Source organism: Mytilus californianus, unplaced genomic scaffold, assembly GCF_021869535.1.
Source record: "Mytilus californianus isolate M0D057914Y unplaced genomic scaffold, xbMytCali1.0.p SCAF_2, whole genome shotgun sequence".
Classification (NCBI taxonomy): Eukaryota; Metazoa; Mollusca; class Bivalvia; order Mytilida; family Mytilidae; genus Mytilus; species Mytilus californianus.
In genome coordinates, this window is record NW_026262668.1 from 98,285,622 (window position 1) to 98,357,710 (window position 72,089).

The 72,089-nt window shown below is 34.6% G+C and overlaps 2 long non-coding RNA genes across 2 annotated transcripts; both read left to right on the forward strand.

Annotated features, from left to right (window-relative positions):
- The first annotated feature begins 20,646 nt into the window (after positions 1–20,646).
- LOC127730517 (uncharacterized) lies at positions 20,647–54,805 on the forward strand. The gene is made up of 3 exons (XR_007995142.1): positions 20,647–21,420; positions 25,258–25,579; positions 54,696–54,805. It is a non-coding gene; the product is annotated as an uncharacterized LOC127730517 (long non-coding RNA).
- Positions 42,025–46,539, forward strand: LOC127730518 (uncharacterized). Its single transcript, XR_007995143.1, has 3 exons — positions 42,025–42,173; positions 44,732–44,818; positions 46,367–46,539. It is a non-coding gene; the product is annotated as an uncharacterized LOC127730518 (long non-coding RNA).
- Positions 54,806–72,089: the final 17,284 nt, after the last annotated feature.

A 72,089-nucleotide genomic window follows, 5' to 3' on the forward strand; every position in this document is an offset into this window, starting at 1 on the left:
TTTAAAAAAGGAAATGTGTTCCAAAGTTGCAGAAAAAATTTATTTCAATTAAATTTAAATAACTTTTGTCAAAATTAAAGACATGGCATAAAGAAGCACTTTAATAAGGTTTAATTACCTCAGTACATGTGTGTTTTACAGGTAAAAAGAAAGCCCTATTTTTCTTAAACTCGTGTATTACTTATCTAGTGAATTCAAAAGGCCTTGTGATTTAAGTTAAACAGGATGTTGCAATTTTGAATGAATGTTATTAAGAATTTAATACTCTCTGACCAGGTGTGATCTTTTTAATGAGTTTGCCCCAAGCAGGAGGTATTACTTAATACTTCACCACTAATCAGAAGAACAATTTTATTAATTTCTTTAATTTTTTATCCCTTTTTGATATATATATTATATATAATATATCCCAAATTATAATAAAATATTTATTTCCAATATAAGGTTTAACAATTGTGATTTTGTTGGCTGTTGTTGCCTCATTAAAAAGATAATTGTATAACTATTGTATGTAACCATGAAACCTATGTAGTTTTTATTTAGGAATTTAGAAAAATTAAGTTTTAAAAAAAAAAACATGCCAAACAAGAAGCACCTTAATAAGGTTTTATTACCCTCAGTATAGGTGTGGTTTTAAGGTAAAAAAAATCTTTTTTTTTTAACAAAACTCTAAACCTTTAAAATTAATATAATTAAATTATTATATAAGATAATTTGATTTAACTATCTCTATTTGATAAATCTGAGAATCATGTAAGGATGAAAAAATCTGTTTATGTATATATATATCTTTATTTTATTGTGGCTGTTGTCATGTCAGTTAAAAAGAAATTTATTTTAACAGTTAAAATTAAAAAAAAGTAAAGGTTATTTGGTCAAGTATGGTTTAGACTGGTCGAGTACTGTTCAGACCTTTGGTCGAGTATGGTTTAGACTGAAAAAATAGGTCGAGTACAGGTCGAGAATGGGTTAAGACTGTTTCAGACTGGTCGAGTAATAGTTCAGACTATTTTCAATGGCAAATATAAGGGTCAAGTACAAATCAGTACAGTCGAGTATGGTTAAGACTGGGGTCGAGTAATGTCCAGTAAAATTCAGACCAATTCAGACTGGTCGAGTAAAAATCAGTACAGTCGAGTACAGATATAGGCCATTTCAGACTTTTACTGGTTTGTAGTGATAATCATGATAATAGTACTTGATTCATAAATCTTCATTATATAAATATACTATAAAACATGACTAAAAGCTTCAAAATATATATAGTATTAGTTAGTAGTTCTTTATATTAAACAGGACTAGGAAAATCTAAATGAATCATAAAACATTAGGCCAGGAAAATGTAAGTACTTTTTATTGATTATAATGTATTTTTGCATTTATTTGGTGGTCTTAAATTGGATATTAATTATAACCAGATATTAAAGAAAAATGAAAATGCGCATTCACGAGTGAAATTAGTATTATTGGAATTTTTGATAACGCAAACTGATAGTGTGCGTTTGAAATGTGATCTATAATGTGAATGAATCAAGACGTGTAGGATAGTTGGGCAACACAGTGAATACAATTTTCAAAACCGTACCATAGTACAAATATGTAGATGTTATAAGGTTAAACTATTAAAACAAACAAACAAAATAGAATTGAAATTTTATAATAAAGATACGTTCCTGTTAGTAATTTTTTTCCAAAATTTTTTAATATATATACATGTAGTATCAATAAACACAAACATCAAGTACTTACAGATGGACATTTTATTTATCAAATGAATCTATTTTTATACGACCGCAAACAAATTTTTGTGGTCGTATATTGGTATGACGTTGGCGTCGTCGTCGTTGTTGTCGTGGTTAGGCGTCGTCGTTGTCGTAGTCGTCCGAAGACACATTGGTTTTCGCACTCAAACTTTAGTTTAAGTGAATGGATCTCTATGAAATTTTACCACAAGGTTCAATACCACAAAAGGAAGGTTGGGATTGATTTTGGGGGTTATGGTACCAACAGTAAAGGAATTAGGGGCCAAAAATAAGCAATTTTGTAACTTCAAGACATAACTTGTGTGTTAGTGTATGGATCTCTCTGACATTGTACCACAAGGTTCCATATCACAAAAATAATGCTGGGATTGATTTTGGGGGTATTTGCCTCAAAATTTTAGGAATTAGGGGCCAAAAAAGGGGCAAAAAACAAGCATTTTTCTAGTTTCATGACAATAACTTGTGTGTAAGTGTATGGATCTTTCTGAAATTGTACTACAAGGTTCCATATCACAAAGGGAAAGCTGGAATTGAGTTTGGGGGTAATTGCCTAAACGTTTAGGAATTGGGGGCCAAAAAGGGGCCAAAAATAAGCATTTTTCTAGTTTCCAGACAATAACTTGTGTTCAAGTGTATGGATCTCTCTGAAATTGTACTGCAAGGTACCATACCACAAAGGGAATGCTGGGATTGATGATGGGGGTAATTTCCTCAATATTTTAGGAATAAGGGGCCAAAAAGGGGCAAAAAACAAGCATTTTTCTAGTTTCAGGACAATAACTTGTGTGTAAGTGAATGGATCTCTCTGAAATTGTACTACAAGGTTCCATATCACAAAGGGAAGGCTGGGTTTGAGTTTGGGGTAATTGCCCTAAACGTTAGGAATTTGGGGCCAAAAAGGGGCCAAAAAACACATTTTTCTAGTTTCCAGACACTAACTTGTGTTCAAGTGTATGGATCTCTCTGAAATTGTACTGCAAGGTACCATACCACAAAGGGAAGGCTGGGATTGAGTTTAGGGGTGATGAATCATAAGGGGGTTCAAAAATTTGGGGGGGGGGATTTTTTTTTTTCCTTTTTTTTTCTTTTAAAATTTTCCATTTTAAGTTGGTTATTTCTGATTTATATTTAAAAGCAAATAATAATGATATGGTAGGAGATACACACCAAACAGGATGTGTAAATTATTATATAATAAGTATTGTGCAATAGCAAGAAATTTTCAATTGCACAGTATTGCACAATAGCAAGAAATGTTCAATTGCACAGTATTGCGCAATAGCAAGAAATCTTCAATTGCACTGTATTGCGCAATAGCAAGAAATATCCAATAGCACAATATTGCGGAATAGCAAGAAATTGTCAATTGTACAGTATTGCGCAATAGCAAGAAATATTTAATTGCACAGTATTGTGCAAAAGAAGATACTTCGTATAAATTGCTTTAATTTCTTGACCAATTTCAATGGGGTTTTATTCTTGAATTCTTGGGGTTCTTTAATATGCTGAATCTAACCGTGTATTTAGTTTTTGGATTTTGGGCCCCGTTTTTAAATTGGTCCACATTGAGGTCCAAAGGGGCCAAAATTAAACTTTGTTTGATTTCATCAAAAATTGAATTATTGGGGTTCTTTGATATGCCGAATCTAACTGTGTATTTAGATTCTTAATTTTTGGTTCCGTTTTCAAATTGGTCTACATTAAGGTCCAAAGGGTCCAAAATTAAACTTAGTTTGATTTTAACAAAAAATGAATTCTTAGGGTTCTTTGATATGCTGAATCTAAACATGTATTTAGATTTTTGATTATGGGCCCAGTTTTCAAGTTGGTCCAAATTGGGGTCCAAAATTAAACTTTGTTTGATTTCAACAAAAATTGAATACATGGAATATATGGGGTTCTTTGATATGCTGAATCTAACCATGTATTTAGATTTTTGATTTTTGGGCCCCGTTATCAACCTTGTGTACATTGAGGTCAAAAGGGTCCAAAATTAAACAATGTTTGATTTCATCAAAAATTGAATTCTTGGGGTTCTTTGATATGCTGAATCTAACCATGTATTTAGATTTTGGATATTGGACCATAATAGGTGAATGTCCAATTTAAAATTTTTAAGTTCTTAGACCACATTCATTCTGTGTCAGAAACCTTATTATGCTGTGTCAAATATTTAATCACAATCCAAATGCAAAGCTGTATCAAGCTTGAATGTTGTGTCCATACTTGCCCCAACTATTCAGGGTTCGACCTCTGCGGTTGTATCAAGCTGCGCCCTGCGGATTATTTTATTAAATTCTACCATTCTACTATATGAATAGATTAAGCCTCCGGGTGCGGGAGTTTCTCGCTGCATTGAAGACCTATTGGTGGCCTTCAGCTGTTGTCTGCTCTATGGTCGGGTTGTTGTCCTTTTGAAACATTCCCCATTACCATTCTCAATTTTATTTTATACTATACAAAATATAAGCAAAGACTTATAAATCCATACTAAAACAGTACAGAAAAATTAACATTATGATAGTACTTAATTAAATTTTGTTATGATTATTGTAAATTATATATTAGATTTTTTTGTGAGCTGCAAGGATTTAAAATCTTTGTGAATTGAAAACACACAAGTATTTTTATTCACGACCGTTTAAAATTTAAATATTATATTAATTTATCTTACTTTTATATTACAATACAAAAAAATAAATAACAATTACTTATAAAACCTTACTAAAACAGTAGGAAATAATTAATGTAGAAATATATTTATTGTTGTTTATCAACATTTTTGTTGAGCCTGCGACTTTTGTTGAGCCTGCGACTTTTGTCGCAGAAAGCTCGACATAGGGATGATAACTGGATAAGTGATCTGGCGGCGGTGGCAGCGTTAGCTAACTTCTTAAATGCTTTATATTTTAGAAGTTAGAAGACCTGGATGCTTCATACTTTGTATATAGATGCCTTATGTTACGAAGTTTCCATCTGTCATATGTCCATTGTCCTTGACCTCATTTTCATGTTTCAGTGACTACTTGAAAAAAAAAGTCAACATTTTTTGTAATGTTAATTTCTTTCTTATTATGAGTAATAGGATAACTATATTTAGTATGTGCGTACCTTGCAAGGCCCTCATGCTCATCAGACAAATTTGATTTGACCTCGACTTCATTTCATGGATCAGTGAATATGGTTAAGTTTTCGTGGTCAAGTCCATATATCAGATACTATAAGCAGTAGGTCTACTATATTTGGTATATGGAATGATTGTAAGGTGTACATGTCCAACTGGTAGGTGTCATCTGACCTTGACCTCATTTTCATGGTTCAGTGGTCAAAGTTAAGTTTTTGAGTTTTGGTCTTTTTTTCTAATACTACATGATACTATATGCAATAGGTCAACTATAAATGGTGTATGGAAGTATTTTATGATGTACATGTCAGTCTCACAGGTTTTATTGACCATGACCTCATTTTCACGGTTCATTTCTCAGTGTTAAGTTTTTGTGTTTTGGTCTGTTTTTCTTCAACCATGTCAACTATAAGCAATAGATCAACTATATTTGATGTATGGAAGGATTGTAAGGTGTATATGTCTGTCTGGCAGGTATCATCTGACCTTGACCTCATTTTCATGGTTCATTGGTCAATGTTAAGTTTTCATGGTTAAGTTTGTTTCTTAGAAACAATGCAATAAGCAATAGGTCAAATATGTTTGGTTTATTGAATGATTTTAAGGTGTACATGTATTTCTCTTTGGCTTATCTGACCTTGACCTCATTTTCTTGGATCATGTTAAGTTTATGTGTTACTTGTAGTAAAGCTTTGTATTTAGAACTATCAACATAAAATCAATGGTTAGTAAAGAAGGCGAGACATTTCAGCGTGTGCACTCTTGTTTTTGTATGATGCAAGGATTTATTCAGATTTAATTATTATGCATGTTTCATTTACAAATGAATATTTAAAAATACCAAAGCAGATCTAGAGTATCTTGTCATATAAATACTTATTTCTTAATTGCAACTCTGAAAATATTCTGACTTCAATTTAATATTTAGTTTCTACAGAAACATAAATACAGTATATATTTTGTATATATTTCTTTGATTTCTATTGAATTAATTAAATTGAATACTTTTGATAATAATATTATCTTTCTGTTTTCCGATCTAATATACACATTCAAACGTGAATGTTCTCTCCTTAGTCTATGATGAAAATACACACGTGGTTATATCTTCAGACATAATTAGTTTACATGTTATCATGACAATGCACAATACCACGTTATAATTGACCTAGATACACACAGCGTACAGGGGTCGTTTAAAACAAATATAATTGCGTTGTCATAATACTTGTTTAGAAACTTTCACATCAAAGTGCTTATAAACATTCACATTATTAAAAACACATATGTTTTGTGAAAAGGCAAAAAGGTTCTTATATTTAAACCATTTATTGACTGCAACCTAGCCTTATTGTTTACTTTCCAATTTACTTTGATGGTGTAATGTCACGTGGTAGCCTAGCCATAGAGGGACCGTATCAAAGAGTAGATAACAACCTGTATAAATGATCGAAAACTTTAGAGACGTTCCGAGAATTTTATTCCGACTTACGGCCGAGAGATATCGAGTGGCCCATAGACACATCCAAAACTCGCCAATATAAACCTGTGCAAGCCATTTGACCTTGAAAATATATTGCCTCAGGGAGGGTTCACGCAAAAAATTATAAGCATAAATTGTCATATCTCATTCCAACAGAGACTATATGGCTATGAACCTTTAGTCATGGTTAATTGACTTTGGATGTTTTACATCATTAGTTTACATTTGAAGGTAGTTGCCATTTTAATTTCAACATTGCATTTTAAAGTATATCAAAATTATATACAAGCAAGACTTATAATTATCAACGGAGTATTGAACAAAATTCTGTGGATGAAATTTTAAGATATATGTAATCTCCATTAAAGGGAATCCCCTCTTTCTATATAAATTCTATATATATATTTATTGACCTATTTCACTAATCTTTGATTGTTTTATTTGATGGAAATGTTAAAACCTACATATGTATATATCAATTTTTATTTTCAAATGCAGTTTCACAAGTTCTTATAATTAATGCATACAAATTTTCATCAAAATAAAATAAATTACCCATATGTATATATATATTCACTAAAAAAATATATGTCTAATTTTCATCATGTCCCTGTCGATTTATCATGCAAATTATTTGATTCACTAATTAAACCCATAATTTTATATAAGAGCGAAATTTGGTTTATGGAAGATTATATTACTCAATTTTTAGAGCCATAAACAGAGCCAAAATGCATGGAACTAACTGTGATATTTTATCCTTGACAGATTGATTCAGCTTTGAGAAAGTGCTTCATAAATTTTGTAAAACTGTTCTTGGATTTAAAAAAACCTCATGTAATATAGCTGCAAACTCTGAGTTAGGACGGTTTCCACTTGACTCCTTTATAAAAACTCAAGTTTTATTATATTTTTGTAGAATTAACTGCCATGAAATAAACCCTCTTGTTAAAGAAGCTTCCAAAGTAAATAAGTCTATGTCTGAAGATGGAATATATACTTGGTACACTTCTGCCAAGCACATTTTTAAAAATTTTAATATTGATGAACAAGAATCACATTGATTTTGATAAACCTTTTAAACTTATAAAAATTTCACTTAAAAAAACTTTTAAACATATTGTTAAAGAAAAGTATGATAAAATCATTCTTGAAAAACTTTCAAATATCGATAACAGTTCAAAACTTTACCTTTATAGTAAACTTAAAAATGAAATTAAACTGGAAGACTAAAGTTGCTCAATCTAAACAATTTTAATAGTCGTCCACATTTAACAAGTGACCATAACTTGGAAATTGAAATAGGTCGGTCACTCGATATAAAAAAAATTCAAAGAGAACACAGAGTGTGTAAAGTTTGTAAATTTTAGATGATAAAGAACACTTTTTCCTTCATTGCCAAATCAACAGTAATATTAGAAACCCCTAATAAATGCAATTAAAACCCATTATTCTAATTTTAACCAGCTTGACTCAAACTCTAAACTTAAAACTATTTTAGATCCCAATAAACATGATAAAGATATTTTGTCTAATGTTGTATGCTATATAAAGCAATCAATGGAATTGCAAAAAATAAGGTCCACATTGGTCAATTATCTATATATATATATTATTAATATTAACATGACTTGTTTAACACTTTTTTTCATGTTTTGTATGTTTCTTGTCACTTGTGTATATCATGTTTGCATTTTAACCCTTCAGGGTTTCACTTTTTGCAATAAAGTTATATATAAAAATTTACAGATAATACTTTGCCTGAATTTTAATGGTTATATTAAAGTACTTTTAAACATTCAAGGCCTATGACATGTTTGACATGAATTCCTTTTGTCTTGCCTTGAAGGAGTCAAAAAGCGAGACATATATAGGTTTATAAAAATAAGAAGATGTGGTTATTATATGATTGCCAATGAAACAACTCTCTGAAAAATGTATTCCACAACAAGAAACATGTATCATTCACTGAGTATACAGTTTTGTACCAGCTCTAAATTATCCTAAATAATATGCACATAGAAAATGGATAAATTACGAAGGATTATAATAAGATATACTGGATTGGTCCTGGACCCGCAGTGTTTATTTCATTAATTATGGAATAAGGTTTATATAATCTTTAAGTTAATGAATTTAAATCATGACAATGTATCAGCAGTTCTAAATTTTATATATTTATCCAAAGTATCTAATACAGTTATAACAATATAAAGTCTACCAAAAATATTGAAAGAGCTTAAGTAATACACATAATATGACTCATCAAGATCGCACTAAAATAACCTGTCTTACTAACTTTGTTTTAAATTCATTTTCAAGGATGGTAGTTGCAATTAGGTCAAACAGAATGTGGTTATTTGATATATAATTTGTAATTTTCATACACACATTCTCCACCACTGTGAAATAGAGGCACTATATGGGATTATTTGGCTGTGTTTAAAATATTTTATGAAATCTATTATTGGTACCTATTTTGATATTTGTAACCTATTGCATAATTAATTCTTTATATATTGTCATAAATGTCATATAAACAAATTAAAAATGTTTGTGACAAAAGCACATACTGGTATATATTTGATATGAAACATAAAATACAAATGCAAATAAATACAAATATTTTATTGACACAAACTCAATTACAATAATTGGCAACAGCCCATACAACTAGTACACAAATGGTAATGATGCAGCAATTAAACAATACTACATAACATATTAATAGGCACATTTGAACAATGAAATTTGCAGTTATATATATATATTAATATACATAGGTTAATGTAGAATAGGCTACTGACATACATACATTGTATGTTATAGCTTCATAATGTTCATATTACTCATTTGTCAGGACATTTTTCCTTAATTCAAATGATTGATTAATAAAAGATGATATTAATCTAAGTGTTTTCTACACTTGTTATTAAGTAGTAGTTTGATATATTCGTCCTCAGTTTTGGATTGTTTGTCATAATTTTTAAAATTGGACAATTTTGATATAAGGACATTTCTTTGTGATTCATATTTTGTACAGTGCAAGATAAAATGTTTTTCGTCTACTATTTTATTATTATGACATAATTTGCACAACCTTTCTTCTCTGTTAACTCGCAGGTACCTGCCCCTTTCAATTTCAAGATTGTGTGCACTTAGCCTAAGTTTTGTCAAAGGTGCCCTAGCTATCTTTCAACATATTCAATTGATCAACATAGTGTGCACGTTTATTTGAAAAACAATAATGTCGAAAAAATTATAATTTTTATGATTCCGTAATATATGAATTCTGTTCCTGTAAAATTTGGTCATGAATTCGTTGTTTTATTTGAGCAAGCATAGGTTTAATAGGTACATGGAAAGATGTTAAATACGAGAAGCCTAGATTTTGGATACATTTCTTCATATTACTTGTCCATATGTTGTTTTCTCTTTTTTAATAAAAATGTCAAAGGCTTTTTTTAAATCAATAAATGCAGCATAAACCACTCCTATGTTTAGTCCTGTATTGTTCAATAATTGATTCCAATGAAAAAATATGATCAGCTGTTCGATTATGTTCCATAAAACCAATTTGGTTTTTATACGACCGCAAAAAATTTTTGTGGTCGTATATTGGTATGACGTTGGCGTCGTCGTCGTCATCGTCGTCCTAAGACACATTGGTTTTCGCACTCTAACTTAAGTTTAAGTGAATGGATCTCTATGAAATTTTACCATAAGGTTCAATACCACAAAAGGAAGGTTGGGATTGATTTTGGGGGTTATGGTACCAACAGTTGAGGAAAAAGGGGCCAAAAAGGGGCCAAAAATAAGCATTTTTGTAACTTCCAGACATAACTTGTGTGTTAGTGTATGGATCTCTCTGACATTGTACCACAAGGTTCCATATCACAAAGGGAATCCTCAGATTGATTTTGGGGGTAAAATTTTTGCCTCAAAATTTTAGGAATTAGGGGCTAAAAAAGGGGCAAAAAACAAGCATTTTTCTAGTTTCATGACAATAACTTGTGTGAAAGTGTATGGATCTTTCTGAAATTGTACTACAAGGTTTCATATCACAAAGAGAAAGCTGGAATTGAGTTTGGGGGTAATTGCCAAAATGTTTAGGAATAAGGGGCCAAAAATAAGCTTTTTTCTAGTTTCCAGACAATAACTTGTGTTCAAGTGTATGGATCTCTCTGAAATTGTACTGGAAGGTTCCATATCACAAAGGGAATGTTTGGATTGATTTTGGGGGTCAATGCCTTAAAATTTTAGGAATTAGGGGCCAAAAAAGGGGCAAAAAACAAGCATTTTTCTAGTTTCATGACAATAACTTGTGTGTAAGTCTATGGATCTTTCTGAAATTGTACTACAAGGTTCCATATCACAAAGGGAAAGCTGGAATTGAGTTTGGGGGTAATTGCCCAAATGTTTAAGAATAAGGGGCCAAAAGGGGGCCAAAAATAAGCATTTTTCTAGTTTCCAGACAATAACTTGTGTTCAAGTGTATGGATCTCTCTGAAATTATACTACAAGGTACCATACCACAAACGGAAGGCTGGGAATGATTTTGGGGGTAATTGCCTCAAAATTTTAGAAATTAGGGGCTAAAAAGGGGCAAAAACAAGCATTTTTGTCGAGCCTGCGACTTTTGGTCTTTTTTTCTAATACTGCATGCAATAGGTCAGCTATATTTGGTGTATGGAATGATTGTAAGGTGTACATGTCTAGCTGGCAGGTGTCATCTTACCTTGACCTCATTTTCATGGTTCAGTGGTCAAAGTTAAGTTTTTGAGTTTTGGTCTTTTTTTCTAATACTATATGCAATAGTTCAACTATATTTGGTGTATGGAAATATTTTATGATCTATATGTCAGTCACGCAGGTTTTATTTGACCTTGACCTCATTTTCAAGGTTCATTGCTCAGTGTTAAGTTTTTGTGTTTTCATCTGTTTTTCTTAAACTATAAGCAATAGGTCAACTATATTTGTTGTATGGAAGAATTGTTAGCTGTACATGCCTGCCTAGCATGGTTCATCTGACCTTGACCTCATTTTCATGGTTCATTGGTCAATGTTTAGTTTACTTGGTTAAAGTTAAGTTTATGTGACAGTTGTAATAAAGCTTTATATTTAGGACTATCAACATAATATCAATGATTAGTAAAGAAGGCGAGACATTTCAGCGTGTGCACTCTTGTTCTAGTTTCAGGACAATAACTTGTTTGTAAGTGAATGGTTCTTTATGAAATTGTACTACAAGGTTCCATATCACAAAGGGAAAGCTGGGTTTGAGTTTGGGGGTGATGAATCATAAGGGGGTTTAAAAAATTAGGGGGGGATTTTTTTTTTCCTTTTTTTTTCTTTAAAATTTTCCATTTTAAATTGGTTATTTCTGATTTATATATAAAAGCAAATAATAATGATATGGTTTGAATAGGTAAATTAAAAATTTTTAAGTTCTTAGATCACATTCATTCTGTGTCAGAAACCTATGCTGTGTCAAATATTTAATTACAATCCAAATTCAGTGCTGTACGTATCAAGCTTGAATGTTGTGTCCATACTTGCCCCAACTGTTCAGGGTTCGACCTCTGCGGTCATATCAAGCTGCGCCCAGCGGAGCATTTTATCGCTAATCAAATTGTTGCATTGGGTAAATTTTAACAATCTGGCATGTATAATCTTGTTAAATACTTTTCCTAGGTTTGAACTGATAGAAATCCCTCGGTAATTTCTAGGGTCAGCCTTACTAACCTTTTTGTGATACAAAAATACAAGTCACAAAAGATTTAAAGTGATTTTGGTTTTAGTATAATACTGTCTAGATTTCGACAGAATGTGACTTTGCATGCATATTTATATAATTCACTCAGCAAAAAGGGACACCCATTGTGCTTTTATGGAATTGTTTGAGTTTTATCTGATTGTTCCAGATTAGGGAGCCTTCAACTTGCACTGTCATGCAATGTTTGAGTGTTTGCTTCATTTTTGAGTCCTCACTCATGCACCTATTTAAGATGAAAAACAGCAAAGAAGGTGCAAATCATTTGGGTTTTTTTTTGTCTCCTGTGCAATGCATTATGACCCTTAGAAATATTGATAATTTGGAAAATTGCATTGTTAGCGCTCTCATGTGTACAATTCTTTGCCAGATTTATATAAAACTTATATCATAGGGTTATACTTATGTTGTAGGTTTATATCAAATATGTCTGAGACAAGGTCGAAAATCAGTGCCGATTGATAATTTCTATTAGAGTTATGGCTTTTAGAAATATAAATAATATGGGAAATTGCATTGTTAGCCCTCCCCTGTGCACAATTCCTGCCAAATTTTTATGAAACTTATATTGTAGGTTAATATCAGCGATGTCTTGGATGAGTTCAAAAATAAATGCCGATCACATTATTTTTAAAAGAGTTATGCTCCTTGGAAGTATTGATTATATGGAAATTTGTATTGTATAAAGCGCTCTCACTTGTCCAAATTTGCCAGGTTTTTAACAAATTCATATCAAAGGTTAATTATAAATAAGTGTAGTTGAATCAAACATTTTTGCCTAAATGGTTACTCAGATAATCTTTAGACCTGTTAACCATTAGTTAAGTTGATGTGTTGAGGCCTTATCTATAGTACTGTTTAAAGTACCATTTTTATGATACATTTCAAGACTTCGTTGATTTGCATTTCAGCATTTTTGAGTGGGCATTCACGTATGACAAAGCCTTGGACAATGGAGGTGGCATATATTTAGATGTAGCTCACCTTGCCTGTTGTTCGTCGTCTGTTAACTTTTACAAAAATCTTCTCCTCTGAAACTACTCTGTCATATTTTACAAAACTTAGTCACAATCATCATTGGGGTATTTAGTTTTAAAAAATGTGTCCGATGACCCCGCCTGCCAACCAAGATGGCCGCCATGGCTAAAAATAGAATATAGGGGTAAATACAGTTTTTGGCTTATATCTCTGAAACTAAAGCATTTAGAGTAAATCTAACAGGGATAAAAATATTCATCAGGTTTAGATCTATGTGCCCTGAAATTTTCAGACAAATCATGCAGACAACACGTTGTTGGGTTGCTGCCCCTGAATTGGTAATTTTAAGGAAATTTTGCAGTTTTTGGTTACTATCTTGAATATTATTACAGATAGAGATAAACTGTAAACAGCAATAATATTCAGCATAGTAAGATCTACAAATAAATCAACATGAACAAAATTGTCAATTGACCCATTAAGGAGTAATTGCCCTTTATAGTCAATTTTTAACAATTTTTCATAAATTTTTGTAATCTTTTACAAAAATCTTCTCCTCTGAAACTACTGAGACAAATTTAACCAAACTTGGTCACAATCATCATTAGGGTATTTAGTTTGAAAAATTTGTCCGATGACCCCACCTGCCAACCAAAATGACCGACATGGCTAATGGTGAGCAATACAGGCTCCTTGGAGCCTCTAGTTTTCTTGTACTATATGCAATAGATCAACTATATTTGGTGTATGGAAATATTTAACAATGTACATGTATGTCAGTCTTGCAGGTTTTATTGGACCTTGACCTTATTTCTCAGTGTTAAGGTTTTGTCAAGCCTGCGACTTTTGTTGAGAAAGCTCGACATAGGGATAGTGATTTTGTGGCGGCGGTGTTAGCTTACTTCTTAAAAGCTTTATATTTTCAAAGGTAGAAGACCTGGATGCTTCATACTTTGTATATAGTTGCCTTATGTTATGAAGTTTCCGTCTGTCATGTCTGTCCATTGTCCTTGACCTCATTTTCATGGTTCAGTGACTACTTGAAAAAAAGTAAAGATTTTTTGTAATGTTAATTTCTCTTTTATTATGAGTAATAGGATAACTATATTTAATATGTGCATACCTTGCAAGGTCCTCATGCCCGTCAGACAGTTTTCATCTGACCTCGACCTCATTTCATGGATCAGTGAACACGGTTAAGTTTTCGTGGTCAAGTTCATATATCAGATACTTTTAGCAATAGGTCTTCTATATTTGGTGTATGGAATGATTGTAAGGTGTACATGTCTAACTGGCAGGTGTCATCTGACCTTGACCTGATTTTCATGGTTCAGTGGTTGAAGTTAAGTTTTTTTGTTTTGGTCTTTTTTCTAATACTATATGCAATAGGTCAACTATATTTGGTGTATGGAAATATTTTACAATGTACATGTCAGTCTGGCCGGTTTTATTTGACCTTGACCTCATTTTCACCGTTCATTGGTCAGTGTTTGAATAGTTTTTGTCGAGCCTGCAACTTTTGTCGCAGAAAGCTCGACATAGGGATAGTGATCCGGCTGCAGCGGCAGCAGCTACAGCGGTGGCAGTGGCGTTAGCTAACTTCTTAAAAGCTTTATATTTTAGAAGCTAGAAGACCTGGATGCTTCATACTTTGTATATAGATGCCTTATGTTACGAAGTTTCCGTCTGTCATATGTCCATTGTCCTTGACCTCATTTTCATGGTTCAGTAAAATTGAGAATGGAAACTACTTGAAAAAAAAGTCAACATGTTTTGTTATGTTAATTTCTTTCTTATTATGAGTAATAGGATAACTATATTTAGTATGTCTACCTTGCAAGGTCCTCATGCCCGTCAGACAATTTTGATTTGACCTCGACCTCATTTCATGGATCAGTGAAAAAGGTTAAGTTTTCGTGGTCAAGTCCATGGTATATGAAATGATTGTAAGGTGTACATGTCCAACTGGTAGGTGTCATCTGACCTTGACCTCATTTTCATGGTTCAGTGGTCAAAGTTAAGTTTTTGAGTTTTGGTCTTTTTTTCTAATACTATATGCAATAGGTCAACTATAAATGGTGTATAGAAATATTTTATGATGTACATGTCAGTCTCACAGGTTTTATTTGACCTTGACCTCATTTTCATGGTTCATTTCTCAGTGTTCAGTTTTTTGTGTTTTGGTCTGTTTTTCTTCAACTATAAGTAATAGATCAACTATATTTGATGTATGGAAGGATTGAAGGTGTATATGTCTGTCTGGCAGGTATCATCTGACCTTGACCTCATTTTCATGGTTCATTGGTCAATGTTAAGTTTTCATGGTTAAGTTTGTTTCTTAAATACTATAAGCAATAGGTTAGCTATATTTAATGCCTAAATTGATTGTAAGGTGTACATGCATGTCTGTCTGGCATGGTTCATTTGACCTTGACCTCATTTTCATGGTTCATTTCTCAGTGTTAAGTTTTTGTGTTTTGGTCTGTTTTTCTTCAACTAAAAGCAATAGATCAACTATATTTGATGTATGGAAGGATAATGTAAGGTGTATATGTTTGTCAGTTGTCAGGTATCATCTGACCTTGACCTTATTTTCATGGTTCATTGGTCAATGTTAAGTTTTCATGGTTAAGTTTGTTTCTTAGATACAATAAGCAATAGGTCAACTATGTTTGCTTTATTGAATGATTGTAAGGTGTACATGTATTTCTCGTTTGGTTTATCTGACCTTGACCTCATTTTACTTGGATCATGTTAAGTTTATGTGTTACTTGTAGTAAAGCTTTGTATTTAGGACTATCAACATAAAATCAATGGTTAGTAAAGAAGGCGAGACATTTCAGCATGTGCACTCTTGTTGTGTTTTGGTCTGTTTTCTTAAACTATAACCAATAGGTCAACTATATTTGTTGTATGGAATGATTGTTAGGTGTATATGTCTCTCTGGCAGGTTTTATCTGACCTTGACCTCATTTTCATGGGTCATTGGTCAATGTTAAGTTTGTTATGCCCACGCCGTAGCGGAGGGGGCATTAAGTTTTACCATTGTCTGTCTGTACGTATGTCTGTACGTCCATCCGTCCGTACGTCCCAAAATTGGTTTCCGTTCTCTAACTTTAGTTTGCCTCAACCAAATGTTATGAAACTTATACACAATGCTTATTACCACATAACACAGATCAAGTTTCAATTTTGGTGGCGTCACTTTAACCGTTCTAGAGTTATGCCCCTTTACAAATGGAAACGTTCTCTAACTTTAGTTTGACTCAACCAAATATTATGAAACTTATACACACTGCTTATTACCACAAAACACAGATGAAGTTTGAATTTTGGTGGCATCACTTTTACCGTTCTAGAGTTCCCTTTACAAATGGAAAAATTGCTTTTCTCATCACTTGGCGTTCGTCGTTTGCGTCCATCTTCGTCGTCGTCTGTCGTCGTTAGCTTTTTACAAAAATCTTCTGCTCTGAAACCACTGGGCCACCAAATTTGGCCAAAATCATCATTAGGGTATCTAGTTTAAAAAATGTGTCCGATGACCCTGCCAACCAGCAAAGATGGCAGCCATGGCTAGAAATAGAACATAGGGGTAAAATGTAGATTTTGGCTTTTATCTCTGAAAACAAAGCATTTAGAGTAAATCTGACACATGGTAAAACTGATTATCACATGAAGATCTATCTGTCCTGAAATTTTCAGACAAATCTGACAACCTGTTGTTGGGTTGCTGCCCCTGAATTGGTAATTTAAGGAAATTTTGCAGTTTTTGGTTATCATCTTGAATATTATAGATAGAGATAAACTGTAAACAGCAATAATGTCCAGCAAAGTAAGATCTACAAATAAGTCGTCATGACAAAAATTGTCAGTTGACCTCTTTAGGAGTTATTGCCCTTTATAGTCAATTTGTTGTAAATTTTTGTAATCTTTTACAAAAATCTTCTCTGAAACTACTGAGACAAAGTTAACCATACTTGGCCATAATCATTATTAGGGTATCTAGTTTGAAAAATTTGTCCGAATACCCCACCTTCCAACCATCATGGCTAACTTGGTTAAAAATAAAATATAGGGGTAAAATGCAGTTTTTGGTTTATATCTCTGAAACTAAAGCATTTAGAGCAAATCTGACAGGTGGCAAAAATGTTCATCAGATTGAGATTTATCTGCCCTGAAATTTTCAGGCGAATCCTACAACCTGTTGTTGGGTTGCTGCCCCTGAGTTAGTAATTTTACAGAAATTTTGCAGTTTTTAGCTCACCTGGCCCAAAGGGCCAAGTGAGCTTTTCTCATCACTTGGCGTCCGGCGTCTGGCGTCCATAGTCCGTTAACTTTTACAAAAATCTTAATTCTCCTCTGAAACTACTGAGCCAAATTTAACCAAACTTGGCCACAATCATCATTGGGGTATCTAGTTTAAAAATGTGTCCGGTGACCCAGCCAACCAACCATGATGGCCACCATGGCTAAATATAGAACATAGGGGTAAAATGTAGATTTTGGCTTATATCTCTGAAACCAAAGCATTTAGAGCAAATCTGACATGGGGTAATATTGTTTATCAGGTCAAGATCCATATGCCCTGAAATTTTGAGATGAATGGGACAACTTGTTATTGGGTTGCTGCCCCTGAATAGGTAATTTTAAGGAAATTTTGCAGTTTTTATACGACCGCAAAAAAATTTTTGTGGTCGTATATTGGTATGACGTTGGCGTCGTCGTCGTCGTACGAAGACACATTAGTTTTCGCACTCTAACTTTAGTTTAAGTGAATGGATCTCAATGAAATTTTACCATAAGGTTCAATACCACAAAAGGAAGGTGGGGATTGATTTTGGGGGTTATGGTACCAACTGTTAAGGAATTAGGGGCCAAAAAGGGGCCAAAAGTAAGCATTTTTCTAGTTTCATGACAATAACTTGGTGTGTAAGTCTATGGATCTCTCTGACATTGTATCACAAGGTTCCATATCACAAAGGGAATGCTGGGATTGATTTTGGAGGTAATTGCCTCCAAATTTTAGGAATTAGGGGCCAAAAAGGGGCAAAAAACAAGCATTCTTCTATTTTCATGACAATAACTTGTGTGTAAGTGTATGGATCTTTATGAAATTGTACTACAAGGTTCCATATCACAAAGGGAAAGCTGGAATTGAGTTTGGGGATAATTGCCCAAAAAGCTTAGGAAAAAGGGACCAACAAGGGGCCAAAAATAAGCATTTTTCTAGTTTCCAGACAATAACTTGTGTTCAAGTGTATGGATCTCTCTGAAATTATACTGCAAGGTACCATACCACAAAGGGAAGGCTGGGATTGATTTTGGGGGTAATTCCCTCAAAATTTTAGTAATTAGGGGCCATAAAAGGGCAAAAAAACAAGCATTTTTCTAGTTTCAGGACAATAACTTGTATGTAAGTGTATGGATCTTTATGAAAGTGTACTGCAAGGTTCCATATCACAAAGGGAAAGCTGGGTTTGAGTTTGAGGGTAATTGCCCTAAACGTTTAGGAATTTGGGGCCAAAAAGGGGCCAAAAAACAAGCATTTTTCTAGTTTCCAGACAATAACTTGTGTTCAAGTGTATTGATCTCTCTGAAATTGTACTGCAAGGTACCATACCACAAAGGGAAGGCTGGGATTAAGTTTGGGGGTGATGAATCATAAGGGGGTTCAAAAAAATTGGGGGGTGGGGGGATTTATTTTTCCTTTTTATTTTTCTTTAAAATTTTCCATTTTAAATTGGTTTTTTCTGATTTATATATAAAAACAAATAATACTGATATGGTTTGAATAGGTAAATTAAAATATTTTAAGTTCTTAGACCACTTTCATTCTGTGCCAGAAACCTATGCTGTGTCAAATATTTAATTACAATCCAAATTCAGTGCTGTATCAAGCTTGAATGTTGTGTCCATACTTGCCCCAACTGTTCAGGGTTCGACCTCTGCGGTCGTATCAAGCTGCGCCCCAGCGGAGCATTTTATTGGTTATTATCTTGAATATTATTATAGATAGAGATAAACTGTAAACAGCAATAATGTCCAGCAAAGTAAGATCTACAAATAAGTCATCATGACCAAAATTGTCAGTTGACCCCTTTAGGAGTTATTGCCCTTTATAGTCAATTTTTCGTAAATTTTTGTTGTCTTTTACAAAAATCTTCTTCTCTGAAACTACTGAGACAAATTTAACCATACTTGGCCATAATCATTATTAGGGTATCTAGTTTGAAAAATTTGTCCGATGACCCCACCTGCCAACCATCATGGCTGACTTGGTTAAAAATAGAACATAGGGGTAAAATGCAGTTTTTGGTTTATATCTCTGAAACTAAAGCATTTAGAGCAAATCTCACAGGTGACAAAAATGTTCATCAGATTGAGATTTATCTGCCTTCAAATTTTCAGACGAATCCGACAAACCGTTGTTGGGTTGCTGCCCTGAGTAAGTAATTTTACAGAAATTTTGCAGTTTTTTGTTATCTTAGGTATCATTATAATATCTAATATCTAATACTATTAATTATGATTTTAACCTTATTTTACATGATTTCCAAAGCATCAGTAAATACAGGTGAGCAACACAGGCTCTTGAGAGCCTCTAGTTTCAGTCAAATTTGTCAACTGTCTACCTAATATTATACAATAATAAAATGAGTACTTGTGGCATGATTGCCAATGAGATAACTTTGTACCAGAGACCAAAGGGCAGGTGGATGAGTACTGAAAATTGTCTCTTGTCCTCGACATCAGGAATACTGATATAAGCATTTTTTATCGTAAAATACTTACTTACAGATTGTGGTTTGAAAGTATATTTCTTTCCTAGTAGAAATTTATATCCATTTCTAGTACATTTCTAACAAACTTTTGGTACATTGTAAGTCTCCGTTCACTTTATTTTTAATGTTTTGCAGCTAAAAGTATTATTTCAAATTGGACAGTGTTCAGCAGCAAGTATTACAATGTGATTTGGATGAGATTAAAAGATATATATCTTGAGGCACATACTGACCCATAGAATAAAGAGAAGAAGGAAAGACAGTGAAAAACAGGAAATATTTGAAAGGGTAAACATTTATTTTTCAAAAAAAAAAACTGATTATGGTCTTCTTAAATTTCATTACTGTGATAAAGATTTATGTTAATTTCCATCAGGAAATTGGTATACCTTATTTCATATTAATTGGTACAAAATATGCTTTACAACCAAATATAGTGTATAAAAATAAAGAAATATTGTGTTTTAAGTAAACAATATAAAAAAATATCCTGTTCTGCAATTGAGTAAAAAGAACCATTTCATTGAAGGAACTGGGATGTATAAGTAATCTCCCACACATTGCGCTTACTAAGATTTGATTTCATTCAAATTTGTCAACTGTCTACCTAATATTTTACAATAATAAAATGGGTACATGTGGCATGATTGCCAATGAGATAACTTTGTACCAGAGACGAAAGGCAAGTGGATGAGTACTGAAAATTGTCTCTTGTCCTCTACATCAGGAATACTTATATAGGCATTTTTATACGACCGCAAAAAAATTTTTGTGGTCGTATATTGGTATGACGTCGTCGTCCGAAGACACATTGGTTTTCGCACTCTAACTTTAGTTTAAGTGAATGGATCTCTATGAAATTTTACCACAAGGTTCAATACCACTAAAGGAAGGTTGGGATTGATTTTGGGGGTTATGGTACCAACAGTAAAGGAATTAGGGGCCAAAAAGGGGCCAAAAATAAGCATTTTTGTAACTTCCAGACATAACTTGTGTGTTAGTGTATGGATCTCTCTGACATTGTACCACAAGGTTCCTTATCACAAAAGGAATGCTGGGATTGATTTTGGGGGTAATTGCCTCAAAATTTTAGGAATTAGGGGCCAAAAAAGGGGCAATAAAAAAAAGCATTTTTCTAGTTTCATGACAATAACTTGTGTGTAAGTGTATGGATCTTTCTGAAATTGTACTACAAGGTTCCATATCACAAAGGGAAAGCTGGAATTGTGTTTGGGGGTAATTGCCGAAACGTTTAGGAATTTGGGGCCAAAAAGGGGCCAAAAATAAGCATTTTTCTAGTTTCCAGACAATAACTTGTGTTCAAGTGTATGTATCTCTCTGAAATTGTACTGCAAGGTACCATACCACAAAGGGAAGGCTGGGATTGATGATGGGGGTAATTGCCTCAATATTTTATGAATTAAGGGCCAAAAAGGGGCAAAAAACAAGCATTTTTCTAGTTGCAGGACAATAACTTGTGTGTAAGTGTATGGATCTTTCTGAAATTGTACTACAAGGTTCCATATCACAAAGGGAAAGCTGGGTTTGAGTTTGGGGGTAATTGCCCTAAACGTTTAGGAATTTTGGGCCAAAAAGGGGCCAAAAAACACATTTGTCTAGTTTCCAGACAATAACTTGTGTTCAAGTGTATGGATCCCTCTGAAATTGTACTGCAAGGTACCATACCACAAAGGGAAGGCTTGGATGAATCATAAGGGGGTTCAAAAAATTTTGGGGGGGATTTTTTTTTCATTTGTTTCTTTTTTTCCTTTTTTTTTTCTTTTTAAATTTTCCATTTTAAGTTGGTTATTTCTGATTTATATTTAAAAGCAAATAATCATGATATGGTAGGAGATACACACCAAACAGGATGTGTAAATTATTATATAATAAGTATTGTGCAATAGCAAGAAATTTTCAATTGCACAGTATTGCACAATAGCAAGAAATGTTCAATTGCACAGTATTGCGCAATAGCAAGAAATCTTCAATTGCACAATATTGCGCAATAGCAAGAAATATCCAATAGCACAATATTGCGCAATAGCAAGAAATTGTCAATTGTACAGTATTGCGCAATAGCAAGAAATATTTAATTGCACAGTATTGTGCAAAAGAAGATACTTCGTATAAATTGCTTATTTCTTGACCAATTTCAATGGGGTTTTATTCTTGAATTCTTGGGGTTCTTTAATATGCTGAATCTAACTGTGTATTTAGTTTGTGGATTTTGGGCCCTGTTTTTAAATTGGTCCACATTGAGTTCCAAAGGGTCTAAAATTAAACTTTGTTTGATTTCGTCAAAAAATTGAATTATTGGGGTTCTTTGATATGCCGAATCTAACCGTGTATTTAGATTCTTAATTTTTGGTTCCGTTTTCAAATTGGTCTACATTAAGGTCCAAAGGGTCCAAAATTAAACTTAGTTTGATTTTAACAAAAATTGAATTCTTAGGGTTCTTTGATATGCTGAATCTAAACATGTATTTAGATTTTTGATTATGGGCCCAGTTTTCAAGTTGGTCCAAATGGGGGTCTAAAATTAAACTTTGTTTGATTTCAACAAAAATTGAATATATGGGGTTCTTTGATATGCTGAATCTAACCATGTATTTAGATTTTTGATTTTTGGGCCCCGTTATCAACTTTGTCCACATTGAGGTCAAAAGGGTCCAAAATTAAACTTTGTTTGATTTCATCAAAAATTGAATTCTTGGGGTTCTTTGATATGCTGAATCTAACCATGTATTTAGATTTTGGATATTGGACCATAATAGGTGAATGTCCAATTTAAAATTTTCAAGTTCTTAGACCACATTCATTCTGTGTCAGAAACCTATGCTGTGTCAAATATTTAATCACAATCCAAATGCAAAGCTGTATCAAGCTTGAATGTTGTGTCCATACTTGCCCCAACTGTTCAGGGTTCGACCTCTGTGGTCGTATCAAGCTGCACCCTGCGGAGCATTTTATTTATCGTAAAATACTTACTTACGGATTGTGGTTTGAAAGTATATTTCTTTCCTAGTAGAAATTTATATCCATTTCTAGTACCTTTCTAACAAACTTTTGATAAGTCTCCATTCACTTTATTTTTAATGTGTTGCAGCCAGAGTTATTTTTTCAAATTGGACAGTGTTCAGCCACAAGTATTACAATATGATTTGGATGGAACAAAAGCAATGCAAATATCATGATGCACATACTGACCCATAGAATAAAGAGAAAGAAAGATAGTGAAAAACAGGAAATATTTGAAAGGGTAAACATTTATTTTTTTAATCTAATAGACTGATTATGACCTTATTAGATTTCATTACTGTGATAAAGATTTATGTTAATTTCCATCAGGAAATTGGTATACCTTATTTCATATAAATAGGTACAAAATTTGCTGTACAACCAAATATAGTGTATAAAATTTCAGAAAAATTGCATTTTAAGTAAACAATGTAAAAAAATATCATGTTCTGCAATTGAGTAAAATTTTAAGATTCATTTCATATAAGGAACTGGGATGTTTAAGGAATCTCCCACACATTGCACTTACTAAGATTTTATTTCATTCAAATTTGTCAACTGTCTACCTAATATTTTACAATAATAAAATGAGTACTTGTGGCATGATTGCCAATGAGATAACTTTGTACCAGAGACCAAAGGGCAAGTGGATGAGTACTGAAAATTGTCTCTTGTCCTCTACATCAGGAATACTTATATAGGCATTTTTTATCGTTAGATACTTACTTACGGATTGTGGTTTAAAGTATATTTCTTTCCTAGTAGAAATTTATATCCATTTCTAGTACCTTTCTAACAAACTTTTGATAAGTCTTCATTCACTTTATTTTTAATGTTGCAGCTAGAGTTATTATTTCAAATTGGACAGTGTTCAGCCGCAAGTATTACAATGTGATTTGGATGAGATCAAAAGCAATGCAAATATCATGATGCACATACTGACCCATAGAATAAAGAGAAAGAAAGATAGTGAAAAACAGGAAATATTTGAAAGGGTAAACATTTCTTTTTTTAATCTAATAGACTGATTATGACCTAATTAGATTTCATTACTGTGATAAAGATTTATGTTAATTTTATCATCAGGAAATTGGTATACTGTAAATTCAGAAATTATTGCGATGTTTTTATTATTGCGAAAAATGCGACAGGGTTATAATCGCAATAATTTAAACTCGCATTTTAAAACTTTGTACATGAATTAAACAGGATTTTTCACAATATCGCAAAAATTAAAATCGCATTTTAGTCTAAAATGACAAAATCGCAATAATAAATGCACGCAATAATTTCTTAATTTACAGTACCTTATTTCATATTAATTGGTACAAAAATATGCTTTCATTACTGTGATAAAGATTTATGTTAATTTTATCATCAGGAAATTGGTATACCTTATTTCATATTAATTGGTACAAAAATATGCTGTACAACCAAATATAGTGTATAAAATTTCACAAAAATTGTGTTTAAGTAAACAATGTAAAAAATATCCTGTTCTGCAATTGAGTAAAGAGTCATTTCATATAAGGAACTGGGATGTATAAGTACTCTCCCACACATTGTGCTTACTAAAATTTAATTTCATTCAAATTTTTCAACTGTCTACCAAATATTTTACAATAATAAAATGAGTACTTGTTGCATGATTGCCAATGAGATAACTTTGTAGCAGAGACCAAAGGGCAAGTGGATGAGTACTGAAAATTGTCTCTTGTCCTCGACATCAGGAATACTGATATAAGCATTTTTTATCATAAAATTCTTACTTACAGATTGTGGTTTGAATGTATATTTCTTTCCTATTAAAAATTTATATCAATTTCTAGTACCTTTCTAACAAGTTTTTGATATGTCTCCATTCATTTTATTTTTATACGACCGCAAAAATTAAAAAATTTTTGGTCGTATATTGGTATGACGTTGGCGTTGTCGTCGTCCGAAGACACATTGGTTTTCGCAATCTAACTTTAGTTTAAGTCAATGGATCTCCATGAAATTTTACCATAAGGTTCAATACCACAAAAGGAAGGTTGGGATTGATTTTGGGGGTTATGGTACCAACAGTTAAGGAATTAAGGGCCAAAAAGGGGCCAAAAATAAGCATTTTTGTAACTTCCAGACATGACTTGTGTGTTAGTGTATGGATCTCTCTGACATTGTACCACAAGGTTCCATATCACAAACGGAATGCTGGGATTGATTTTGGGGGTAATTGTCGCAAAATTTTAGGAATTAGGGGCCAAAAAAGGGGCAAAAAACAAGCATTTTTCTAGTTTCTTGATAATAACTTGTGTGTAAGTATATGGATTTTTCTGAAATTGTACTATAAGGTTCCATATCACAAAGGGAAAGCTGGAATTGAGTTTGGGGGTAATTGCCCAAAACGTTTAGGAATAAGGGGCCAAAAAGGGGCCAAAAATAGCATTTTTCTAGTTTCCAGACAATAACTTGTGTTCAAGTGTATGGATCTCTCTGAAATTGTACTGCAAGGTACCATACCACAAAGGGAATGCTGGGATTGATTTTGGGGGTAATTGCCTCAAAATTTTAGGAATTAGGGGCCAAAAAGGGGCAAAAAAACAAGCATTTTTCTAGTTTCAGGACAATAACTTGTGTGTAGGTGTATGGATCTTTATGAAATTGTACTACAAGGTTCCATATCACAAAAGGAAAGCTGGGTTTGAGTTTGGGGGTAATTGCCCTTAACGTTTTGGAATTTGGGGCCAAAAAGGGGCCTAACAACAAGCATTTTTCTAGTTTCCAGACAATAACTTGTGTTCAAGTGTATGGATCTCTCTGAAATTGTACTGCAAGGTACCATATATACCACAAAGGGAAGGCTGGGATTGAGTTTGGGGGTAATTGCCTCAAAATTTTAGGAATTAGTGGCCAAAAAGGGGCAAAAAACAAGCATTTTTCTAGTTTCAGGACAATAACTTGTGTGTAAGTGTATGGATCTTTATGAAATTGTACTACAACGTTCCATATCACAAAAGGAAAGCTGGGTTTGAGTTTTGGGGTAATTGCTCTAAACGTTTAGGAATTTGGGGCCAAAAAGGGGCCTAAAAACAAACATTTTTCTAGTTTCCAGACAATAACTTGTGTTCAAGTGTATGGATCTCTCTGAAATTGTACTGCAAGGTACCATACCACAAAGGGAAGGCTGGGATTGAGTTTGGGGGTGATGAATCATAAGGGGGTTCAAAAAATTTAGTGGAGGGATTTTTTTTTTCTTTAAAATTTTCCATTTTAAATTGGTTATTTCTGATTTATATATAAAAGCAAATAATAATGATATGGTTTGAATAGGTAAATTAAAAATTTTTAAGTTCTTAGACCACATTCATTCTGTGTCAGAAACCTATGCTGTGTCAAGTATTTAATCACAATCCAAATTCAGTGCTGTATCAAGCTTGAATGTTGTGTCCATACTTGCCCCAACTGTTCAGGGTTCGACCTCTGTGGTCGTATCAAGCTGCGCCCCAGCGGAGCATTTTATTAATGTTTTGCAGCTAGAGTTATTATTTCAAATTGTGAAAAAGGCAGATATTCAGTGTGAATTTTTGCCAAGAAAGACCAACAGGTTTGTAGGTTATTATGAATAGAATTGAGAATGGAAATTGGGAAATGGTCAAAGAGCAGAAAACAGTGCAAGGCCACCAATGGGTCTTCAACACGGCGATAAAATTCTGCACTTGGAGGTGGGCTTCAACTGGCCCCTAGACAAAAATGTGTACCAGTTCGTGAAAATTGATGTCACACTTAACTATAAAACATTAAAATGAATTAAAATTAAAAACCGTACAAGACTAACAAAGTCCGGAGGCTCCTGACTTGGGACAGGCGCAAAATTACACTGGTATGAAACATGTTTAGTGAGATCTTAACCCTCCTCCTATACCTCTAGCCAATGTAGAATTAACAAACCCTTGCCAATATGCACAGTAAAACTCAAAGAAGTCTGAGTCCGATGTCAAAATAGGTAACAAAAGAAACTAAACACTCGACTCCAATCTTAATTGACTAGGATTGTCAGTTTTCCTATCCACGGTCGGTGGTTTTCTCCGGGCACTCTGGCTTCCTCCACCAATAAAAACTGGCCGCCACGAAATAGCCCAAAAGCGGTGCTTAAAAGTGGCATTAAAACACCAAAAATTTAAAAAAAATCAAATATATCAAATTTAGTATAATTATATTATTTGTTATACCCCACTTAGGGGTATTATGTTTTTCGGTCTGTGCATCCATTCGTTCATCCATCCGTCTGTTTGTTCGTTCATCCGTCTGTCCCGCTTCAGGTTGAAGTTTTTGGTGAAGGTAGTTTTTGATGAAGTTGAAGTCCAATCAACTTGAAACTTAGTACATATGTTCCCTATGATATGATCTTTCTAATTTTAGTGCCAAATTAGAGTTTTTACCCCAATTTCACGGTCCACTGAACATAGAAAATGATAGTGCGGGTGGGTCATCCGTGTACTATGGACACATTCATGTTTTTCATAAAATATAGCCTTGTTTTTTTTTAATCAGTAAATATGGAACATGAACTCATTGTTGATGAAAAGATACATAAATGTAGTCATGAAGAAAAATGATTTAGTTCGCCAATGGTGAGAATTTTTCTTGGCAATCTATCAGAGGGAACATTGTAAAAGTTTTCTTGGCTTCATTGAAAGGGTATAATCAGTTACTGTTGATTCATTCAAGATCGTGGGATACCAATTTTCGTGGATTTCGTGGGTACAGGGCAACCATGAATTTCTATGTTCAACGAACTACAAATATTCTATAGGAATGATTGCAGACTTTGACAAAACCACGAAATAAAATATCAACGAAAATGCGAGTTTTCCTTAAACCACGAAAATTGGTACCCATGAAAATAAATTAATTCACAGTATGCATAAGTAACAGATAACTTCAATCAATTGCATGTAGACACTCAGGTCCAGACATGTATTGGTCTTGTTAATGGTCTGACACCTGAGTTTTTATGTTTCATTGATCAGACAATAATTTTTGTTTAGTTAATAGCCATTTCAAACAAAATTCATTTTGATTTCATTTTAAATCAACCTTTTTCATCACATTAATTTTAGTTTTGAGAATGATTTGTATTCATTTTAGGTAAACCTTGTGCACCTGAAGGTCATGGTTATGTGATGGCAGATGGATTTATTCACGCTGAAGTGACAGCAAGTATGTTTAATGTTTCCATCATTAAATTTATTTTAGGTAAATCTTTTTTCGCCTGAAGGTCCTGATTACATGATGGCAGATGGTTTAATCCAACCTGAAGAAACAGGAAGTATGTTTAATATTTCTTTGATTAAATTAACAAATTTCATACATATTCCATTTTCAAAAATTTTATTAATATTCCTTTTTTTCAAAATTTATTCACATCATGAAATTTCTGTTTTTTTTTCAGTTTGTAAATAGATATAAGAAGATGTGGTATGAGTGCCAATGAGACAACTCTCCATCCAAGTCAAAATTTATAAAAGTAAACCATGACATGTCAAAGTGAGGTCTTCAACACGGAGCCTTGGCTCACACCGAACAGCAAGCTATAAAGGGCCCCAAAAATTACTAGTGTAAAACCATTCAAACAGGAAAACCAACGGTCTAATCTATATAAAAAAAGAAGAAACAAGAAACACTTATGAACCACATCAACAAACGACAACTACTGAACATCAGATTCCTGACTTAGGACAGGTGCAAACAATTGCAGCGGGTTTAAACGTTTTAATGGTACCAAACCTTCACCCTTATCTGAAACAATAGTGTAACATCACAACATAGAAAGACACACTATAAAGTATCAATTGAAATGGCTTAGCTCAATCAAAAGACATATTAACACCAGTGAACATACACTGTAAGTCTTTTTTGCCTAAATGTTAATTGTTTTGAGAACATCATTGAAATATAGATCTTTAAAATGATCATTTCCTGCAGACACAATCATCTTAAGTTATGATTTCTGACCACAATAATTAAAAGTAAAACATGAAACGAGTGTCCAATGATTTGACAAACTACAAAATGTTGGCAAGGTGACCACATTGACCCAAATTTTGGCTCACACCGAACAGCAAGTTATAAAGGGCCCCAAAAATTACTAGTGTAAAACCATTCAAACAGGAAAACCAACGGTCTAATCTATATAAAAAACGAGAAACAAGAAACACTTATGAACCACATCAACAAACGACAACTACTGAACATCAGATTCCTGACTTAGGACAGGTGCAAACAATTGCAGCGGGTTTAAACGTTTTAATGGTACCAAACCCTTATCTGAAACAATAGTGTAACATCACAACATAGAAAGACACACTATAAAGTATCAATTGAAATGGCTTAGCTCAATCAAAAGACATATTAACACCAGTGAACATACACTGTAAGTCTTTTTTGCCTAAATGTTAATTGTTTTGAGAACATCATTGAAATATAGATCTTTAAAATGATCATTTCCTGCAGACACAATCATCTTAAGTTATGATTTCTGACCACAACAATTAAAAGTAAAACATGAAACGAGTGTCCAATGATTTGACAAACTACAAAATGTTGGCAAGGTGACCACACTGACCCAAATTTCATCAATATTCCAGTTTCAAAAATTGTTTACCTCATGAAATATCCTTTTTTAGCTCACCTGGCCCGAAGGGCCAAGTGAGCTTTTCTCATCACTTGGCGTCCGTCGTCCGTCGTCCGGCGTTGTCCGTCGTCGTCGTTAACTTTTTACATTTTGAACTTCTTCTAGAGAACCACTGAATGGAATGAAACCAAACATGGCATGAATGTTCCTTATGAGGTGCTGACCAAGTGTTGTTACTTTGTAGCGGATCCATCATCCAAGATGGCCGCCAGGGGGGGACTTAGTTTAACATAGGACCCTATTGGAAATACATACAAATGTCTTCTTTTAGAGAACCAGTGAATGGAATGAAACGAAACATGGCATGAATGTTTCTTATGAGGTGCTGACCGAGTGTTGTTACTTTGAAGCCGATCCATAATCCAAGATGGCCGCCAGCGGGGGAATTAGTTTAACATATGACCCTATGGGAAATAAATACAAATGTCTTCTTTTAGAGAACCAGTGAATGGAATGAAACGAAACATGGCATGAATGTTTCTTATGAGGTGCTGACCGAGTGTTGTTACTTTGAAGACGATCCATAATCCAAGATGGCCGCCAACGGGGGAATTAGTTTAACATAGGACCCTATGGGAAATACATTCAAATGTCTTCTTTTAGAGAACCACTGAATGGAATGAAACCAAACATGGTATGAATGTTCCTTATGAGGTGCTGACAAAGTGTTGTTACTTTGAAGCTGATCCATCATCCAAGATGGCCGCCAGCGGGGGACTTAGTTTAACATGGGACCCTATGGGAAATACATACAAATGTCTTCTTTAGAGAACCACTGAATGGAATGAAACCAAACATGGCATGAATGTTTCTTATGAGGTGCTGACCGAGTGTTGTTACTTTGAAGACGATCCATAATCCAAGATGGCCGCCAACGGGGGAATTAGTTTAACATAGGACCCTATGGGAAATACATTCAAATGTCTTCTTTTAGAGAACCACTGAATGGAATGAAACCAAACATGGTATGAATGTTCCTTATGAGGTGCTGACAGAGTGTTGTTACTTTGAAGCTGATCCATCATCCAAGATGGCCGCCAGCGGGGGACTTAGTTTAACATGGGACCCTATGGGAAATACATACAAATGTCTTCTTTTAGAGAACCAGTGAATGGAATGAAACGAAACATGGCATGAATGTTTCTTATGAGGTGCTGACCGAGTGTTGTTACTTTGAAGACGATCCATAATCCAAGATGGCCGCCAACGGGGGAATTAGTTTAACATAGGACCCTATGGGAAATACATTCAAATGTCTTCTTTTAGAGAACCACTGAATGGAATGAAACCAAACATGGTATGAATGTTCCTTATGAGGTGCTGACAGAGTGTTGTTACTTTGAAGCTGATCCATCATCCAAGATGGCCGCCAGCAGGGGACTTAGTTTAACATGGGACCCTATGGGAAATACATACAAATGTCTTCTTTAGAGAACCACTGAATGGAATGAAACCAAACATGGCATGAATGTTCCTTATGAGGTGCTGACCAATTGTTGTTACTTTGAAGTTGATCCATCATCCAAGATGGCCGCCAGCAGGGGACTTAGTTTAACATTGGACCCTATGGGAAATACATACAAATGTCTTCTTTTAGAGAACCAGTGAATGGATTGAAAGAAACATGGCATGAATGTTTCTTATGAGATGCTGACTGAGTGTTGTTACTTTGAAGCCGATCCATAATCCAAGATGGCCGCCAGCAGGGGACTTAGTTTAACATGGGACCCTATGAGAAATACATACAAATGTCTTCTTTTAGAGAACCACTGAATGGAATGAAACCAAACATGGCATGAATGTTCCTTATGAGGTGCTGACCGAGTGTTGTTACTTTGAAGCCAATCCATAATCCAAGATGGCCGCCAGCGGGGGAATTAGTTTAACATATGACCCTATGGGAAATACATACAAATGTCTTCTTTTAGAGAACCAGTGAATGGAATGAAACGAAACATGGCATGAATGTTTCTTATGAGGTGCTGACCAAGTGTTGTTACTTTGAAGATGATCCATAATCCAAGATGGCCGCCAGCGGGGGAATTAGTTTAACATAGGACCCTATGGGAAATACATTCAAATGTCTTCTGTTAGAGAACCACTGAATGGAATGAAACCAAACATGGTATGAATGTTCCTTATGAGGTGCTGACCGAGTGTTGTTACTTTGAAGCTGATCCATCATCCAAGATGGCCGCCAGCGGGGACTTAGTTTAACATGGGACCCTATGGGAAATACATACAAATGTCTTCTTTAGAGAACCACTGAATGGAATGAAACCAAACATGGCATGAATGTTCCTTATGAGGTGCTGACCAATTGTTGTTACTTTGAAGTTGATCCATCATCCAAGATGGCCGCCAGCAGGGGACTTAGTTTAACATTGGACCCTATGGGAAATACATACAAATGTCTTCTTTTAGAGAACCAGTGAATGGATTGAAAGAAACATGGCATGAATGTTTCTTATGAGATGCTGACTGAGTGTTGTTACTTTGAAGCCGATCCATAATCCAAGATGGCCGCCAGCAGGGGACTTAGTTTAACATGGGACCCTATGAGAAATACATACAAATGTCTTCTTTTAGAGAACCACTGAATGGAATGAAACCAAACATGGCATGAATGTTCCTTATGAGGTGGTGACCGAGTGTTGTTACTTTGAAGCCGATCCATAATCCAAGATGGCCGCCAGCGGGGGACTTAGTTTAACATAGGAGCCTATGGGAAATACATACAAATGTCTTCTTTTAGAGAACCACTGAATGGAATGAAACCAAACATGGCATGAATGTTCCTTATGAGGTGCTGACCATGTGTTGTTACTATGAAGCTGATCCATCATCCAAGATGGCCGCCAGCAGGGGACTTAGTTTAACATTGGACCCTATGGGAAATACATACAAATGTCTTCTTTTAGAGAACCAGTGAATGGATTGAAAGAAACATGGCATGAATGTTTCTTATGAGATGCTGACTGAGTGTTGTTACTTTGAAGCCGATCCATAATCCAAGATGGCTGCCAGCAGGGGACTTAGTTTAACATGGGACCCTATGAGAAATACATACAAATGTCTTCTTTTAGAGAACCACTGAATGGAATGAAACCAAACATGGCATGAATGTTCCTTATGAGGTGCTGACCGAGTGTTGTTACTTTGAAGCCAATCCATAATCCAAGATGGCCGCCAGCGGGGGAATTAGTTTAACATATGACCCTATGGGAAATACATACAAATGTCTTCTTTTAGAGAACCAGTGAATGGAATGAAACGAAACATGGCATGAATGTTTCTTATGAGGTGCTGACCAAGTGTTGTTACTTTGAAGACGATCCATAATCCAAGATGGCCGCCAGCGGGGGAATTAGTTTAACATAGGACCCTATGGGAAATACATTCAAATGTCTTCTGTTAGAGAACCACTGAATGGAATGAAACCAAACATGGTATGAATGTTCCTTATGAGGTGCTGACCGAGTGTTGTTACTTTGAAGCTGATCCATCATCCAAGATGGCCGCCAGCGGGGACTTAGTTTAACATGGGACCCTATGGGAAATACATACAAATGTCTTCTTTAGAGAACCACTGAATGGAATGAAACCAAACATGGCATGAATGTTCCTTATGAGGTGCTGACCAATTGTTGTTACTTTGAAGTTGATCCATCATCCAAGATGGCCGCCAGCAGGGGACTTAGTTTAACATTGGACCCTATGGGAAATACATACAAATGTCTTCTTTTAGAGAACCAGTGAATGGATTGAAAGAAACATGGCATGAATGTTTCTTATGAGATGCTGACTGAGTGTTGTTACTTTGAAGCCGATCCATAATCCAAGATGGCCGCCAGCAGGGGACTTAGTTTAACATGGGACCCTATGAGAAATACATACAAATGTCTTCTTTTAGAGAACCACTGAATGGAATGAAACCAAACATGGCATGAATGTTCCTTATGAGGTGGTGACCGAGTGTTGTTACTTTGAAGCCGATCCATAATCCAAGATGGCCGCCAGCGGGGGACTTAGTTTAACATAGGAGCCTATGGGAAATACATACAAATGTCTTCTTTTAGAGAACCACTGAATGGAATGAAACCAAACATGGCATGAATGTTCCTTATGAGGTGCTGACCATGTGTTGTTACTATGAAGCTGATCCATAATCTAAGATGGCCGCCAGCGGAGGACTTAGATTAACATGGGACCCTATGAGAAATACGTACAAATGTTTTCTTTTAGAGAACCATTGAATGGAATGAAACCAAACATGGCATGCATGTTCCTTTTGAGGTGCTGACCAAGTGTTGTTACTTTGAAGCTGATCCTTCATCCATGATGGCTGCCAGATGGGGACAATGTTTAACAAAGGACCCTATGGACAATACATACAAATGTCTTCTTTTAGAGAACCACATACTTAATGGATTGAAACCAAACATGGCATGAATGTTCTTTATAAGGTGCTGACTAAGTTTTTTGACTTTGAAGCTGATCCTTCATCCATGATGGCCGCCAATGGGGGGGACTTCCTTTAACATAAGACTCTATGGGAAATACATACAAATGCTTCTTCTAGAGGTGCACTGAATGGAATGAAACCAAAACATGGCATAAATGTTTCTTATGAGGTGCTGATTAAGTGTTGCTACTTTGTTGCCCATTTACTGTTCAAGATGGCCACCAGGTTTTTTTTTATTAAATAACAGGACCAATATTAAACCAAATTTGGACTCACTCATTATTAGGGTATCTGTTATGATTTTAATCTATTTTTACATGATTTCCAAAACCAAAGTAGAATCAGGTGAGCGACTCAGGCTCTTGAGAGCCTCTAGTTTTTTAAAGTTAAATCTTTTAAACTGACAAGTTTTGTTGTTTTCAGAACATTATTGAAATATAGATTCTTATAATAGAGTTCGTGAAATTTTAATTTTCATACCCCCGCTTTAAAAAAGTGGGGTATACTGTTTTACCTCTGTATGTCCGTTCATCCGTCTATCCATCAGTCCATCCATCAGTCCGTCCATCTGTCCAATGAATATTTTTTCGTCGCATCTTTCTCAGGAACTACATCATAAGGATTTCTAAAATTTGGTTTCAGGGTTTATATGAGTCAGCTATATATACTATGTGATGCATTTTCAGATTCATCACTCAACAACTTTCTGTTTACCTTTTCTCAGGAACTACAATACAAGGATTTCTGAAATTTGGTTTCAGCGTTTATATAAGTCAGCTATACCCTGTGATGCGTATTCAGATTCATCACTCAACAACTCCCTGTTTATCGAACACTTACATTATTTTACACATGAGTAGCCAAGTTGAAAATTTTCTTCACATTTTTCTCAGGAACAATAATACAAGGATTTCAGAAATGTGGTTTCAGGGTTTATATAAGTCAGCTATACCGTGTGATGCGTTTTCAGATTCATCACACAACACCTTCCTGTTTACTGAAATATTTGGGCGGGTGTATCATCAATGAGCAGTTGTTTCACTTGTTTTATCTTTCTGGCTAAATAATTTAAAGTTATGATTTCTGATCACAATAAGTTAAACAGGAAACCAGTGAAGTGTGCAAAAAACAGTTCTTAGAAATTATGTTGGTTCCAAGATACAACAGGAAAGTATTCCACTTTTTCACTTGTGCTTACTATATCTCTAGGTGATAAAGAAGATGTTGCTAAAACAAAGACAGTAGAAATGAAGACGCATAATGTAAGACAATGATTTTTTTCAATAATTTCAATTATTTGCTGAATTTAAAGTAATTAGATCAATTATAACACTGAAATTTGTTAACATTGAACAGCTAGAAAAAAATGAAATTTGTGTAAGCAGAGGTTCTGTATCCAGTTATATATGTTCATTGTATTTGATTTGATAGTTTAACCTGAAATCAATAAAAATCAAAATACGTCAATATACAAATTCACAAGTAGCTTTTTGAAAAGAGCTTTTGAATTGGCTACATGAAACAATACAATACATTTTAAAACAAGATAAATACACACATACATACATCCAGTGTTTAATACAAAAGCACTGAAATTAAGGCACTAGGCATATCTTAAGCAGCATGATATCACAGTATTTGAACTTTAAATAAAGCAATGAAATGTGGGCTTGGATTGCACTGGCATAAGCTGCCATTCCACATAGATGTTAAATTTAAAATCTTTTGTTACTTTGTCTCTAATCTGAAATAGCTTGACATCTCATGTCCCAATCATTACTGTCAACTGACCTGATTTTTGTAGATCACACCTGGGAATTCAATATGTATATATATCTGTTGGAGAAATGAGTGTCCCTTAACTATTTGTAACCATTTAATTTTGTTATCCCTTTTAATCCATGTGGTCTACAAATGTTGCACAGAATGTAAGCAACAGTGATATCTTCTTTTTCATTACCTGCCTCTTGTGTATTAAGGACCACATTTGCTATAACTGATTTCTTGTTATAGTTGGGGTTTATAATACTCAGTATTAAAAGAAAGTGTGAAGAAAACAATAAGAGGACATTACTTTATGTTGATATTTATACCCCCTCTTTAAAAAAGTGGGGGTATACTGTTTTATTTTACCCCAGCTTTAAAAAAGTAGAGGTATACTGTTTTACCTCTGTCTGTCCGTCCATCCATCCGTCCGTCCGTCCGTCCGTCCGTCAGTTGGTCTGTCCCATGAATATTTTTCTCAGGAACTACATCATAAGGATTTCTGAAATTTGGTTTCAGGGTTTATATGAGTCAGCTATATATACTATGTGATGCATTTTCAGATTCATCACTCAACAACTTCCTCTTTACCAAACACTTGCAACATTTTACATATGACATCCAAGTTGAAAATTTTCGTCACATTTTTCTCAGGATCTACATTACAAGGATTTCTGAAATTTAGTTTCAGGGTTTATATAAGTCAGCTTTACCGTGTGATGTATTTTCAGATTCATCACTCACCAACTTCCTGTTTCCTGAACACTTACAACATTTTACACATGACATCCAAGTTAAAAATTTTCGTCACATTTTTCTCAGGAACTTCATTACAAGGAATTCTGAAATTTGGTTTCAGGGTTTATATAAGTCAGCTTTACCGTGTGATGTATTTTCAGATTCATCACTCACCAACTTCCTGTTTCCCGAACACTTACAACATTTTACACATGACATCCAAGTTGAAAATTTTCGTCACATTTTTAAAAACTACATAACAAGGATTTCTGAAATTTGGTTTCAGGGTTTAGATAGGTCAGCTTTACTGTGTGATGCGTTTTCAGATTCATCACTCAACAACTTCCTGTTTACTGAACACTTACATCATTTTACACATGACATTCAAGTTGAAAATTTTCGTCACATTTTTCTCAGGAACTACAATACAAGGATTTCTGAAATTTGGTTTCAGGGTTTGTATAAGTCAGCTTTACTTGTGTGATGCCTGTCAGGTTCATCTCTCAACAACTTCTTGTTTACCGTCAAGTATTTGGGCGGGGGTATCATCAGTGAGCAGTAGCTCGCAGTTTCACTTGTTGTTATTTAAAAAGATAGAGTTCTGCTGAAAATTCTCTCTTGCACTATGTCACATACATCAATTTTGTTTTTGTATATATTTTTTAATCAAGAATGCATGAGTCTCTGATATTTTATGACTTCGAACTCAAAAGTTTGTTTAGTTCAGCTTTGTTTCATCAGAAAATGCTTCGAAAGGATACTGTGGATTCTTTATTAAGTCTCCCAAACGAAGTTTGGGAAGACTTATTGGTTTTGCTCAGTTCTTATTATTAAGGTCTTTCCTTTCTTAATGGAAAGACCTAACTGTATTTCGTTTGTTTTTTTTCCTCCGCCGTTTTCAAAGTCAAACGTCAAGAAAAGTACGTAACATATCAAAATGATCTTTGGTACCAAGTATCGCTACTCTTCATAAACTATAAGAGTTAGCGGCAAATGGTTTTTTTTTTAAATGTTTCTTGCCACATGTCGCAACTTTAAATAATTTTAACCGAAGCGATCCAGTGACTTCTTATAGGAGTTATTTCCCCTTGAATATTTTACTTTTCAATATGCATATGAATCTCATGAACCGTAAGTTGTAAAGACCTAGGGTCTTTTGATTTGAGATCATTGGACCATAACTTGAAAATATAGGTCAAGGTCAAAGGTCAAGATCATATTATAGATTTTTATATGTCTTTGATTTCCCTATAATTCTCAAACGGTTATAGATAGAGAAAATTTAAATAGTGAAAAATGCTTGGTACTTCAAGGGGCAACTTTGTTACATTATGATTGTATTAGTTTTACCATTATGTAAGGGACATAACCCCCATTGACGGTTTACTAAAAGACATTATTAGGCAAATCTCTTTAACCAAAGGTCCTAGACCCATAATGTCTTTTGCAATGGCATTGTGGACCACTGACCTTGACCAAGGTCACAAGGTCAAAGGTCAAGGTCATGTCAAAAAAGGCAAATTATGTGTTTTTGACCTTATTTAAAGGGTTTGATGTGTGTTTTAATGCTTTTGTAGGTTGACATTGACCTTTAACCTTCCTACTTGTTAAGTGATCTCTCAAAAGATAAATCCCATGTGTTTAGATATAGTATTTAGGCTTTCAATTCCGTTTTTGCATGATCAAAGTGGATCCATTCTCTGTGTTAACCAACCAACCAACCAACTAACTAACTAACTAACCAACCAACTAACCAATCAATCAATCAACCAATCAATCAATCAATCAATCAATCAATCAATCAATCAATCAATCAATCAGTCAATCAATAATCAACCAACCATTCAATCAATCATTGCATGCATACATGTTTCCGTCTCATGTGTTTAATATGGGGTAAAAGATCTCATTTGTTTTTTTTTTTGCTTGTTTCAAGAGACCACCATATCCCATATGTTAAATTTATTAACCAACCAACCAACCAATCAATCAACCAATCAATCAATAAACCAACAAACAAATCAACCAATCAATCATTTAGTGTATGCATGTTCCCGTCTTATGTGTTTAATACGGGGTCCAAGATCTCCTTTGTTTCTTTTTCGCTTGTTTCAAGGGACCCTATCCCACGTGTTTAATTAACCAACCAACCAACTAACCAACCAACCAACCAACCAACCAATCAATCAAACAATCAATCAAACAATCAATCAGTCAGTAAGTCAATCATTGCATGCATGTTTCTGTCTCATGTGTTTAATATGGGGACCAAGATCTTATTTGTTTCTATTTCGATTGTTTGAAGAGACCATATCCCACGTGTTTAATCAATTAATTAATTAATTGATCAATCAATCAATCAATAATCAACCAACCAATAAACAACCAACCATTCAATCAATCATTGCATGCATACATGTTTCCGTCTCATGTGTTTAATATGGGGTCCAAGATCTCATTTGTTTCTTTTTCGCTTGTTTCAAGAGACCATATCCCACATGTTAAATTAACCAACCAATCAATCCATAAACCAACCAACCAACCAACCAATCAATCATTCATTCATTGTATGTATGTTTCCATCTCATGTGTTTAATATTGTATTTACATCTCTTCTGAAGAAAAAAAAATCCACATGCTTGTTATCAGATGTTCTGGGAAACTACATGTCCAATTGACCCCAACATTTGCAGTCAGCAGGGTATACATGTATTACATCTTCATAAAACAACGTGGTGCAGATATCTCCCAAGAATTTTCCTCGAGAAAAGAAATTGCAATGCCGTAAAAATCGCTTGCTAGTTCCGTAAATCTCAGTGAAATCCTTCAATAAAATGTCCGCTCCTAGATTGAAATACAAATCTGTGTTACAAACTGCTGCTGAAAAATGTACATTGTATGAAAATAATCAATAAACGTGTTTTAAAGTTACACAGGATCAATTAAATCCAAAGCATGCACTGCTCGTGAACTGTGATCGAAACGTCAATTACCTACAATGACAAAAGAAATACATTGTGTGTATTCTGTCGCTATACATGTTGTCTGTCCAACGTCCCCACCTAAAAAGAAATAAAAATACTAAGTTTTCGCTATTATAAAGCTTCGTCACGTGACGCCACAATCTGGCGCGAGACAAAGACGCGCGCGGGACCTAAAATAGAATAAAAACTTTCCAAACTAAATATAGAAACTTAACCAACACACTAATATGGACCTTTCAAAGAAACAAACAAACAAACAAACAAACAAACAAACAAACAAACATACATACACATATATCAATCAATCATGTTTCAGAAGGGGGAAAGACCGTTTACAATTGCTTTTTAAAGCAATTGATTTATATAATTCTTCTTCTTCTTCTGCCGCTTTTAAATTTCAACTTGTCCGCCCCGTTCTCCAAAACCGCTTGTCAGATTAACTTAGGGTTTCACAATATGTTAGACTAACATGTCTAGTGGTGCAATCAGGGTTTTGTTTGTGCAATAGGGTTTATAAAGGGGTACTTTGAGGGGCAAAAAGAAAGGAGGGTTTTACTATAGAACCCTATGGGATTTTATTTTTTAAAATTTTCAAATGAATATAAATTGAAAACCGTTTGTGATAGACACAATATTTTTAATTGAAATGTTCTAAATGATAAAGCACATTAAATGAAATACAGGGTTAGTCCCCAGGGGTCACCCCCACCCCCTGCCATTTAAGAAAGTTCTGATACCTTGTAAGTGGTCAAGATCCCCACCCCTAAACCATATATATTCTGGTTTGTCATGCTAAGATGGTTTGAATGATATACAGGGTTAGTCCCCAGGGGTCATCCCGACCCCCTGCCATTTGCGAAAATTCTAATATCTTTTAAATGGTTGAGATTCCCACCCCTAAACCATATATATTCTGGTTTGTCATGCTAAGATGGTTTGAATGATATACAGGGTTAGTCCCAAGGGGTCATCCCGAACCCCTGCCATTTGAGAAAGTTCTCATATCTTGTAAGTGGTCAAGATCACCACCCCTAAACCATATATATTCTGGTTTGTCATGTTAAGATGGTTTGAATGATATACAGAGTTAGTCCCCAGGGGTCATCCCGACCCCCTGCCATTTGAGAAAGTTCTCTTATCTTGTAAATGGTCGAGATCCCCACCCCTAAACCATATATATTCTGGTTTGTCATGATAAAGCACATCAAATGAAATAAAGGGTTAGTCCCCAGGGGTCACCCCCACCCTCTGCCATTTAAGAAAGTTCTAATATCTTGTAAGTTGTCAAGATCCCCACCCCTAAACCATATATATTCTGGTTGGTCATGCGAAGATGGTTTGAATGATATACAGGGTTAGTCCCCAGGGGTCATCCCGACCCCCTGCCATTTGAGAAAGTTCTAATATCTTGTAAATGGTCAAGATCCACACCCCTAATCCATATATATTCCTGTTTGTCATGTCTCGAACATTTGAATGACGTATAGGGTCAGTCCCTAGGGATTCCCCCCACCCCCAATGTTCTAGTATCTTGTAAATGGTCGAGATCCCCACCCCTAAACCATATATATTCTGGTTTGTCATGCGAAGATGGTTTGAATGATATACAGGGTTAGTCCCCAGGGGTCATCCCTACCCCCTGCCATTTGAGAAAGTTCTTATATCTTGTAAATGGTCGAGATCCCCACCCCTAAACCATATATATTCCTGTTCGTCATGTCTTGAACATTTGAATGACATATAGGGTCAGTCCCCAGGGGTTCCCCCACCCCCAATGTTCTAGTATCTTGTATTAAAATGGTCGAGATCCCCACAACTAAACCATATATATTCAGGTTTGTCATGCTAAGATGGTTTGAATGATATACATGGTTGGTCCCCAGGGGTCATCTCTACCCCCTGCCATTTGAGAAAGTTCTAATATCTTGTAAATGGTCGAGATCCCCACCCCTAAACCATATATATTCCTGTTCGTCATGTCTAGAACATTTGAATGACGTATAGGGTCAGTCCCCAGGGGTTCCCACCACCCCCAATGTTCTAGTATCTTGTTAATGGTCGAGATCCCCACCCCTAAACCATATATATTCAGGTTTGTCATGCCAAGATGATTTGAATGATATACAGGGTTAGTCCCCAGGCATCACTAATGCATATAACTTTATTGGACCAAACCAATTTTCACTGGACTTTGCCCAATGTCAGGCGACCCTTGGAATAAGAATTATGGGAGCTTCGTTTGGGAGACTTCGTAACAGCATCCTGTTACAATCATTTCTTGTTATTCATGAAATTCCAATCTTTGTGTATTTTGTGGATATAAATGTTGAATAAAGTGTAAATTTTCTTTTGTCTTGTATACAGACTTTGGAAAAAGAACAAAATCAAATATCCACAAAACCATAAACTTTCCTTAATCCACAAAAATTGGTATCCACAAAATAACTTCTTTCTATTCTTATTTCAGATTTCATATGATTTTTCAAAATTGGATTTTTCCGATGAAGAAGATATTCCTCCACCACCATTACCCTCTCAGTTCATAGCACCTGTTCTACCACCAAACTGGAAAGATGCCAAGGACTCAACGGGCAAAACCTATAATTTCAATGTCTTAACTAGGTAATGATGTAATATAGGCTTTATATTCAGTAAAATTTATCAGTTTTGAAAATTGAGTTTTCAAGAAGTAGACAGCTTTTTGGCCAGGTTTGATACAATTTAAAAAAAATGGCTAAAATGTATGGTAATGTTTGGCAGATTGGCGGTTGGGCAGGGACATCTGGATACCTAATTTGTGTAATCAACTTGTGTAATTAACTCCTCCTACAGTTTTCAATCCAGATTCCTGAAACTTCACAGAAAGATTGCACATATGTTGAAGTTTTGCACATGATCTTTTTTATTTATTTGTTAGGAAAGAGACTTTAAGTTGTTACATATAATGTGCAATTACTGTAAATGCTAGTATAAATGAATGAAATGTGAAATTTTTAGCTCACCTGGGCCAAAGGGCCAAGTGAGCTTTTCTCATCACTTGACGTTCGTCGTCCGTTGTCCTTCGTTGTCGTCCGTCGTTAACTTTTACAAAAATCTTCTCTGAAACTACTGGGCCAAATTTAACCAAACTTGGCCACAATCATCATTGGGGTATCTAGTTTAAAAATGTGTCCGATGACCTGGCCCGCCAACCAAAATGGCCACCATGGCTAAAAATAGAACATAGGGGTAAAATGTAGATTTTGGCTTATATCTCTGAAACCAAAGCATTTAGAGCAAATCTGACATGGGTAAAATTGTTCATCAGGTCAAGATCTATCTGCCCTGAAATTTTCAGACAAATCAGACAACCTTGTTGTTGGGTTGCTGCCCCTGAATTGGTAATTTTAAGGAAATTTTGCAGTTTTTGTCGAGTCTGTGACTTTTTCGTCGTTGGCGGCGTCCACAAATATTCACCCTGTGGTTAAAGTTTTTGAAATTTTAATAACTTTCTTAAACTATTCTGCATTTCAACCAAACTTGGACAGAAGCTTGTTTATGATCATAAGATAGTATCCAGAAGAAAATTTTGTAAATAAAAAATCCTTTTTTTTCCGTATTTTACTCATAAATGGACTTAGTTTTTCTGCCAGTTAACATTACATTCACTCTGTGGTTAAAGTTTGTGAAATTTTAATAACTTTCTTAAACTATCCTAGATTTGTACCAAACTTGGACAGAAGATTGTTTATAATCATAAGATAGTATCCAGAAGAAAATTTTGTAAAAAAAAAAAATCCTGTTTATCCGTATTTTACTCATATATGGACTTAGTTTTTCTGTCAGTTAACATAACATTCACTCTGTGGTTAAAGTTTTTCAAATTTTAATAACTTTCTTAAACTATCCTGGATTTGTACCACACTTTGACAGAAGCTTGTTTGTAATCATAAAATATTATTCAAAAGTAAATTTTGTTAAAAAAAAAATCCTGTTTATCCGTATTTCACTTATAGATGGACTTAGTTTTTCTGCCAGTTAACATTACATTCACTCTGTGGTTGAAGCTTTCAAATTTTTAATAACTTTCTTAAACTATCCTGGATTTGTATCACACTTGTACAGAAGCTTCTTTATGATCAAAAGCTAGTTTCTAGAAGGAAATTTTGTGAAAATTTATTTCCTGTTTTTCTGTATATTACTTATAGATGGACTTAGTTTTATTCCAGTTATCATTTCGTACAGTCTGCAGTTAAAGTTTTTAAAACATTTATTAGATTCATAAACCTTCTTGGATTTTTACCAAACTTGAACAGAACTTCTTACAATCAAAAGATAGTATCTAGAGGAAAAATTTTTAATAATTTTTTCCCCATTTTTGTTGAGCCTGCGACTAACAGCAAAAGTAGGCGAGACACTGTGTTCCACGGAACCCTTACAAATTTTTGGTTATTATCTTGAATATTATTATAGATAGAGATAAACTGTAAACAGTAATAATGTTCAGCAAAGTAAGATCTACTAATAAGTCAACATGACCAAAATGGTCAATTGACCCCTGAAGGAGTTATTGCCCCTTAAAGTAAATTTTTAACAATTTTTCGTGAATTTTTGTAATCTTTTGCAAAAATGTTCTCCTCTGAAACTACTGAGACAAATTTAACTAAACTTGGCCACAATCATCATTAGGGTATCTATTTTAAAAAATGTGTCTGATGACCCAGCCTGCCAACCAACATGGCTGACATGGCTTAAAATAGGACATAATGGGAAATGCAGTTTTTGGCTTATATCTCTGAAACTAAAGCAAAAGTATAATGGTTTCATTATTTCATGCATCAATTGTAAACAAAAATATCAGGTGAGCGACACAGGCTCCTTGGAGCCTCTAGTTACTCATGTTAAATTTGTCTTTTCAACAGTTTTCTCAATTTTCATTACAACAATTAAACAGATAAGAGGAAAACTGATATTTACGTAAGTTTATTAAGATGTGAACAGTTCACAGAACTACTTTTAGTAAACTACTTACGCTTAACAAATGGTGATAAATTGTATCCTCTTTTTGTACTGTGTGTTTAACCTTTAATCAATACCCAATATGTCTTTTATTTATTCATTTCTATGGCAAATCTAATCTTAAAAACACATATGACATGCATCACAGTCACAAATAAATTCACATATAATTTGTGCTTTAGGAAACACTGTGGACTCCTCCAAAAGTTGATGATCAGTTCTCTAGACAGGTTAACACATATATGGATATTCCTTATAATTCTAGCAATGTAAGTATACTCCTTATTTCAAACATTTAAAGATCTCCGAATCCCGATGGTCTTACTGCTGTGCAAAGGTTTGAAGGTGAAGTGCGATTTTGATTACGCTGAAGTGCAATTGTAGCATTGTGAGTTGTCTTGTTGATAGCTGAAGTGCAATTGTGGTAACGCGGAAGTTCGATGGATCACATAAAGTATATTTTCAATATAGAAGACAATTTGTTTGTAAGAAGCATTTTTTTGACTTTTTTCGGTTAAGAAGGGGATTATAAAACCCATATATTAAAGGAAACGAGGAGTGATTGGCGTAAAAGGGAGAGTCAACCTTCTGTAGCAGATTTTTTTTCTGAAAATCTACAAGTTCTTTTTTACGTATGATGGAGCGTGGCATTCTTTGATTACACACAGGATCGTAGACAGCGCAAAAAGAAACTCATTAGAAGAACGACGTAAATATGAAATGTTAACCCAGAATTATGTTCACATGCAGAAAATCAAAGAGGACAATCACTCATTTAATATGCAACCAAAACTAAGGACATACATAGAAAATAACAAATTCAATTTATATACTAACCACTTAAAAAAGCTTCCTCTCATAATAATTGAACGTCTGTTGATTTTAAACAACCATCACACATTATATAGACCATTGCACATCAGCAAATGGTCATTCTCACTTCAGCGTGACCATCGCACATCAACTTGACCATCGCACATCAGCATCCCCATCTCACCTCCGAGTCCTACACATTTACACAGGAATAATTTTAAACCAAAAGTTGAACATTTTTCATTCTTTAGAAAATAAAGATGATAATGTGAGACCAAGTTGTCAATTGAATATGAAAGTTAAATAAAGGACATTGAAAACCATGGACTCAAGTAAATGAGTAAAACGATAGTTAGAAAACCACAATACTGTGTGAGACGATAGTGAAAACAATCTGATTTAAACTGATATGGATTTTTGTTATATTGTGATCATATACAGAAGCAACAGATTAAGTTTGTTGTAGTTGATTTATTTTGTTTACAGAAGTAGACATGCTAAATTGAAAAATTACTATTTCTCGAAAGTAGGTTAACACTGCAAGGATTTATATAATTTATGCTGTCAATTTAATATCATTTGTGATGTACCAATTTTTTAAGGATTTTATAGGTACAGGTAAACCACAAATATAAAGGTTACACAAACAACGAAGTTCCCTCCGTTTGAATGCAGAATCAGGTATCCAAAACAATATGATTTGTTCTTTATCTCAGAAAATTGATACCAATGAGCGAAAATTAAAATTTTGACACTTGAACTTTATAAAAGAACTTTATGAAAAATGTTAATGATTGTTTATATTAAAATATTGCTACTAGTCTGTTAACACTGAGGTTGTGAGTCCAAACCTCACACATAGCAGGTGTGTTTGACTCCAATCCTAATTGACTAGGATTGCCAATATAGTCATAGTGCTGTAAGTGGTGTTAAACACCAACAATCAATTTATCAACCAATCAAATATTGCATTATTCTTAGAATTTGGATTTTTGTAATTGTAGGATGCAGCTATTTCAAGAAAAGAATCCAAAAACACTGAGAGGAGTAGAGACGGTGTACCAGCAAGTGAAACTATAACCTTAAAATCTAAAAATGCCCACTTGTCACCAGCTGCAGGTTCAGAGAAATTAATTGCACCTCTATATACTGCAACACCTATTTTTGATATTTTAGAGCACTTGTAAGTTACTATTTATACAGCAAATTTGTGAATATAACGATACATAAAGATAATAAAAGAGAATCACCTATAATATTTGATACCTGTATTACAACAGACCACATCCACCACCAACTAAATCTTAAGAAAAATTTCTAAAAACAACTGATAGCCCATGATCCAGATAGCCTGACTTAATATAGGGATGGCACAAAATGTGGTGGGGATAAAACAGTTTTATTTGGTTTTTGTCTATCTGGACGATATTTCATTTCACTGAAATGCACAAATGAATTCCTTATTAGAGCAGAAACTACCAACAGGATGACCACTAACTAGAAACGATTTACATATAATTTGGCAGGTAGGATTAAGATATGTTGTTGGTATGATACTGCTGCTCAAGAAAACATGATTTTGAGAACATAAAATTGAAAAAGTGCATGTTTGCTTTCAAACTATATGTCCTCCATAGAGTGAATCTATTGTCATCAGGATCAGCTGCACATATTATCTCTAGTTAACATTTATTTTATTACTTTTAGGTATATCAGAAGTGTGGCAATGGACACGAGTTGGTACAAATGACACATTAGGCACCATTGGTAACATCAGCATAACGTTAGAAAGTTGTTTTTTTTTTACAGGGCTTTTGGCCAGATGAGGTACATAAAATTAAAGTTCATTTTTATATAAAACTTGATTAGCACTCCACTGATAAAACAACCAACAACTTTGACTTCAATTATTTTTGAAAATCTGCATATGATAGTTCAGAGTATTATGTTTTCTGTTTTATGTGTCAGTCCTTAGTTCCGTTCATTGATTCTTACTGTATCAAATTATATATTTTTAGTAAAATTGTTCAGCAAAGTATGATCTACAAATAAGTCAACATGACCAAAATTGTCATTTGACCGCTTCATTAAAAAAAATCATGCATCTAAGACTAAATGCCTGTTTTAAACTATCCTTTGTTCCATTTATGTAAATAATTTCTATAGAATGTTAATGTCTGTTAAATGTTTGGTACCAAACTTCAAATTAGTTATTTATACTGTGAGACAGATTTTGAGATCTGTAACCTACTTCCTGTTTGCCTCATGCATATTAATATATGTTCCTCTGATTGATGCAAGTATAAGAAATGTTAGAAGCATTTTCCTCAACAACTACAAACCACGGTTTCTTCATATTTGATACCAAACTTCATATTATATTAGATTTTACTCTGTGCAACATTTTCAGCTTTGTACACTCCTCTTCATCATATTTGCTGCATACTTATATGTTTTTTACATTAATGAAAATGGCTCAATAAGGTCCTCATATGGCCCCTATTTCCAGCTTAAATTTCAAATAAGGATTTGTTGACTAATTATCATAATGAATCAGTACTAAAATGATAATTATATATGGAAGCTGCATCTTTTTGTTGAAAATTTACATATAAGCATTATTTTCATAATGTCACATAATTTATTTTTAAAAAAGGGCAAAATTTCCATTGATTTTTTGGGCTGGAAACATGCATGTACATTTGTTAACAGAAATTATCTTTTCACATACTGTTTGTGATAACACTTTCCATATTTGACTTACAAACTTTTGACAATATTTAGTTTGTCAATGCCTGCACTCTAATGTTTTATGGACCTAATATGTTTTGAATTCCAGAGGATTTTATCAAATTACACCAAAATCTCTACTTTTGCATGGCCTGTTTTGGTTGTAAATTTTATCGCTTTATAAGAAAAAAAATCACCTTCTTATGTGTCTCATCAGCTTGAAATATTTATTATCTTGAAACAATGGACATCATTTGGAGCCAAATATAACCCTTATGAAACATACTCCTTTGGTGCTTCTGAAGCAAGTTTCTGGATTTGCCTAGCTTTTTCAGGATTTCTCAAACCAAAAAATGTGAGAGCCAAGGATGTGTAAGAACTTAAATAATATTAGAATTTAAGAAATGTATGTTTTAAGTCATATGTCAGGTACATAATAAAAAAAAATATTAGCTGCATATAGCTACAATTTGTCAAAGGAAGTCTTCAAAGTTGCCAGTTAGCAAGTATCATATATGTATATAAAATATAATATAATAATAATTCAATTCTTGCAGCGATTGGCAAACCAAAAAGACCTTGTGTGTTTTGTTGAAAATTTCAAACTCATCTGACCAGACATCTAAAAACAATATATGAAGGAGAAGAGGATGTAATAGTTGCAATGCAACTCCCACCAAGGGATAGAAACCAGGCATTTGTTATGTTAAAGAGAAAAGGCTACCTTAATTATAACTTATTGAAAATGAAAGAGGATAATTTTATCGAAAAAAATCTATTAAAGAACGAAAACCAAGAAAAGACAGAGATGTTGAGATAGAGAAAAGAGTAATGTGCTCTTCTTGCAACGGTTTTTTTTGTAAAAGAACATATGAAGAATTTCAAAGTAAAATGTTTTGCAGCAGAAGGATACACTAGGGTACCTGTTGCTATACCCAAGGAAACTGTTAAAGATGTCAAACACACAGAAGAATATAAGGAAGATATTTTGAGTTCCTTTTTCATTAATATAGGAAGATGGTATCAAGAAAAGACAAGTCTCAGCAAAATAGGAAAAGCATTATGAAGCAGATGAGAACAATCGCCAATTTATATTTCTATGTAAAAGGAGAGGCTGAGAAATCGGGTATAACTGTAATATCTGCATTAGATCTTTTAAAATGGAGAACTTTTCTGTTTTTATGGATGGAATTTATTCAATGGCAGCGAAAGATGATGGAGGGATGAAGTCAGGACTGAAAAAGGGTGTTGGTCATCTTATACAGAATGTCCTTTCACACTTAAAGGGACAATATATTTTACAAACCAAGAAAAATGAAATGAGTAAAGTTGATGATTTCAAACATTATTAGAATATTATAAAGGAGAAATATTTAGTGATGCTGAGTATATAATTGCAAAAAAAAAATAGGCAAGAAAACTTGAAACGACCTCAACAGTTACCAGTATAGGATGACATTAATATGCTTAGACAGTTTATCTCAACACAAATAAAGAGTTGGATGACCCTTATAAGTTTTTAGAACCAAATGAATATATACCTTTCTCAGAGATCTTATAGTTAGTAGACTAACATTATTCCATGCAATAAGAGGAGGGGAACCAAGCAGACTCACTTTAAAGGAATGGATAGATGCAAAGGAGGATGCATGGGTAGATGAAAACCAAATGAAAAAGGTAAAAAACCCAGAGGAGTGGGAACTTTTTCAGAAATATAAATTGACATATCAATCTGGTAAATGTGTTAGTCAACTTCTCTCAATTCTCATCCCTGAAGACACATGGAAGGCCATGACAAAGCTAACAGATCAGTACATTAGACAAGCAGCAGGTGTTAAACAAACTAATTTATATGTATTTCCCTTATATTAAAGATTCAAACTTTCATGTATGCGGCTGGAAAAGTGTAAACAAAATTTGAAAGAAGGCAGAATTATCAAAAAGGATTACTCAGATGAGGCATTACATGTCAACTGTATTTGCCACTTTGGAGGTGCTACAAGAGAAGACATATGGGACATTCTGAAGAAGTTAACAAACACGTTTATCAATGTCCATTGGCAATACAAGAAATTACTAAAGTGGGGAAGTTCTTTTACCAATTTGATTTAGGTGAGTTTCATTTATGTTCTGAGATAAATCGAGTAAACATATTGATTTCGCATGGTCCAAACATCAGATTTATAGCTATTGTGATCTAAATCTTCTATTTTATCAAACAAGACAGTTACATTTTACTCTCAAAATAGTTTAAAGTTCCATTAATTTCTGAGAAAGCTGCAGAATGCAAGATATAAGGATTGCTATCTGTCGGCATTGACAGCAGAGTAAACTATTTGTGTACAAATGTATATTTCAGAAAGTAGAAGACCTGAGTGCTTCATATTTTGTTTGAAAATATACAGAAAAAATCATGTTCATGATGATTACTCAACCCATTTTAACCATATTAGAAACATAAGTTAATTATAAAATTCATACATGGAGTTGTTACTTTTTTCTTTCCTCGCCATTGACTTATTTTATATTTGAGCCTATGGAAAATGTGAAAGAATGTTTTTTTCCCTGAAAAACCCTAACTTTAAATCAGCTGACTATAGGATTAACTGGAACAATTTACATCAACAGCTCTATTACAACAGTCAGTGCAAACAGGCAAAAAGAGACACATGATTATGTATAGGAGGTATAGAAACATCTTCAAGGTGGTGAGAAGGAGTTAGATGCAAACATTACAAAGATATAAACCTATAACAGTATATATAAAAAAATTATGGGAAAATTAAAACTAATCAAAATCCTTCCCACATAGACATTTTCATATAAGAGCAATTGTTTTGCAGATAGGAAGGTACAAGTATTTTAGGAGGATATTAACAGACTTGTTAACATTGTAACTTGTATTCGAATTTTTAACTTTTGCAATCAAGGCAATATACTTCAATGTGAAATCTTTTAAAATAAATTTATTTATAGGTCAACTAACTGTCAACTAATTGATGCAGTGAACGAGGAAGAATACCAGTGAACTCTTCTGCTATGTAATGAAAATGTTGCATTAGTAAGTCTTTAATATGTCCTAGGTGCTTTAAGATTGTTGTCATATATATATATATACAACTCGTCTAAACATCAGCCCAACAATGTTAGATCTGTAAAAACAAATTTTTTTGTTCTTCCCTCGCTGGGATTCGAACTCATGCTACTGAGATATCGTGACACCATATCGCCTACACTGTATCCGACGCGCTAGACCACACGACCACCTAGGCTTAAAAATAAAGCTTTTGGTGGCCGGGTATTACCTTTCCTCATCAGTTTTAATCTAGCATCGTAATACACTACATGATATATAAGGCATGAATATGGAATTGTTACAGATAAGCTGCATTATCGCTATTTTATGAAAAATTTCCTTTGATCTTACTGACTGATAATTTCCTTTCTCAGCGGAGTCGAGTGATATGAAAATTATTGCTAGAAACTAAGGAGGCATGTGCCGTTGCTAATGAAATTGACATGAAATTGACAACATCGTCATAGGTAAAATAGCAATAATCTATAAATATATCTATTGTAAAGGATCCTAAAAATTAATGCAAGATACAGTCACAGAAATAATTATATTTATAAGTACGTCTGAACCAGTGACGACTCTACAACAGATTTATTCATTGGATCACCAGCAGTGATGGTGATACATGGCTGTGTATATATATATATATATGTAGGATTCATAACAGCGTTGGTACTACGAACCCAGTGGTCACGCTGAAGTGCGATGGTCCACGCTAAAGTGCGTTGGTTAACACGCTGAAGTGCGATGGTGACATTGTGACATTAACTTGTTGATAGCTACTCTGACCTGCGATGGTGGCTACACTGAAGTGGGATGGTCTTCCTGTGACATTGAGTAAAATGCAAAATGTACATGGGCTGCATGAAATAACATCATTAAGATTTGACCAAAGTAGCTGCTAGCCTCGCATTTGGAAGATCGTTTAATTTCTGTTCAGGTCAAACCAAAGATTTTTTAAAATCTAATTTTACAGTTGCCAATTCTCCGATTAGCACGTAACAGTATGGAGTCAGATTGGATGGTTCAGATAAGCATATTAATGGGTTTTAGTGGAAGAAAATGTCTTTTTATGGGGTGTTCATGGGCGATATAAAAAGGTCCAGCGTATGTGTCTATTTATAGTACTGAGCAGGGTCCATCTCATTTCATAAAATATAACTTGTTCACATCATGACAAACTTAGAAATTTCTCCCAACAATCATTCATTCATTTATCTGATGTCGGAACAGTGTCCAAGAAGTAAAAATTAGTCGATTATATTTATGCTTGACATATAGCTTCTGGCCTAGGTGGAGAAATTTGGAAGTACACATAGGGACCAGTCGGGTTTATTTTCGGCTGAACTTGTTGTAGAAGATTAACACTGTAACCACAATAACATTATGCTAGAGTGCCGGTGTTCTTATAAAGCAGGATTTATCACGGGAATAAAACAACATTATATCAACTTTATTTAGCAAAAACATAGCTAATAATTAATTTTATCATTAAATTGTCTACACAAATCATGTGACGCATACTTGAAGAGAAGTCAAAATTTATATCTAAATCAATATATTTTATCTATTGTGTGCTAAAAGTTTGTGGCATACTTCCGAACACTGGTTAGCACATTTGCTGTCCCAAGTTCATCTTTCAGTTGCTTTCCTCCCCATGATTTTCTGCCTGAAATGGTTAAACATATTTTTGTAACCTCCACCTGTACTGCTCAAAACTGTTCGTTACATTTTATTAACCGGAATTTCGAAGGAAATATCGGTTATTAAAATGGTGATATACGGCGGGCGGCTGGGCGATTCGGGCGGCTGCTAAACAGTGTCAGCACAATAACATGAAAACGCTTTAACAAATTTTTTTCTAATTTAAATATGTTGTTTCCTGGGACTTAATGAAGGTCTCTGTTAATTTTCAAGATTTTAGTATATCTCCTTTGTGAGTTATCGCCATTTTTAATATCCAAAAGTAGAATTTTTAAATATTTTACTGTTGTTATCATGTTATGATTTGTCTTATCTCAGAATAAAAATTGGAGTGACAGATTTATTTGAAAATTATCTATTTCCTAAGTGGTAATGATTATAAGCTATATCATTAGACATTTTAAAGATTATTACATTATTAATTATGTTAGAGTACTATATTAAACAACCATAGTTCTGTTCAATTAGATATTATAAATATTTCAGCATATGATAATGATTTATTTTCATTATTAATTAGATCTTGGAAATATTTTAGCATATGATAATCATTGGAGTGACAGATTTATTTGAAAATTTTCTGTTTTCTGATAAGATCTGTAGGACTGTATATATACAGTTTGAAACTTACTAGTATTACTGTATAAATGAAGTTTGGAATTTACTGTTCATTATTAGACATTTTGTAGATAATTAAGTGTCCGTTAATCATATATATTCTTAACCCTACCCCCTTTTCAATTTGATAATGTGCTTTTATCTTGTAAACTGTTGAGATCCCTACTCCTAAACCATATATATTCTTGTATGGGACAATGAAACAAATCAAATGAAATATTGGGATAGTCCTCGGGTTCACAGCTACCCTCCTTTTTTTTGAAAACTTGTAAATGTGCAAACTCCCCACCCTGAAACCATATATATTCTTGTATGTTACAAATTAAATGAAATAAAAGGTGAGTCCCCTGGGGTCACCCCCAGCGTGCCTGTTTGAGAACTTGTAAACGGTCGAGATCCCCACCCCTAAACCATATATATTTTTGTATGGGACAATAAAAGAAATCAAATGAAATAAAGGGGAAGTCCATTGTGGTAACCCCCCACCCCCTTCTGTTTGAGAAATTGTAAATGGTTGAGATCCCCAACCCTAAACCATATTTATTCTTGTATTTGACAATAAAACAAATCAAATAAAATTTAGGGGAAATCCACAAGGGTAAACCCCACCCCCTTCTTTTTGAAAACTTGTAAACGGTTGAGATCCCCACCCCTAAACTATATATAATCTTTTTTGGGACAATAAAACAAATGAAATGAAATTTAACGGAAGTCCACGGTGGTTAACCCCACCCCCTTCTTTGTATACGACCGCAAAAAAATTTTGCGGTCGTATATTGGTATGATATCGTCGTTGTCGTCCGGCGTCGTCGTCCGAAGACATATTGATTTTCGCAATCTAACTTTAGTTTAAGTGAATGATCTCTATGAAATTTTACCATAAGGTCCAATACCACAAAAGGAAGGTTGGGATTGATTTTGGGGGTTATGGTACCAACAGTTAAGGAATTAGGGGCCAAAAAGGGGCCAAAAATTAGCATTTTTGTAACTTCCAGACATAACTTGTGTGTTAGTGTATGGATCTCGCTGACATTGTACTACAAGGTTCCATATCACAAAGGGAATGCTGGGATTGATTTTAGGGGTAATCGCCTCAAATTTTAGGAATTAGGGGCCAAAAAAGGGGCAAAAAACAAGCATTTTTCTTGTTTCATGACAATAACTTATGTGTAAGTGTATGGATCTTTCTGAAATTGTACTGCAAGGTTCCATATCACAAAGGAAAAGCTGGAATTGAGTTTGGGGGTAATTGCCCAAAACGTTTAGGAATAAGGGGCCAAAAAGGGAAGGCTGGGATTGAGTTTGGGGGTGATGAATCATAAGGGGGTTCAAAAAATTGGGGGGGGGGGGGATTTTTTTTCCTTTTTAGCTCACCTGGCCCAAAGGGCCAAGTGAGCTTTTCTCATCACTTGGCGTCCGTCGTCCATCGTCGTCTGTTGTCGTCGTTAACTTTTTACATTTTGAACTTCTTCTAGAGAACCACTGAATGGAATGAAACCAAACATGGCTTAAATGTTGCTTATGAGGTGCTGACCAAGTGTTGTTACTTTGTAGCCGATCCATAATCCAAGATGGCCGCCAGCGGGGGACTTAGTTTAACATAGGACCCTATGGGAAATACATACAAATGTATTCCTTTAGAGAACCAGTGAATGGAATGAAACCAAACATGGCATGAATGTTCCTTATGAGGTGCTGACCAAGTGTTGTTACTTTGCAGTCGGTCCATCATCCAACATGGCCGACAGCTGGGGACTTAGTTTAACATAGCACCCTAAGGGAAATACATACAAATGTCTAGTTTTAGAGAACCACTGAATGGAATGAAACAAAACATTGCATGAATGTTCCTTATGAAGTGCTGACCAAGTGTTGTTACTTTGCAGTCGGTCCATCATCCAAGATGGCCGCCAGCGGGGGACTTAGTTTAACATAGGACCCTTAGGGAAATACATACAAATGTCTTCTTTTGGAGAACCACTGAATTGAATGAAACCAAACATGGCATGAATGTTCCTTATGAGGTGTTGACCAAGTGTTGTTTCTTTGCAGCCGATCCATCATCCAAGATGGCCGCTAGCCGAGGACTTAGTTTAACATAGGACCGTATGGACAATACATACAAATGTCTTCTTTTAGAGAACCAGTGAATGGAATGAAACCAAACATGGCATGAATGTTCCTTATGAGGTGCTGACCAAGTGTTACTTTGTAGCCGATCCATCATCCAAGATGGCCGCCAGCGGGGACTTAGTTTAACATAGGACCCTATGGGAAATACATACAAATGTCTTCTTTTAGAGAACCAGTGAATGGTATGAAACCAAACCTGGCATGAATGTTCCGTATGAGGTGCTAACCAAGTGTTGTTACTTTGCAGTCTGTCCATCATCCAAGATGGCCGCCAGCAGGGGACTTAGTTAAACATAGGACCCTATGGGAAATACATACAAATGTCTTCCTTTAGAGAACCAGTGAATGGAATGAAACCAAACATGGTATGAATGTTCCTTATGAGGTGCTGACCAAGTGTTGTTACTTTGCAGTCGGTCCATCATCCAACATGGCCGACAGCTTGGGACTTAGTTTAACATAGGACCCTAAGGGAAATACATACAAATGTCTTCTTTTAGAGAACCACTGAATGGAATGAAACAAAACATTGCATGAATGTTCCTTTTGAGGTGCTGACCAAGTGTTGTTACTTTGCAGTCGGTCCATCATCCAAGATGGCCGCCAGCGGGGGATTTAGTTTCACATAGGACCCTAAGGGAAATACATACAAATGTCTTCTTTTAGAGAACCACTGAATTGAATGAAACCAAACATGGCATGAATGTTCCTTATGAGGTGTTGACCAAGTGTTGTTTCTTTGCAGCCGATCCATCATCCAAGATGGCCGCTAACCGAGGACTTAGTTTAACATAGGACCGTATGGACAATACATACAAATGTCTTCTTTTAGAGAACCACTGAATTGAATGAAACCAAACATGGCATGAATGTTCCTTATGAGGTGCTGACCAAGTGTTGTTACTTTGCAGTCGGTCCATCATCCAAGATGGCCGCCAGCGGGGGACTTAGTTTAACATAGGACCCTAAGGGAAATACATACAAATGTCTTCTTTTAGAGAACCACTGAATTGAATGAAACCAAACATGGCATGGATGTTCCTTATGAGGTGCTGACCAAGTGTTGTTACTTTGCAGTCAGTCCATTATCCAAGATGGCCGCCAGGGGGGGGGGACTTAGTTTAACATTGGACCCTATGGGAAATACATACAAATGTCTTCTTTTAGAGTACCACTGAATGGAATGAAACCAAACTTGGCATGAATGTTCCTTATGAGGTGCTGACCAAGTGTTATTACTTTAAGCCGATCCATCATCCAAGATGGCAGCCAGTGGGTGACTTAGTTTAACATAGGACCATATGGGAAATACATACAAATGTCTCCTTTTAGAGAACCACTGAATGGAATGAAACCAAACTTGGCATGCATGTTCCTTATGAGGTGCTGACCAAATGTTGTTACTTTGCAGTTGGTCCATCATCCAAGATGGCCGCCAGCGGGGGACTTAGTTTAACATAGGACCCTATCGGAAATACATACAAATGTCTTCTTTTAGAGAACCACTGAATGGAATGAAACCAAACATGGCATGAATGTTCCTTATTAGGTGCTAACCAAGTGTTGTTACTTTGCAGTCTGTCCATCATCCAAGATGGCCGCCAGCAGGGGACTTAGTTTAACATAGGACCCTTAGGGAAATACATACAAATGTCTTCTTTTAGAGAACCAGTGAATGGTATGAAACCAAACCTGGCATGAATGTTCCGTATGAGGTGCTAACCAAGTGTTGTTACTTTGCAGTCTGTCCATCATCCAAGATGGCCGCCAGCAGGGGACTTAGTTAAACATAGGACCCTATGGGAAATACATACAAATGTCTTCCTTTAGAGAACCAGTGAATGGAATGAAACCAAACATGGTATGAATGTTCCTTATGAGGTGCTGACCAAGTGTTGTTACTTTGCAGTCGGTCCATCATCCAACATGGCCGACAGCTTGGGACTTAGTTTAACATAGGACCCTAAGGGAAATACATACAAATGTCTTCTTTTAGAGAACCACTGAATGGAATGAAACAAAACATTGCATGAATGTTCCTTTTGAGGTGCTGACCAAGTGTTGTTACTTTGCAGTCGGTCCATCATCCAAGATGGCCGCCAGCGGGGGATTTAGTTTCACATAGGACCCTAAGGGAAATACATACAAATGTCTTCTTTTAGAGAACCACTGAATTGAATGAAACCAAACATGGCATGAATGTTCCTTATGAGGTGTTGACCAAGTGTTGTTTCTTTGCAGCCGATCCATCATCCAAGATGGCCGCTAACCGAGGACTTAGTTTAACATAGGACCGTATGGACAATACATACAAATGTCTTCTTTTAGAGAACCACTGAATTGAATGAAACCAAACATGGCATGAATGTTCCTTATGAGGTGCTGACCAAGTGTTGTTACTTTGCAGTCGGTCCATCATCCAAGATGGCTGCCAGCGGGGGACTTAGTTTAACATAGGACCCTAAGGGAAATACATACAAATGTCTTCTTTTAGAGAACCACTGAATTGAATGAAACCAAACATGGCATGGATGTTCCTTATGAGGTGCTGACCAAGTGTTGTTACTTTGCAGTCAGTCCATTATCCAAGATGGCCGCCAGGGGGGGGGGACTTAGTTTAACATTGGACCCTATGGGAAATACATACAAATGTCTTCTTTTAGAGTACCACTGAATGGAATGAAACCAAACTTGGCATGAATGTTCCTTATGAGGTGCTGACCAAGTGTTATTACTTTAAGCCGATCCATCATCCAAGATGGCAGCCAGTGGGTGACTTAGTTTAACATAGGACCATATGGGAAATACATACAAATGTCTCCTTTTAGAGAACCACTGAATGGAATGAAACCAAACTTGGCATGCATGTTCCTTATGAGGTGCTGACCAAATGTTGTTACTTTGCAGTTGGTCCATCATCCAAGATGGCTGCCAGCGGGGGACTTAGTTTAACATAGGACCCTATCGGAAATACATACAAATGTCTTCTTTTAGAGAACCACTGAATGGAATGAAACCAAACATGGCATGAATGTTCCTTATGAGGTGCTAACCAAGTGTTGTTACTTTGCAGTCTGTCCATCATCCAAGATGGCCGCCAGCAGGGGACTTAGTTTAACATAGGACCCTTAGGGAAATACATACAAATGTCTTCCTTTAGAGAACCAGTGAATGGAATGAAACCAAACATGGCATGAATGTTCCTTATGAGGTGTTGACAAAGTGTTGTTTCTTTGTAGCCGATCCATCATCCAAGATGGCCGCTAGCCGAGGACTTAGTTTAACATAGGACCGTATGGACAATACATACAAATGGCTTTTTTAGAGAACCACTGAATTGAATGAAACCAAACATGGCATGAATGTTCCTTATGAGGTGCTGACCAAGTGTTGTTACTTTGCAGTCGGTCCATCATTCAAGATGGCCGCCAGCGGGGGGCTTAGTTTCACATAGGACCCTAAGGGAAATACATACAAATGTCTTCTTTTAGAGAACCACTGAATTGAATGAAACCAAACATGGCATGAATGTTCCTTATCAGGTGTTGACCAAGTGTTGTTTCTTTGCAGCCGATGCATCATCCAATATGGCCGCTAGCCGAGGACTTAGTTTAACATAGGACCGTATGGACAATACATACAAATGTCTTCTTTTAGAAAACCACTGAATTGAATGAAACCAAACATGGCATGAATGTTCCTTATGAGGTGTTGACCAAGTGTTGTTTCTTTGCAGCCGATCCATCATCCAAGATGGCCGCTAGCCGAGGACTTAGTTTAACATAGGACCCTATGGGAAATACATACAAATGTCTTCTTTTAGAGAACCGCTGAATGGAATGAAACCAAACTTGGCATGAATGTTTCTTATGAGGTGCTGACCAATTGTTATTACTTTAAGCCGATCCATCATCCAAGATGGCCGCCAGTGGGGGACTTAGTTTAACATAGGACCCTATGGGAAATACATACAAATGTCTTCTTTTAGAGAACCAGTGAATGGAATGAAACCAAACATGGCATGAATGTTCCTTATGAGGTGCTGACCAAATGTTGTTACTTTGCAGTTGGTCCATCATCCAAGATGGCCGCCAGCGGGGGACTTAGTTTAACATAGGACCCTATGGGAAATACATACAAATGTCTTCTTTTAGAGAACCACTAAATGGAATGGAATCAAACATTGCATGAATGTTCCTTATGAGGTGTTGACCAAGTGTTGTTTCTTTGCAGCTGATCCATCATCCAAGATGGCCGCCAGCGTGGGACTTAGTTTAACATAGGACCCTATGGGAAATGCATACAAATGTCTTCTTTTAGAGAACCAGTGAATGGAATGAAACCAAACATGGCATGAATGTTCCTTATGAGGTGCTGACCAAGTGTTGTTACTTTGCAGGCAGTCCATTATCCAAGATGGCCGCCAGGGGGGGACTTAGTTTAACATAGGACCCTATGGGAAATACATACAAATGTCTTCTTTTAGAGTACCACTGAATGGAATGAAACCAAACTTGGCATGAATGTTCCTTATGAGGTGCTGACCAAGTGTTATTACTTTAAGCCAATCCATCATCCAAGATGGCTGCCAGTGGGTGACTTAGTTTAACATAGGACCATATGGGAAATACATACAAATGTCTTCTTTTAGAGAACCACTGAATGGAATGGAACCAAACATGGCATGAATGTTACTTATGAGGTGTTGACCAACTGTTGTTACTTTGCAGTCAATCCATCATCCAAGATGGCCGCCAACGGGGGACTTAGTTTAACAAAGGACCCTACGGGAAATACATACAAATGTCTTCTTTTAGAGAACCACTAAATGGAATGGAACCAAACATGGCATGAATGTTCCTTATGAGGTGTTGACAAAGTGTTGTTTCTTTGCAGCTGATCCATCATCCAAGATGGCCGTCAGCTGGGGACTTAGTTTAACATAGGACCCTATGGGAAATACATACAAATGTCTTCTTTTAAAGAACCAGTGAATGGAATGAAACCAAACATGGCATGAATGTTCCTTATGAGGTGCTGACCAAGTGTTGTTACTTTGTAGCCCATCCATCATCCAAGATGGCCACCAGCGGGGGACTTAGTTTAACATAGGACCCTAAGGGAAATACATACAAATGTCTTCTTTTAGAGAACCAGTGAATGGAATGAAACCAAACATGGCATGAATGTTCCTTATGAGGTGCTTACCAAGTGTTGTTACTTTGCAGTCTGTCCATCATCCAAGATGGCCGCCAGCGGGGGACTTAGTTTAACATAGGACCCTATGGGAAATACATAAAAAATGTCTTCCTTTAGAGAACCAGTGAATGGAATGAAACCAAACATGGCATGAATGTTCCTTATGAGGTGCTGACCAAGTGTTGTTACTTTGTAGCCCATCCATCATCCAAGATGGCCACCAGCGGGGGACTTAGTTTAACATAGGACCCTAAGGGAAATACATACAAATGTCTTCTTTTAGAGAACCACTGAATAGAATGAAACAAAACATTGCATGAATGTTCCTTATGAGGTGCTGACCAAGTGTTGTTACTTTGCAGTTGGTCCATCATCCAAGATGGCTGCCAGCGGGGGACTTAGTTTAACATAGGACCCTTAGGGAAATACATACAAATGTCATCTTTTAGAGAACCACTGAATTGAATGAAATTAAACATTGCATGATTGTTCCTTATGAGGTGTTGTCCAAGTGTTGTTTCTTTGCAGCCGATCCATCATCCAAGATGGCCGCTAACGGGGGACTTAGTTTAACATAGGACCTTATGGGAAATACATACAAATGTCTTCTTTTAGAGAACCACTGAATTGAATGAAACCAAACATTGCATGAATGTTCCTTATGAGGTGCTGACCAAGTGTTGTTACTTTGCAGTCGGTCCATCATCCAAGATGGCCACCAGCGGTGGACTTAGTTTAACATAGGACCCTAAGGGAAATACATACAAATGTCTTCTTTTAGAGTGCCACTGAATGGAATGAAACCAAACTTGGCATGAATGTTCCTTATGACCTGGTGTTGACCAAGTGTTGATTTACTGTTCAAGATGGCCAATAGGATATTTTATTAGATATTTGTCCTATTAGAATCGAAATAATTCATGGAAGCCATAGATTTGTTGGAAATTTACACACGGCCCAGGCCATGTGTAAATTTACAACAAATCTATGGCTTCCATGAATTATTTCGATTCTAATAGGACAAATTCTGTCATTGAAAAACTGAAGCGAGGGTGGGTATGCCGTGTATGTGGCTGTTCTATTTTACCCACTGTTAGATAAATGTAAAAAAAAATCTAATAAATCTGTAGCTGGCATGAATCATTTCTTAAATAACCGCTAGAAAAAAGTGATTGATTCTTTTAATTCTCAAACCCATCTTTTGACATTTTTAATTTACATTTTTTTCTCGTAAGCTACCGTCAAATTCACTGTTGACATTTTGTAACCAAGGAGCCGCCATGTTGATTTGCTGAAATCAGTAAATGTTCGAATAATGCAATAGAATAGAAAAAAAAGTAACACCTACCTCAAAATTTTATTTTAATGCAATATTATCCGAGTTTAGAAGGTAAACGCAAAGGAAAACCCTTCAGCTTTGTCGTTTTCATTCATATGACGTCATGTTTTGAAATGACGTTAATGCGCCAAAAACATTCATGGAATTTCGTGGAATTTTTATTTATTTTGATTTTGTACATTTTTCGATCTCTAATGCATAAGTTCTTTTTGTTATGCCTCAGAATAAGAAAAAAAGGTTCTGTGGATTTTTTTTAATTGTAATTTTTAACACAGCGAAATCGACATAGCGTTTGCACATAGGGGTCATCCCCACCTTCTTTCTGTTTAAGAACTTGTAAACGGTCGAGATCCCCACCCCTAAACCATATATATTCTTGTATGGGACAATAAAACTAATCAAATGAAATATAGGGGAAGTCCATTGGGGTAACCCCTACCCCCTTTTTATTTGATAACTTGTAAACGGTCAAGATTCCCACCCAGAAACCATATATATTCTAGTATATATGGAACAATATATCAAATCAAATGAAATATAGGGGAGGTCCACGGGGGTAAACACTACCCCCCTTCTTTTTGAAAACTTCTAAACGGTTGAGATCCCCACCTCTTAACCATATATATTCTTGTATGGGACAATAAAATAAAGCAAATTAAATTTAGGGGAAGTCCCCTGGGGTAACCCCTACTCTCCTTTTTTTTGAAAACTTGTAAACGGTCAAGATCCCCACCGCGAAACCATATATATTCTTGTATGTTACAATAAAGCAAATGAAATGAAATAAAAGGGGAGTTCCTTGGGGTCATTCCCACCTTCTTCCTGTTTAAGAACTTGTAAATGGTCGAGATCTCGCTCCTAAACCATATATATCCTTGTATGGGACAAAAAAACAAATCATATGAAATAAAGGGCAGGTCCCCTGGGAAAATTAATCAGTTTGTGTGTGTTATATTTGAACATAAATTAAATATATATAGGGTTCTTTCAAGTGCTGAATCTAAACTTGTTTTTAATTAGATAATAATCTATTTTTATTATAAGATAAAGTTTTTGACATTGATAGATAAGTTGCAGATCTGTATTATTTTTTGACACATGAAAGAAACAATATTAGCAACTATTAATTAAATTTGATTATAATATGGAAATAGATATAACATCATATCTGATTTTAGAGAAGTATTTTGCTGGTTTTTTACTGGTTTTTGGAAATAAGTTTGAGTTATTTGTTTTGAAAAGTGATGTGTTTAATTGATAGATATAAAATCATATCTAATTTTAGAGATTTATGAGTGGTTAAGTCATATCTAATTTTAGAGAATTATTTTGGTGTTTTGTTACTGGTTCATGGAAATAAATTTGAGTTATTGGCGAAATATCATTGTTAAATTGTTTGAAACTTTTTTGGTAGGCTGTGTGTCTGTCTGTCTGTCTGTCTGTCTTTCTGTCTGTTTGTCCTTCAGTTTGGCGAATCAGTTTGCCACACTTTTATGCCTGTAGTTGAGGGGGCATTAAGTTTTACCCTTGTCTGTCTGTAAGTACGTATGCTGTATGTCCCAAAATTGGGTTTCGTTCTCTATGGGACAATAAAACAAATCAAATGAAATATAGGGGAAGACCATTGGGGTAACTACCTCCCCCTTCTTTTTGATAACTTGTAAGCGGTCAAGATCCCCACCCTGAAACCATATACCTATGTTCTTGTATGTTACAATAAAACACATCAAATCCATTTTTAATATCCAAAAGTGGAATTTTAAAATATTTATCTCTAGTTATTATTTTATGACTTGTCTTATCTCACAATAAAAATTGGTGTGACAGATTTATTTGAAAATTATCTATTTCCTAAGCGAGTCCCCTGGGGTCACCCCAACCCCCTCCTGTTTGAGTACTTGTAAACAGTTGAGATCCCCACCCCTAAACCATATATATTCTTGTATGGGACATTAACACAAATCAAATGAAAAAATAGGGGAAGTCCATGGGGGTCATCCCCAACCCCTTCTTTTTGAGAAGTTGTAAACAGTCAAGATCCCCACCCCGAAACCATATATATTCTTGTATGGGACAATAAATCAAATCAAATCAAATATAGAAGTCCATGGGGGTAACCCCCCCCCCCCCCCCCCTTCTTTTTGATAACTTGTAAACGGTCGAGATCCCCACCCCTAAACCATAAATATTCTTGAATGGGACAATAAAACAAATCAAATGAAATTGAGGGGAAGTCCCTGGGGAAACCCCCATCCCCCCTTTTTTTTGAAAACTTGTTAACAGTCAAGATCCCCACCCCGAAACCATATATTTTCTTGTATGGGACAATAAAACAAATCAAATGAAATATAGGGGAAGTCCAGGGGGGTCACCCCCACCCCCCTTTTTTTTGAAAACTTGTAAACAGTCAAGATCCCCACCCCGAAACCATATATATTCTTGTATGGGACAATAAAACAAATTTAATGAAATAAAAGGTGAGTCCACTGGGGTCACCCCACCCCCTCCTGTTTGAGAACTTTTAAACGGTCATAATCCCCACCCCTTATCCATATATATTCTTGTATGGGACAATAAAAAGAATCAAATGAAATATATGGAAAGTCCATGGGGGTAACCCCCACCCCCCTTCTTTTTGATAATTTGTAAATGGTCGAGATCCCCACCCCTAAACCATATATATTCTTGAATGGGACAATAAAACAAATCAAATGAAATTGTGGGAAAGTCCCCTGGGGTAACCCCCACCCCCTTCTTTTTGAAACATTGTTAATGGTGAAGATCCCCAACCCGAAACCATATATATTCTTGTATGGGACAATAAAACAAATCAAATGAAATATAAGGTGAGTCCCCTTGGGTCACCCCACCCCCTCCTGTTTAAGAACTTGTAAACGGTCAAGCTTTTCATTATTAATAAGATAATACCACATTCAGGTCCAAAGGATCCTAAATTAAACTTTTGTTTAATTTCATCAAAAATTGTATTCTTTGGTTCTTTGATATGCTGATTCTAACAATGTTTGAGTGTTAAATCATATCGAATTTTAGAGAACTTTAATAGTCATCACTGATTGTTGTTATTATATTATTGATTATAATTTGAAAAATTGCATCATATCTTATTTAAGAGAACTATTTATCCAGTTTGAGTTATTTCCATTTGCACAGAAAATATTATGGATAAAATTAACCTGTGTTTCATTTCAACATAAATTAAATATATATATAGGGTTCTTTCAAATGCTGAATCTAAACTCTATTTAAATATTAGATTTTTAGGCCCAGTTTTCAAGTTGGTCCAAATCAGGGTCCAAAATTAAACTTTGTTTGATTCAACAAAAATTGAATTTATGGGGTTCTTTGAAATGCTGAATCTAACCATGTATTGAGAGATTTTGGATTGTGGGCTCCTTTATCAAATTGGTCCACATTGAGGTCCAAAGGGTCCTAGATTAAACTTTTGTCTGATTTCATCAAAAATTGAATTCTTGGGGTTCTTTGATATGCTGATTCTAATATTGTACTTAGATTTTGGATATTGGACCATAATAGGTATTTAAATGTCCAATTTCAAATATATCAGTTCTTTGACTACATTCATTTTGTGTCACAAACCTATGATTTGTCAAATATTCAATCACAATCTAAATTCAGAGCTGTTTTAAGTTTATTTTTTCATTTCTGTCTTTCCTTGCCTGCGAATCCATGTTGTTTTTTTAAAAGTAACATTGTATTTGAAAACGTCACAATATTCAAGCAGCATGCCAAACCATGGCACTTCAGCGAAAGGACCATCGCACTTCGGCGTGGACCATCGCACTTCGGCGTGGACCATCGCACTTCAGCGTGACCATCGCAATTCAGCCTCTCCATCGCACCTCCGAGTCCTACATATATAGAAAATAAGAAGAATTAGTATGATTGCCAATGAGATAAATCTTCACCTGAGATCAAATGATGTATATGGTTAGCAACTATAGGTCCCTGTATGATCTTCAACAATGAGCATAACCCATACCATCATGTTAACTTTAATTCTTTTTACAGCATTTCTTGTGGAGTTTATGCCTAAAGGCAGTAAGATTTGTTTAACATCATATACTAGCAGTTTTATAATCATAATTTGCTTATATGCCTTTTGGATTTTACTACTAATTTGATTACTGTGGATTCATTATCATTCGTTGGATACCAATATTCATGGGTTTCGTGGGTACAGGTGAACCACAAATTCAAATGTTCAACAAATTACAAATTATTTAATAGGCTTTGTGTGCAGAGTTTGGCAAAACCACGAAATCCAATATCCACCAATATGCAAGTTTTTCTCAATCTAGGAAAATTGATACACACTAAAAATTTATGTATCCACAGTAGTTATTTTAGTCGGGGAAAGCATGATTTATATCTATTATAAAAATAAGGAAATGTGGTTTGATTGCCAATGAGACAACTATCCACAAAAGTTCAAATGAAGTGAATATCATCAGTTATAAGCATAGGAATCGTATGGCCTTCAAAAATAAGAAAATCTCATACCATATAGTTGGCTAGAAAATCCCCAACATAAAAATTAGACATGGAAGGTAATGCTCAGGATAAAATTTGAATATCACTGCCCAGGCCACGTGTAAATTTCCAACAAATCTATGGCTTCCTTGAATTATTTCTTAATTTTCACTGTAGTACTGGATAGGATAACACTTTACTCATGCATAGTATTTCTTTATTTTAAACAAAGATAAATCATTTGTAAATTCTACACAATTTTTTTGAAAATTGCCAATTTAACAAAGACTTATAGTAGAAATTCAATGGTGGATTACTCCTAAATGGAAAGCTGCATATGCACCTTTGACCTTGTATGTACTCTTTATTTTTTTTTTTAAATTTCATGCTATTTCACTCAATCTTGAAATATTCTGAGTGGATTAAATGTCAAAAACACATTTTAGGGGAACTTGCCTTGAAATAGGACTATTCCATGCATATTAGTAGGCAGAGCAAGTCACCATGAATATTAGTAGGCAGGTATGATTTGATAATTGTGCATAGTACTAGTGGCACCAGCTGATCCAACTAAAACCGCTAATATGGCATATTCAAACTCTAGTACATAGTGGAATTAAACCATATATACACCACTGTTGGACACCATTATTGAAATTATTATTCTGATAAGAATATTCCTCCATGCAGCCTGCAACAATTAGCAAAACCTATACTGCATAGTAAGCTATAAACGACCATGAATTGACAAATGTAAAACAATAAAACTGAAGCATCCTGATTTATGTACAAAACAATTATAAAAAATAAATATGATATACAGCAACAATCACCAAATTAGTGGGTCCTCACTATGGACAGGTACATGCAAAATGTGGCGGCTTAAACATGTAAGCTGGCACAAAACTCTCCCCTAACATGGGACAGTGTATGTGCATAATCTCAGACTGAATCTTTAAAAATATAAATTGGAAATAACTTTTGAAAGTGATAGGATTGGATAGTGTACACATTTCTGTACAAACATTATTTGATACACCAGAAATAGCTGAGAATAATGCCTGAGATAAATATTTCCACTAATTCTTCCACAATATTCATCTGAACTTCTGCCAAGTTTGCCTTTGGTTTTTTAATTAACTGCCTATAGCGCCCTTGGTGCTTTGATTTGTTGATCCAATCAGTCAATCAAATGATTTACCTTTGTTTCACTTTCAATGTTGACATTCTTTTCTTTTAATAACTAAACATGCGTAAATCATGCTTAATTCATCTCTAGCTAAGGGGTTAAATTGAAGTTCACATGAATACGGATTCAATGAGGTCAAATTATTCACTTGCAAGTGAATAATTCATCAGCAATGTTTCTTGGCTTATTTTGACAAAATTGAACCATACTGGCTGTTAAAAGTGAATTATTATTTCACTTTCATTAATGATTGAACAAAAAAAAAAATCATAATTTAATTCTTTATATATCTCGTAGCTAGTGCCCCTTTAAGGAGTTATTGCCCTTTATAGTCAATTTTTAACAATTGTTCATAAATTTTTGTAATCTTTTACAAAAATCTTCTCTGAAACTACTAGGCCAAATTTAACTAAGCTTGGCCACATATGCAATTATCATTAAGGTATCTAGTTTAAAAATGTGTCTGATGATCCCACCAGCCAACCAAGATGGCCGCCATTGCTAAAAATAGAACATAGGGGTAAAAGGCTTATATCTCTGAAACTAAAGCATTTAGAGCGAATACAATATGGGGAAAAATGTTCATCCGGTTTAAATCTATCTGCCCTCAAATTTTCAGACAAATCAGACAAACTGTTGTTGGGTTGCTGCCCCCGAATTAATAATTTTAAGGAAATTTTGCAGGTTTTGGTTATTATCTTGAATATGATAGAGATAAACTGTAAACAGCAATAATGTTCAGCTAAGTAAGATCTACAAATAAGTCAACATGACCAAAATTGTCAATTGACCCCTTAAGGAGTTATTGCCCTTTATAGTCAATTTTTAACAATTTTTGTAAATCTTAAAGGCCAAGGGAGGTTTTCTCATCACTTGGCATCTGTCGTCCGGTGTCGTTGTTGTTAACATTTACAAAAATCTTCTCTGAAACATTTTTGCCCTAATTTAACCAAACTTGAACACAATCCTCATTTGGGTATCTAGTATTAAAAATGTGTTAGATGACCCCCACCTGCCAACCAAGATGTCTGACATGGCTATGAATAGACCAAAGGGGTAAAATGCAAGTTTTGTCTATTATTTTGAAAACTGTTGTAAATAGAGAAAATCTGACGGATAAAAATGTTCAGAATGAAGAGCTCTACCAATTGTCCTCATATATACGTCCAAACTATCAGACGACTTCTTATAGGAGTTATTTCCCTTAAATGACAATTTTTACTATTTTTGTTCATTTTTGTCTTTTATCTTGAAAACTTAAATAAATAGAGAGAAACTTTAAATTGCAAAAATAATCAACATGACAAGTTCTACACATTAGTCTGCATGGTTGAAATCGTCAGTCGACTTCTCATTAGAGTTATAGCCCTTTGATGACGATTTTTACAAATTGTTTGTGTTTTTGCCTTATATCTTAGTTACAAATTATAAAAGATAGATAGAAACTTAAATAACCAAAATGATCAGCAAGACAAGATCTTTAAATAAGAGGATATGGAGGAAATGGTTCAACGACTCCTTAAAATGGAATTATTGCCCGTTGATGACGATTTTTACATTTTTTTTGCATTTTGCCTTATATGTTAAAAAACTATAATAGATAAATAGACACTTAAATCACAAAAATGATTAACAAGGCAAGTTATACTAACAAGTAAAATTTTGCTGATATTGTTAGTAGACTGTCACTCTTTGTAGGAGTTATTGTCTTTAAATTGGAATTTTTTTTTACCCTCTTTTGTGTTTTGAGCAAAAATTTAAGAAAAAAAAGGGACACTTAACAGACTAAATGATCAGCAATACGAAATCAACAAAACATAGATTTATATCATGAATTTGCTCTCGTCTACAATGTTGGAGAGTGTCCTTTGTTGAATATGCACATAGACCAAGGTGAGTGACACAGGCTCTTTAGCGCCACTAGTTTTATTTGCTAGTTCTATAAAATATTTTTGAAACTTCAAGCAACATGGTTACTAAAGCTTGTTAACAAGAAAAAAAGGGGTGAAAATTTGATTGGTTTACTTCCGGTGATGGTTATTATCTTATATGCAATGGAATGTTATGTGAAATTTTCACTGTAGACTACTGAACACGATAAAACTTAACTCATGCCAAGTATTTCTTTATTTGAAACAAAGATAAATTCTGCACAATTTTTTGAAAAGCTTCAATTTAACAAAGACTAATAAGGAAAAATCAATGGTGGTATTACTCCTAGACTAAGATATTAAATATGATTAATCTTCTGCAAACAAAAGTCTTGTCAGAAGATTAAGATATAGTCCAGATAAAAGATTTGTTCCTACATTAATTACCTTGACAAAAACATCATAGAATTTTACCAAACCTTCTTTATTGTCAAGAAATAGCATCTTAAGAATTATTTTTTGAATTTGACTTATAAATGGACTTGAACTCTGGTATGGAAATAATACCTTTAACAACAGCAGTCACAGGCAAAACAGGTTTATGGCAAACCTTCTACGAATATTTTGAGCTTGTAATTTTATTTTATTGTGTAGATTGTTGAAGCATTGGCAGTTCTTTGAGGGTCAAATTGCATAACTATTTATATAAATGACAATTGAATTTTGTAGTCATTTGTTTTCAAGATGGCTGAAACATTTCTTTCTGCTGGTGATGTCCAGTTTGTTATGACAGTAGAAGATCTAAATCAGTAATGTTTTCTCATTGGGCTGTCATATGTGGTGAGAATTTTTGAAATATAATATGTAGATAACATTCTTTTATTTTCAATTTTTTTTTATAAACATTTGAGATACAGTATCATTAATCACAATTGTAAGTTTAGTAAAGCTTTTTTGTTAAAAAGAAATGGAGTGTGTATCAGTTGTGTATTTTTGAATTTTTAAGAAAGAAAAAGATGTATTGTCTACATGCTAGAATTTAAACCTTACTTTACTGAATTTAGAAAAATATATTGATATTTGTTATTTTTTCATATGAATGAGAGTTCATTGCTATTGTCATATTTAGTATACCTTACATATGTGAAAGATAACAATTTTAAAGTTGATTTTAAGTTTTTAACAGTTTCAATGCATTTTTTATATTAATGTCATTCAAAACTTCAAATTGAAAAAAAAGTTGAATATATGTTTTATATACTTGAATGGCTAAGTTTTACTAGAATACAAATGTACGTGAACTTTCTTGTTTATTTACAAAAGAAAAAATCCTTTATATTATCAAACTCTTCAGAAATTTACTGCTATTGAATTATTGTCTTTCTGTACACTAAGTTGCCAATATTTTCCCGTATGCAGTGACTTTTACTATGAGACCTCTCGTTATAACTGATTCTTAACGAACAAATTTAATACATTTGTACAACAAATTATTTAACAACTGTTAAAAAAAGTTCAATTTGCATGCATTGGTTCCATTATTTTGATAACATTAAAATATTACAAGAGACTCTTTTCGTAAGACTCTGAATTTGAGTTATGTTTTTTTAGGTCGATTAAAAGTATATCAGTCTATTATTTTAAAGAGATTTGTCAAGGTATGTTATGTCTTATTGGCTATTAATGTTTAACAGGGGTGTGCTCCTCAAACAAAATAGGGGAGACAGAATTATGAAGAATACTGAAATCGATATTACACATGTTTATCTGTCACCATTACCAAGTGTTTAACCAATATGATATCTCTGTCAACTCACTTGTGACATGTTTTCATGGTCTTAGATCTTTAGATATTAAAATAGTTGTACCTTCTGTTAAGTTACTGATTGTATCCTATCCCTGATTATGACATTTTGACTGACTGTGGATTCCCATGGAGGGTGATACTGTAAATTCAGAAATTATTGCGATGTTTTTATTATTGCGCAAAATGCGACAGGGTTATAATTGCAATAATTTAAACTCGCATTTTGAAATTTTTTGTATGAATTAAACAGGATTTTTCTCAATATTACAAAAATTAAAATCGCATTTTAGTCTAAAATGACAAAATCGCAATAATAAATGCACGCAATAATTTCTGAATTTACAGTACATGCAAAGCTGGAGACACTAACCCCTGTAGATGCTCCTGAACTTGCTCCTTTAAGAGTTCATGCCATTTCCTCAGTTTTGATTTTTAAATTGAATTTTTATGGTTTAAAGGATTTATGAGATTTAAACTTCAGTGATTTTCTGTTGCCTATTAAATATATCAGAACTAATGAAACTCATGTCTAACACTTAAATGAAGGGA